This window comes from Gossypium arboreum, chromosome 4 (genome assembly GCF_025698485.1).
Source record: "Gossypium arboreum isolate Shixiya-1 chromosome 4, ASM2569848v2, whole genome shotgun sequence".
Taxonomy (NCBI): Eukaryota; Viridiplantae; Streptophyta; class Magnoliopsida; order Malvales; family Malvaceae; genus Gossypium; species Gossypium arboreum.
This window is the reverse complement of record NC_069073.1, coordinates 87,623,846-87,695,934: the sequence shown is the minus strand read 5'-3', so window position 1 is coordinate 87,695,934 and position 72,089 is coordinate 87,623,846. Positions and strand designations below refer to the sequence as shown.

General features: G+C 34.9%; 2 protein-coding genes and 2 non-coding genes across 4 annotated transcripts; 2 read left to right on the top strand and 2 right to left on the bottom strand.

Moving 5' to 3' along the window:
* Nucleotides 1–19,410: 19,410 nt before the first annotated feature.
* On the top strand, nucleotides 19,411–22,201 carry LOC108466185 (growth-regulating factor 4-like). Its single transcript, XM_053026775.1, is given in 6 exon segments — nucleotides 19,411–20,102; nucleotides 20,178–20,369; nucleotides 20,780–20,919; nucleotides 20,921–21,117; nucleotides 21,269–21,293; nucleotides 21,343–22,201. Coding segments are annotated over 6 exon segments (1,359 nt in total). The 5' UTR covers nucleotides 19,411–19,822; the 3' UTR covers nucleotides 21,868–22,201.
* On the bottom strand, nucleotides 21,916–41,452 carry LOC108467146 (1,4-alpha-glucan-branching enzyme 2-2, chloroplastic/amyloplastic-like). The gene is made up of 22 exons (XM_053027346.1): nucleotides 41,140–41,452; nucleotides 40,141–40,298; nucleotides 39,345–39,601; nucleotides 38,339–38,437; nucleotides 37,751–37,793; nucleotides 37,552–37,611; nucleotides 36,200–36,280; nucleotides 34,924–35,040; nucleotides 34,397–34,474; nucleotides 31,714–31,835; nucleotides 31,421–31,540; nucleotides 27,996–28,125; nucleotides 27,776–27,886; nucleotides 26,163–26,291; nucleotides 25,173–25,276; nucleotides 24,910–25,054; nucleotides 24,507–24,654; nucleotides 24,315–24,415; nucleotides 23,696–23,773; nucleotides 22,868–23,023; nucleotides 22,616–22,690; nucleotides 21,916–22,495 (listed from the first exon to the last, which is right to left on the bottom strand). The coding sequence occupies exons 1-22, from the start codon at nucleotides 41,267–41,269 to the stop codon at nucleotides 22,367–22,369; spliced, it is 2,571 nt and encodes an 856-aa protein (XP_052883306.1). The 5' UTR covers nucleotides 41,270–41,452; the 3' UTR covers nucleotides 21,916–22,366.
* Nucleotides 41,453–61,219: 19,767 nt separating this feature from the next.
* LOC128292546 (small nucleolar RNA R71) lies at nucleotides 61,220–61,326 on the top strand. The gene has a single exon (XR_008282531.1). It is a non-coding gene; the product is annotated as a small nucleolar RNA R71 (small nucleolar RNA).
* An 8,374-nt stretch (nucleotides 61,327–69,700) lies between these two features.
* LOC128292257 (small nucleolar RNA R71) lies at nucleotides 69,701–69,807 on the bottom strand. The gene has a single exon (XR_008282241.1). It is a non-coding gene; the product is annotated as a small nucleolar RNA R71 (small nucleolar RNA).
* Nucleotides 69,808–72,089: the final 2,282 nt, after the last annotated feature.

The window sequence follows — 72,089 nt, the reverse complement described above, 5'->3', positions numbered from 1 at the left end:
TTTAAGGAAAGCCTCTATAGCATATTCACTTCCACCCTCTGATTCGGACCATTTACTACTACTACTATCTATAGCTCATCATACAAAAGCTTGAGAAGCACTCTCAGCTTCCTCAGATTTTGCTCTTGCTTGGTTGGAAGACATGTACTATATGAAAAACACATTTAAAATGGTCAGGAGATATCACACTATCATCAATTATATAATGGCATGTATAGCTAAATTCACACTTGCTACATTAGTCTGAGAATCGGTTAAACCATAACTCTGATACCACTAAATGTAACACCCTTAACCCGTATCCGTTACTGAAATAAGGTTACGAGGCATTTTCAAACTTATACAGTAGCATTTGTACAAAACCGAGTCATAAATTTGCATTCCAAATCAAAACTTTTCAAATTTCATCAAAAATTCCATAATATGGGCCTACGTAGCCTAATACAAGCTTTGGAAGCGGTTCAGGACTAAACTGGCAACTTTGGAAATTTATCCTTAAAGATAGGGACATACGCCCGTGTGGCTTGGGACATGGCCGTGTGGCCAGCCCATGTGGAATCCTGACTTGCAATTTCTTAAGTATCAAAGGGCCACACGGCCAGGGCACACATCCAGGGCACACGCCCATATGGCTAGGCCGTGTGGTACACTGATTTTTCACCATTTTTAAGCCATTTCACATGATTTTGACACACGAACATGCTTGAAACTCGAGTCTTTCACACGACCAAGACACACGGCCGTGTCTTTTTCCCGTGTACTATCCTGACTTCAAATTTAAGGATAAAAGGGACACATGGTCATTTCACAGGCCCGTGGGCTTACTGTGTGTGACACACGGTCTAGACACATGCCCGTGTGTCTTACCCGTGTGGACAAAATAAGGCCATTTCCTAGCCTTATTTCTCACCCAAACTTAACAAATTCCCTGCATGAAAACTTACAAGTATATACCATCCATTTCAACCAATTTCCAATATTCAAACTGATATGTTCCTATTTTCAATCATACTTCTAAACTTACTCTTACATAAAATTTGACAATTTGTGTTCATGGATGGTTTTAATTAACTTGATTAACCAAAAACAACTCATGATATAATACCGTACCATACCATCATTAAAACATACATTACTAGCCATTCCAATGGCTAGATTACAAACCATCATTTCTAAGTATTACTTGTCTACATTGGTCTATACATGCCATTATATCAAAATAAGTCTAACATTTTTACCAAAATCAAGGGATAGATAGTGTGATGATAACTCCGACTCGAAATCCAACCTTCAAGAGCTTTGAGCACTATAAAACTGGAAAAATAAACCTAGTAAGCATTAATGCTTAGTAAGTTCATATAACCAAAATACACTTACCATTCATGTTCATCAAGTAATTTACACATTAAGTAATATGTCCATTAACTTAGTCAATTAGCAAATAAGGCCTATACACAATCATTCAACCAATTGATTAGTTTTCAAAAACACTAAAATGCATAGATGAGCTCATCATACCATTTCTCTTTATATATCTATGTATGTCATTACCGCTGAATTATTGAATTTTCGATGGACCTTTCCTTTTCCAGTTGTACACTTTAGGTGTACATTCCTTTTCAAGTGGTACACACAAAGTATACCTTTCCTTTTCATGTGGTATACACAAAGTATACCTAACCTTACCAAGTGTACACACAAAGTGTACATAACCTTTTCAAGTTGTACCACTTGGGTATATAAGTCCTTTTCGAGTATCACCCTTTCAGGATACGTTTCTTTTTCATAATGAGATCAAAAGATTATTCTTTCGGAATAACCTTTACTGCAACAAATGCAGGATCTCATATACACGGTAATCACTTGTCCAATAGGAATCAATATTCAAACTGATTCTTTTAATATTTCATCATTTACATGTAAATCACAAATCATTATTGGTTTATTACTTGTACATACTAATTACAAATCATGATGTACATAATTCAATAATAAATTCAATACATCTACATGCTTAATTTAGTTATACGAACTTACCTTGACAATTGATCGTATTTAATAGTCCGAGACTTTTTCTTTCCCTCGATCTTTTTCTTTGTTCGACACTTCTGGATCTATATAAATAAATTTAATCATCAATTCTATTATTTTTACATTCAATCAAACCCATTTCACGTTTTAGGCAAAAGTACCATTTTTCCCCTAAACTTTTAATTAATTCCAATTTCGTCCCTAGGCTCGGAAATTGAAATTCATGTAATTTACTCCTTATTCCAAGCTTATTCAAAATTCCAATATAACTTTTACATCACATGTATTTCATAAATTTTAGAATTTTTTCCAAGAATTTCACTACTTTGCAATTTAGTCCCTACACATGTCTTCACTAAAAATTACTTTGTAAAAGTGGTTTATCTATCAATAATCTTTCATTTTCTATCAAAAACTTTCAATTTACAGCATATTCATCCATGGGTACTTTTCTAAACTTTGGTTTTCTTTTAATTTAATCACTCAAATAAATAAATTAAGCTTTCCCGATCTAAAATTTTAAAAATTACTAAAAACAGAACATAGAACTTACCGATTCAAGCTTGAAAAGTTTCCTTTCTCACTCATAGGGTTTCCATGTATTTTATGAAGAAGAAGATGATATAAAATGAGTTTTAATTCTATTTAAGCATTTATCATACTTTATTTAATTCAATTTCCAATTTAATCCTTAACCTTTTTCAAATTTTCCATGGATGACTCATTAAAAATATCTACATATTTTTCATCAATGGTCTAATTGCCATATAAGAACTTCTCACTTTTAATTCTATAGCTATTTAATCCTTATAACTACTAGAATTCAACTTTGACATTTTATTCACTTTAGTCCTTTTGCAATTAGATATATAATTGATAAAATGTTTCGATAAAAATTTTAATGCAATATTCCTATCATAATACATATCATTTTATGAAATTTAAATAATTTCACTTTTCAGACTTGGATTTGTGGTCCTGAAACCACTATTTCGATTTCACTGAAATTGGGTTGTTACAGTTTTGACCGAAGCTATCATGTGTAAAAGATTTGAAGACGGGTTGAATAAAGATATTAAACTGCTAGTTGGCACACTTGAAATAAAAGAGTTCGTAGTATTGGTTGAGCGAGTGTGTAAAGCCGAAGAGCTTGGGAAAGAGAAAAGAAAAGTTGACTTTGAAGCTAGAGACTCACGGAAGAGATCATCGAGTAAGTCATTTCAATCGGCATCAAAGAAGTTCTGATATTATTTTAGCCATTCTAAGGCAACTTCGGGTTATTCTAGACGGGATCGGGATAGACCACTTGTGAGCTCGAAAGCTACCTCAGTAGCTAGTGTTTGGTAATATTAGATCGAATCAACCTGAGTGTAATTGTGGTAAACGATATTCTGGAAGTTGTAGATTTCATGATCAAGCCTGTTTTAAATATAGATCGACAGATTATTTTGTTCGTGAATGCCCTGTGTTAGCTGAACAAAATCCAGTACAAAATGAGAGACTGGGTAGTGTGTCAGTGTGAGGCAGACCACCCAGACATACGGGTTATGTGAGTGGCAGTTAAAGTGAGACTAAAGATACAGTAGTCAGATCTGAGGCTCGTGCACCAGCCAGAGCCTATGCTATACGCGCACGAGAGGAGGCTTCACTCCAGATGTTATTACCAGTACATTTACTCTCTATGATACTAGTGTTATTGCATTAATTGATCCTGGTTCGACTCATTCTTATGTGTGTGAGACCTTAGTATCTAGTAAGACTCTACCAATTGAGTCTACTAAATTTGTAATTAAAGTATCAAACCCTTTAGGCCGGTGTGTTCTGGTTGACAAAGTGTGTAAGAATTGACTGTTGATGATTTGAGATTCGTGTTTCCCAGTTGATTTAATGTTGCTACCATTCGACGAGTTTGATATAATTCTGGGTATGGACTGGTTGACTTTGCACGACGCTGTGGTTAACTGCAAAAGAAAGACTATTAATTTACAGTGCCAGAATGATGAAGTTATTCGGATTGAATCTAATGATCTGAATGATTTACCGACAGTGATATCCTCGATGTTAGTTCAGAAATATGTGAGAAAAGGTTGTGAAGCTTACTTAGCATATGTGCTTGATAGTAAAGTGATCGAAAAGAAGATTGAATCAGTACCAGTTGTGTGTGAGTACCCGGATGTGTTTCCTAAAGAATTGCTGGGTTTGCCACCTGTTCAAGAGGTAGAGTTTGGTATTGAATTAGCGCCTGGGACAACTCTAATTTCAATAGCTCCATACAGGATGGCACCTACTAATTAAAGGAATTGAAAGCACAGTTGCAAGAGTTAACAGATAGAGGCTTTGCATGACCAAGTTTCTCTCCCTGGGGTGCGCCAGTTCTATTTGTGAAAAAGAAAGACAAAACTATAAGAATGTGCATCGATACCGTCAGCTCAATAAGGTGACTATAAAGAAGAAATACCCGTTGTCACGTATTGATGACCTGTTTTATCAACTGAAATGGGCTACAATATTTTCAAAAATAGATTTGAGATCACGCTACTATCAGTTGCGAGTTAAAGACTCCGATGTGCTGAAAACTGCCTTCTGAATGAGGTACGGACATTATGAGTTTCTGGTTATGCCTTTCAGACTTACTAATGCACCTGCTGTTTTCATGGATTTGATGAATTGGATCTTCAGACAATATTTGGATCGATTTGTGGTTGTGTTCATTGATGATATATTGATCTACTCCCGTGATAAAACCAAAATGCCGAGCATTTGAGACTTGTGTATAGAATTTGCGAAAAAAACAGTTGTATGCGAAGTTTAGTAAATGTGAGTTCTGGTTACATGAAGTTAGCTTTCTGGGACATGTTGTTTTAGCATCAGGTATTCGGGTTGATCCGAGTAAGATTTCAACAATACTTGACTGGAAACCTCTGAGAAACATTTTTGAAGTCTGAAGTTTTTTGGGACTTGCTAATTATTATAGACGATTCGTGAAAGGGTTCTCGATGATTGCAACCCCAATGACCAAGCTATTGCAAAAAGATGTTAAGTTTGAGTGGTCAGAAAAGTGCCAGAAAAGTTTTGATCAGTTGAAAGACCTTTTGACCGAAGCTCCAGTCCTAGTTCAGCCAGAATCGGGTAAAGAATTTGTTATTTATAGTGATGCATCTTTAAATGGTTTGGGCTATGTTTTGATGCAAGAAGGCAAAGTTATAGCTTATACCTCGAGATAGTTAAAGCCGCATGAAAAGAGCTATCCGACGCACGATCTAGAGTTGGCAGCTATTGTGTTTGTATTGAAAATATGACGCCACTATCTATTCGATGAAAAATGTCATGTTTATTTCGATCACAAAAGTCTGAAGTATTTGATGACTCAGAAAGATCTAAATTTGAGACAACGTCGATGGTTACAGTTGCTAAAAGATTACGAGCTTGTGATTGACTATCATTCGGGAAAGGCTAATGTTGTTGCTGATGCTTTAAGTCGAAAATCCCTGTTTGCTTTACGTGTAATGAATGCACATATGGTTATGTCAGATGATGGTGTGATAATAGCCGAGTTAAAAGCAAGACCGTTATTTATTCAGTAGATTTGCAAAGCTAAGAAGGTCGATAATGATTTGATAGTAAAGCGGGCTCAATGTGATTCGAATGTTGATTTAGAATTTCAAGTGGATGCTGAGGGATGTATGCCGTTTAGAAACCGAATATGCATTCTGAGAAATATAGAGTTGATTTAGATGATTTTGAACGAAGCTCATAACAGTCGACTATCTGTTCACACGGGTAGTACGAAGATGTATAATGATCTTAAACAGTTTTACTGGTGGCAAGGTATGAAACGAGACATTTCTGACTATGTTTCGAAATGTTTAGTTTGTCAGCAAGTAAAAGCCGAGCATCAGGTACCTTCTGGATTGCTTCAGCTGATCATGATACCTGAATAGAAATGGGACAAAGTTACGATGGATTTTGTATCCGGTTTACCGTTGACACCGAGAAAGAAAGATACAATCTGGGTTATTGTGGATAGATTGACTAAATCGGCTCACTTTATTTCGGTTCGTACAAATTATTTGCTCAATAAACTTGTTGAGTTATATGTTTCTCATAGTGTGAGACTACACGGAGTACCTATTTCTATTGTGTCGGATAGAGATCCAAGGTTTACATCGCGGTTTTGAAAGAAACTGCAAGATGCTTTAGGTACTAAACTGCATTTTAGTACTGCTTTTCATCCCCAGACAGATGGTCAGTCTGTGCGAATCATTCAGATACTTAGGATATGTTGAGATGTTGCATTCTTGAGTTTGAAGGTATGTGGGAATGATACCTACCTCTAATTGAATTTGTGTACAATAATAGCTTTCAATCAAGTATCAAAATGGCACCTTACAAGGCTTTATACGGCCGTAAATGTTGTTCACCATTGTATTGGACTGAACTTAGTGAAAACAAGATGCACGGGGTTGATTTTATTAGAGAAACTGAATAGAAAGTTAAAGTGACCCACGAAAGTCTGAAAACAGTGTCAGATCGTCAGAAATCATATGCAGACTTGAAACGTAAAGATATAGAGTTTCAGATCAGGGATAGAGTGTTTTTGAAAGTCTCACCGTGGAAGAAAATACTCAAATTCGGTCGTAAAGGCAAATTGAGTCCGAGATTTATTGGGTCGTATGAGGTTATAGAGCGAATTGGGCCGGTTGCGTATAGACTGTTGTTGCCACCTGAGCTAGAAAAGATCCATAATTTATTCCATGTTTCGATGCTATGTCGATATAGATCTGATCCTTCACATGTGTTAAATCCGTCAGAGATTGAGATTAAGTCCGATATGACTTATGAAGAAGAACCGATTCGTATTCTGGCTCGTAAAGTGAAACAATTGTGAAATAAGAAAATTCCGTTAGTGAAAGTACTGTGGCATAAACACGGGGTTGAAGAGACAACTCGAGAATCAAAAGATACAATGAAAGAACGTTATCCAAACTTATTCACCGGTAAGATTTTCAAGGACGAAAATCACTAGGAGGGAAAGTTGTAACAGCTCGATTTTGACCCTATTCGGAACGGTGGTTTCAGGACCACAAATCTGAGTTAGAAAAATATTTTTTTAAAATTATTTTTGGTGTTTATAATGTCTGAATTTGTGTGTGCTAAATTTTTGTTTTAAAATTTTATCATTTGGGTGCCCGATTTTAAAAAAAAAAAAAGGGCTTAATCGCGTAAAATAAAAATTTAATAGTTTAATAGAAAATGGTCGAATTGAATATGTCTTTTAAATATGGAGTATTTAAGTGGCAATTTGACCATATTTAAATAGATGGACGGTAGTGGCCATGTTTTATAACGGTCAAATATTTGTTAATAGAGGTTAAATAGGTAAATTAATAAACATGTTATATTATAATAAAACATAAAATGAGAAAACATGCTTTCATCTTTTTAATGGCATGACTGAAACACAAAAAGGAAGAAAAGAAAGAAAGCTTTAGTTATTCGGCCATTGTTGTCCAAAATTAAGGTATGTAACTAGCTCGGTTTTTGATAATTTTTACATTTTTTAGATCGTTCCTTCAAATACTATCCGACCCTAGCTATGTTGTTGTGAGATTTTGCATATTTTGTGTTTTGCGCAATTCGGATTAAATTGTAAAAAGTGTAAAATGTCAGGGGTAAAATGGTAATTTCCCCATTTATGTGTTTTTGGACTAATTGAATGGAATTATATTTGTATTAGTTTATTTTGAATATATTTAGATCAAGAACCAAAGGAACCAGACTTCGATCAGGGGAAAACAAAAAAAGTTGAATAGTCATTTTATACCGTTCGCAGATATCCGAGGTAAGTCTATAAGCAAATAAACGTTGTTAATTTTGAATGTAAATTAACTTGATATGCTGATTTGAATATTATGGATTTATAATTGAGATTGCTGAATGTGATTATGCATAGAAATAATGTGTTCAAGTTCAATTCGATCGAGTTACGACGTCTGAAAAGCCCCGTACGAACCTTAGAAATATCTAGGATACATATGTCATGACATAGGATTTACGATATGTGATTGCGTGTAAGGCCATGTCTGGGACATCGACATCGTATACGTGATTCGTCTAAGACCCTATCTGGGACAGTGGCATCGATATGTGATTACATGTAAGACCACGTCTAGGACGCTAGCATTGTACGATATGTGTGATTATCCGAGTATCCTATTCGATTCCAAACGGTTCAACAAGCAATGATAAATTATGAGCGAATGTGTTTAACGAGCTAAACCAACCAAGTATGTGATGTTTGGTTACCTATTTAACAATATGGTAAGTTAGTTAATTTATATGTAATAAAAATAATTCAAAATGCTATTATAAATATATGTGTGAATATGAAATACATATTCGGCCCTATTGATAGGTATAAGTGTGTGATTTTAATGCTTGATCTATAAGTATGTTTAGATGAACACATGAGAATAATCGGATATATATGCCAACATGACTTTGAAATTGGAGAATGTATTTGTAATATATATACAAGTGTATATTCGGCTATGTTAAGTTGTTTTTGAAAGTATATGTTATATATAAAATTATAAGCTTGAAATTATAAGTGATTATAATTGCATAAATCGGTTTGGTTAATTGATTTGATTATGTTATTAAATGTTTTATTTGCTTATGACTTACTAAGCTTTTATAGCTTACTGTGTGTATGTTTATTTTCTATTTCATAGATTTTGGAAGCTAGTTACGGGCTCGGGGGTCGTCGGTGAAGTCTATCACTCTATCGTTTGTTTTCGGTACTTATATAAAGTTGAACTTTAAACTATGGCATGTATAGGCTGGTTTGTGTTATGTTTGATTTTGGAGTATATATATATGATAGCCATGCAAAAATGGCTTAATTATGAAATTAATGTTGCTTATATCTGGTTGTGTTTTAACTCATTTTAAAGGTATGTTTTATAATGATCATGCTTGTGATGTTTGATTATGAAGATAGCTTAATTGAATAGATGATTATAAAGTTATGCTTGGTGTTATGAATAGATTTATAATTTGACTTGGAAACGAGTTAAAATTTGGATGTATGTTAGGTATTTGTTATGTGTTAAATGGGTTAAGTGATGCTTGTATCATTGTTAAAATTTCACCAATAGGTACGGCTAGAGATAGATAATTTGAACTTAGTTATAAAAATGCATTTGATATGTTTATATGAAGTATGGTTTGAAATGACTAAGTTAATGGTTGTGTATGTGTTTATTAAATTATGGTTTATGTTATGTTTGGAAGTATTTATTTATAAAATATAATAAATTGGTATATTAAGTATGTTTTGAAGATGGATTTTAATTTCATAAACTCGGTTGATGAAGGCAACTTATGGTAGTGTATTGATTTATTATTATAGCCGAACATATATTGAATAGATTGATTTTTGGGTGTGACATTTTGGTACATTGTAAATAGGTGTAATAAACATGTATTGATTCAGTACTTGTAATTTATATTAAAATGGTTTAGCTGAATTTTATATTATTATAAAATGAGTTTGAGATTCGTAGTATGATTAAATGATAAGTCAAGTATAATGTATGTTTATATTTGACTAGTAATAGGTAGGATCAATGGGCATATGTTTATGTCGTTAATGACTTTGATTTAGTTATTTTATTAAGGTTAAGGTAATATTTTATTAAGGTTAAGGTAATATATATATATATGAATGATGCATTTATAAAATGCAAATTATAGTATGTTTATATATGCTTCCATGTGTGATTGCATATTTGTTTAGTAATGGAATAAAGTTGGAAGGGAAATGGTAATAGGCATGTGTATATTCGGCTAATGAGATGAGAATTGACCAAATGAATAGTAGCTTTTGCTAGTTATTATTAAAATGCTTATATATGAATTTGTTAAATAGATATGAGCTTTGTGCGTCTATGTTAAGGTAGATTGTGGGAGTACATTATTGCTCAAGATGTATTCAGCTTATTATATGTATTTATTTAAATGTGTTTATATTTAAAAGCATATTATACCTGACTTGAGATATGAATTGTATTTTGTATCACGATGTATAAGGTATGTTTAATGTTTAATTAGTCATATGATTTATGTAATGCAATATGACATGTATAAATTTGTGAATGATTGAAAACTATTTCTTGTTCGGTAATGCCTTGTAACCCTAATCAGCGACGGATACGGTTAGGGGTGTTACATGAATTACCAGTGCAGGCTATATTCAGACCCTAATCGGATTACCCGTCCGGGCTAAATCCATTTCAACACACTTATTCTTCGGGAGGCTCGATCACTAAAGGAACATCTGTCCGGGCTAGATCCTTTTTACCGTCAATTCATTTCGAGAAATCCATCAGATATCCTTTTATTTCAATCGGGACACTTCAATTCTCTTTTAAACTATACTACCACATTTCATGGATTATCATGCAATGAATGTCTAAATTGTCATACATTCAAATATATACATTTTGTGCATATTAAGAGTTTGCTTCGAGTTACACGAACTTACTTGGCAATCGATTCGGGTTTGTATTTCGATTATTCCGAAACCTTTCTTTTTCCATGGTCGACCTCCAGAATTGGTTCTTCGGGATCTGTATCAGTAAAAATCAATTATTAATACCTTACATTGTTTATTTTCGGTTTAAGACTCACCCCGAGCAAAATGACCAATTTGCCCTAACCTTTCACACTTTTTACGATTTAGTCCTAAGGCTCGTATAATGAAATGCATGGAATTTCTAAGTTATCCAAGCCTAGCCAAATATTTTTCTTGCTTATAGTAGCCCACATTTTCTTTCATTTCACATTTTTCTACCCATTTTCACAACTTTTACAAATTGGTCTTCCATGAAAAACTACTTAGTAAAAGTTGTTTACTATCCTTTAAACGCTCATATTCCTCCATAAATCATCAAAACACAAGCATCTCATGCCTTGGTAAATTTTTGAACATGAACCCTAGCTTGAAATATGGGTAGAAATAGAGAGAACATGTTACGAGGATCTCAAAAACATAAAGAACATAAAAAACTAGGCTAGGGAATACTTACTATCAAGCTTGAATTGTTGAACCAAAACCCTAGCTATGGCTATAGAGAATTTCGGCAGCCACAAGGAAGATGATTGTTGATTTTAGCTATCTTTTTCCCTTTTTATTTCATTTATTACCAAATGATCAAAATGCCCTTCCTTAATTACCTTTCAAAATTTTCCATGCGTGCCTATTTTTATCCAAAAACTTAAAAATTGGGAAAATTGCTATTTAAGGCCTCATAATTAATAATCCATAGCAATTTCATACTAATTGCTTCTAGAACCCAAGTTTTGCAATTTATTCAATTTGGTCCCTAATTTTCAATTGGACACCTTATACTTAAAATTTCTTCATGAAACTTTAAAACATGCTTATTTTCATATCCTAGACCTCATAATAATCATAAAAAAAATATTTTAATGTGGAATTTGTGGTCCCAAAACCACTATTTCGACTAGGCCCAATTTTTGGGATGTTACAATAACAACCTAATTTTCAATGATGTTGAAAATAGTGATTCGAGATTACTAAATTTAATGAGTAAGTTTGAAAATTTGATAAATTAATATTTATAAGTTAAGTGTGATTTAGATGAATTTTTGAATTAGTGAATTTTTTGATTTAAAAAGAAATTATTAGGTAAATTGGGAAAAAGAAATTTTCCCTATGTGAGTTCAATTCTTGCTTTTTCTTTGTAATTTTTATGTTTTTATGACTTTTACAATTAAATCCAACTATTGAATCCATTTGTTTTTTATTCTATGAGTGATTTTGAAAGTTAGCATGACTGAGTGTTGGAAGTTTATGATGAATTATCATGGATTTGAAGCTTTAATTTCATTATATGATGATTTTATTAAGTGATTTTAATAGAAAATGATTTTTAGGACTTAATTGTGAAAAAAAATTGTAAATTAGAGCTTGGTGTTGAAATTTTGTGTATCAAAGGTTGTATAATAGCTTAAAATATTCCGATAAAGTGTGAAGAATTAGTTCAATTGATGGATAAATTAAGCAGGGACTAAAATGTAAAAATTGTAAAATTTAGGGTAAAAGTGTAATTTTGAAAATTGAAGGGCATAAATTGTGAAGTGAATTAGGATTGAATTAGATGCTAATGAATGGAAAATTTTACATTATAGATCGAGAATCAGAAGATAAACGTGAAAAGGAGAAAATTTCTAATTAGTCCCTAAATTCCTACAACTTCTACAAATTAGTCCAGGTAAGTTCATATGGTTAAAATTTCAGGTTTAATTGTTAATTTTGGAGTGGTATTATGTGTTATTTCATGTTTCTTTATTGAATTATGATTATTGTAAAAATATGAGAATACGAGTTAGGGGTGTTACACAAACTTTGTAATATGATTTTTTTATATAAATTAAATACATTACAGCATTAAAAATTGGAACAAACTTTGTAATATAAATTTCTTTATATAAATTACATAAGCTCAATTCCTACCTGATCGTGATGATTGTCCAACATCGTAATTTCGCTCCAGGCATTTACTTCGATTATGGCCAGCTAATTTGCATATTCCACAATGCTTACCATTGGATTTCTCCTCAATGTCCATATCATTACGGATTCTCGATGATTGTGGATGACGTTTCGAATTCCTACGCAACCCTCTGTTTGGGACAAGCTCGAAAGTCATCAGAGGTACCTCCCGCGTAGACAGGTCTGGCAGGACGGGGAACTCATTCTCTCAGACACGCAACGTGCATTCGAGTGTGTACATGTCTGTAACACCCCGAAACCGTGGCCGTTACCGGGGTCGAACACGAGGTGTTATCGGGCTTAATTCATCACTTATACAGCTCAAACAATTTATTTTAAAACTCCCAGACAAGCTGTCAATCTGCGTTATAGTCACTTAAAAATTCGTATCTTGAGTTCCGAAACTCGAAATAAAATTTCGTAAATTTTTCCTGAAACTAGACTCATATATATATCTAATAAAATTTTTGTAGAATTTTTGGTTGGGCCAATTAGTACAGTTTATTTGTTAAAGTCTCCCCTGTTTCAGGGTTTGACTACTCTGACCTCTGAGCATTACGACTTAGATATCTCCCTACACAGGGCTTCAATGCCTATGCCTCTTGTCTCTAATGAAACTAGACTCAATAATGAATCTGCACATGCAAAGGATGACTTCTAATTATCTCTACAAAATTTATGGTGAATTTCCAAATTCAGAATAGGGGATCCAGAAATTGCTCTGGCCCTGTTTCACAAAAATTTAAACATATCATAAAATATAGCTCATATGGTCGTTTCGTTTCTTCCATATGAAAATAGACTCATCCAGCTTCGATTACATATTTTATTAATTATTTAATTCCATTTCTACTATTTGTAGTGATTTTTCAATTTCACATCACTACTGCTGTCTGCATCCATTATTAGAGTAAATTTTACCTATTAGAGTAATTTAACATACATATCACCAAGTATGATCATGACTAGCCATACCAACGGCTAATCATTACCAAGCATTTCCTTACTACTCAATAACCATATCATGAATGTAACACCGGAAATGATTAGCCATGACAAACGGCATAATAATCAAATAGACTTTAACTATTACTTATAACTAAGTATCATAAGACCAAATCCAACTTAACATTTATGCCATTTTTGCATGGCTAAAAGTATACATACCAAGGTTCAAACAAAACATAATAGCCTATACATGCCGAAATGTTCTCTTAGACCAACTAAAAAGAAGATACCAAAAGGTTGCAAGCTGGTGTGATGACTTCGACGATGGTCCCGAGCACACAAAAATGGATCAAAGGAACCTAAATAAGTGACAAATAAACACACCAAATGAGTATATAACTCAGTAAGTCATAAGCATTACACTACCGTCCATTTATAAAGTATCATAAAAGAAAACAATTAATGCAAGAATAGGTACTCCATCCATACCGACTATGCTATAATTTCACGCACATTTATCATTACATGCTCTCAACTAGCCAAGCCTCCATTGACATCTCGTATGATATTCGATATGATATTTGACGCATTTCCACACATCATTTTATTTTCGTTTAGATTATACTAATAATAGCATTTCATCTATTCCACAATAATCTTATGTTCCTAACTTCAAATATAATCACCACATGGGTTCAAGACTTACCAAGCTCAGTTCCAAATATAAACATAACGTCTATTCCTCATGAACTCAAAGTATCTACTCATTCCGCTGTCCATGATCTACTCGATAAAGTCGCACACTTAACGTTAATAATTATTCGAAAATATATAGTAAGTCCGCACACTTAGTGCTTAATAATCAAACTCGCACACTTAGTGCTATACAATTAAACTCGCACACTTAGTGCCAATCTCATTATCGTAAATGTTTATACCCGCACACTTAGTGCCTAAATCAACAACTCAGTACATCTCACTTCTTTTTAGACTCGATAATTTTGTCACTACATGCATTTATATATCATTTCATTCGGCATAATTACATAGGTATTATGATTATTTAAATCAATACAAAATATATGCTTAATAACTTACTTTGTGTTGGGTAAAACGGTTCCAACCCGGCTACTCGATGTTCTTTCCTTTGCCTTTGCTTGATTCTCCTCCTTTAACTTCTTGAGCTTAATCAATAAATTAACTAGTTTAACCGTCTTGCTAAATATTTATATCAAAATATTAATGATTTCATATCATAGGAGATACATGACTAATTCTTATCTTCCTACCATATGTTTTTGAGCTATTCGGCTAATAACCATATGCTATCACCCTACTATCAATAATCCAATCACGCATGTATATATATATATATATATAATTGGACATTCGGCAACCACCCTTGCTAATTACTCATTTTTAGTCGATTATATATATAATCCAAAAGTAATATCACGAATGGGCATACATTTATATATATATATATATATATATATATATATAGCCGAATGTGCAAACTTAGACTCAACATCACCTATGCTCTTAATTTGATGGCCGAATATGCATATATATATGATATCAACTATACTATCATCTTTAGTTCATCTAAACACAAAATTTCATCTCATGAACACTTGACCGAATTTTTTTTTCCTAATCTAGCATGGCTTCACATCTATTTGTAACATCCTATAAATCCACATATACCACATTTCTACATAAATTTTCTTTCACTTTTCCACTACTTCCATTCACAACATCAAAAGCACCATACTCTTAGCATTTACCACTTCCTAACCATATGCCATCTAAGTACCCCTTTAGGTAGAAAATTAACATATGGGTTGTAATAAGACATTGGCTACTAACTAGATTTTCACAAGAATTTAGTAAAAGTAACATAAATCCTACCTTAATCAACCCCTTTTGAGTTAGCCGAATGTCTAGAGCATTTCTTCCTTCCTTCTCCTAACTCACGGTAATTGCAAAAAGAAAGAAGATGAATACTCCCTCTTCGTTCCTTATTTTATTCATCTTTTCTTTTTAATTCCTTTCTTTAATTTATTTTAATTGTTAACTAATAAAAGAATTGCATTGAAATTCAACCTAGTGGATGGGGCATCATGGCTTGGCGGCCACTACTTGGGTTTTGGGCAATTTGACATGCAAACCCAAGTTTCCTCACTTTGTTATTATTTGATCCTTACATATTCCCCTATCATATTTTCTTAAGTTCTCAACTAAGTCAATCACATGAAATTCACATTCATAAGTCTAAATTAAAACATCAAATTTTCACACATGCACTAATACACATAAAGGATATGCAACCAAATTTTAAATAAATTTTGGGACTCGGTCTTGTGGCCCCGAAACCACATTCCGACTAGGGTCGAATTAGGACTGTCACAATGTCATTGACAAATTGTTCAACATTGAGCGAGACTTTAGCACACACTGCCACAATATGTGCACATGGATAATGAAGTGTTTGGAACCTCCTACAATCGCAATGTCTATTTCAGATATCAACTCTATAGGACCTAGGTTGTATATCGGGTCGACGACCAATGGTCTCCATAACTTGAAACATTTCAAGATATCGTGAATATTTTTCTACATTCATCAACCTCGCCATCCGATAGTTTGCAACCATTGCATCTTCGACAAACACGTGTCCTACCTCTATCTGGTTGACTTGTTGCTGACCCATTCTTGGCATCAAGGTAGCCAACTTGTAAAATGTAGCCGAGAAGACAGATGAAATCGGAAGATGTTGTGTTTTCAACAACACAGTGTTGGTCCCCTCCACCAAGTTTGTGGTCATTTGACCATAACAAAAGCCCTCGTCAAAAATTTGAGCCCATTGCCACGGCTCCATGGTACCCAACCACTGTTGGCAAGATGTGTTTGTTTGGCCCTCCATGTCACTCTCAAGTCGTGTCATTCTTTGGCGGAAAATGTGTGGTTGTAGCTCGTGCGCTGTATATGTATTAAGAAAAGATAAGTTTTAGTATTGCACTAAAACATTAAAACTTATATTGAAAAGATAAGGTAATCCTTTACCCATTTTCACAACTTGTCTCTTCCAGTCTACATTTTTATAATCTCGATGAAAGTTAGCCGCGATGTGCCGGATGCAATAAACGAATCTCTATGGCACATCAAAATGCCTAATGACGGTAATTAATCCTTTCCCTCTGTTGGAGATGATGTAAATATTATCGTTGCTAATAACATACCTCCGCAGGTTAGTAAAAAAGAATTCTCACGATTCCACGTTCTTCTTATCTACGATGGAAAATGCTATCAGGAGCAAGTTTCTGTTGTCATCTTGAACAACCGTAAGAAGTAGGATCTGTGTATATTTTCCATATAGACAGGTCCCATTTACTTGCACAGACGGCTTGTAGTGGGGAAATGCATGCACACATGGATCAAACATCCAAAACATCCAATGGAAACTTTTTTTCCTAGTTGTAGTTGGTTATCCGGGCCGTAATAAGGTAGTGTCTAACTCAATGATAGTCTCCTGTACATACTCCCGCATAGAGGCTATCCATCCCTATAGCTCATTATCGACGTATCAAAATCCCCGTACAATTGCTCCATTGCCATCTGTTTAGCTATCTATGCCTTTCGGTATGATACTCGATACTGGGATCGTGCCTGCATTTCGGCAATCAATACCAAAACTTTAATGGTCGGCATGTCCTTCACCATTGGCATGATACACATACAAATAGTTTTGGAATCAAGTTTTCGATGATCTTTTGTCATACGTATTGATGTGCATGTGTGAGGCTTCACAAATTTTCGTATCTCCCACATCTATGAATTTTGAATAAGTGCAGTTCGTACCCACCAATTGCAGCCTTCCACCAACTTCCAACACTCCCTAATATATAATGTCGATTTAGACACTACGACTTTGTAATCTATTGATATATTCATACTATACCACTTAATAAAAAATACGCACTCTTCCTTACTTTCGAATCTCTGGCCTACGAATAACTCCTTAGGATCAGAATTTATGGCCAGCCGATGAGCAGATACTATTTTAGGGTACTCCGGGAACTCAGCTACGTGCATCGCATCGGGGTCTATAAGCGACATGTGTGGCTCAGGATTATTGTGTATCAGAATACGTCGTATCTGGTTCTTGACTGAAGACGCATTAATGTTTCCATTGTTATTCATGCCTTCGTCGTCAATATCATCAGGGACCCCGTCCACATCGGGATCACTATCACTATCGACCTCTTGATCACAAGGATCACTACTATCGTATCCATCATCACCAACCACATCAACATTGGGTGTAACATTAAGATCGATATCGATTTCGCGTATAGTCGATTTACTATCAACGTACGATATTGGAGCCACCATGCACGGTTCTTGAGCTCCATGTTCTTCACCATATGCAGTGAGATCTTCATTTTGCTCCATACCGGCTAACTCAGCAAATAAGTGAATCAGTGCATTTTTGTCACTCCAATTCTCATAGTTAAGAGCGATCATTGTCTCCATGTCTTCGGTGTCTACAAGTTCTATTTCAGTGAATTTGATGGGATCTGCCGAAACTGGAAACTTTTAGAAAAGTTTTGAGACCTTCTCCTACAACGTCTAACAATTTTTGCGTTAATCCTTCCCTTCATATCATCCAACGAGATATTTCTATTAAATCTCATTGATATTTGTTGCAGATATTCAAATATACATCCAACGGTTGTTGTCAAGATGATTCCATCGAAATAAACGCATACGAAAAACTAATTATCCATCTTCAATACTCAATCATTAAAAATTAATAAAAAATCTCAAAACAATTTCAAACAACATTAAAAACTTGCTTAAAAAATTTAATGGATGATAATAGTCCATTTCTAACAATATCAAATTTATTGTCATTTCTAACAATATCAAATATATTAAAAATTTTACAAGATAACATTCTCAATAATCTAAACATAAAAACATTCTCAATAATCTAAACATAAAACTTACTAACAAATCACAATAAACAAAATATAAAAATAACACTAAACAAACTATATAATACTAACAAAATTTTTTCTTATCATAATCTATTATATTTGAAAATAACAATAAGAAAATTACATTTTCTTTTCTTTCTTTGAAAATAACAATAAGAAAATTACATTTTCTTTTCTTTCTTCTCTTTTCTTTCTTTCTTCTCTTCTCTTCTCTCTCTCTTGTTCTATAATTTTTTTTTTCAAACTGATACGAGCCGGATGGGGGACTTGGGGGAGGGGGGAATATACTAGAGGGTGCCGCCTATTAGATAGGTACAATTGGTGCCGCCTTTGACAACCCCTCCACTGGTGCCGCCTCTGATATCCCCTCTACTAGTGTCACCTCTAACATCCCCTCCACCTAGGCCATGTCACCATTTATTATTATTATTTACTGTTTTGATCAGAAAATGAGGGTGGTGTCGCCTATGCACCACCTTCTATTACTTGAAATGTACCATTTTGATACTTAATTTTATCAATATACCATTTTAGAGTTTTTTTTTAATATTTTTTTGATAAAAAGCCCTCAAAATAACAAAAATAGGAGAAAATAGGTTTAGGGCAGACCACTGTAGCGCTTGGCCGAATGCCGTGGCATACAGACAGCTTGTCAATCAAGGGCGTCATGGCACTTAGCTAAATGTCGCGCCCTTACATCCTTTCCCAGTGCTATTGCTTTTTAAGCTCTAGCCACTCATTTCAGCTTCGAAATATCCTTGAGTGCTTGTTTTACTCGATATTCTTAAGCTTACATGACACAAATACTAAAAAGGAAATTAGAAAGTAAAAGGACTCTGAAATAAATCAGTCATGCAAAATTCAATGCAAAAATAGAAAAGAGAGCGTTTAAGAGAGAGTAGTTCTTAACTTAGAACGATTTCCCCGTCTTTGATTAGGACCATCTGAAGATAATATTTTTACACATGTAAAATAAAAACAATTATCTATAAAATTAACTTTGTCGTTTACTTTACATTTAAAAAAGTCTGCCTCCTGGTGTCAGAATAGTTCCTCTTCCTCTCTTTGAAGTCTTAAGGTATTGCTATCTGCCGAAGCCATAAGAGGAAAGAAGTTCCTGCAAAAGCTTTTTCCAAACTTTCTCTTGTTAACACATCAACAAAACAGACCCCAAAACCCAAATAAAAATATTTCTGTCAAAATAGCCCCCGCCGCCCCAACCAACTAAAACCCCCAAAGCACCTCTCTTTCTCTTTCCATGAACTTGCATCTGAAGCAATGTAGAAACCAGCATGAGTCAGACCATCAACAACAACCACCTTCTGCAAATATACCAAAACTTCACCTTCATCATCATCATCACCAACACCCATCTCCTCTTCCTTTGCTCGTACCTCATCACCACTGCAAATCCAGCAGCAACAATCTGCCACCACTTCCTCATTCATCCTTCACGTTTCCCAGCAGTGAGATTTTTTTCCTTTTTCTTTGCTCCTTTTTTTTTCTTGGCAGGATTCTCAGAAAAGTTTTCAACTCCTAAGTTTGGGAAGTTTCTGGCTAGCTTGCTTACTTGATTTTTTCCTTCTAAGTTACCTTTTTACTTCTCCCTTTAGTGATGGGAAGTTTCTTCAGCTTGTCTCAATGGCAGGAACTGTAGTTACAAGCTTTGATCTTTAGATACATGTTAGCAGGCGCAGCTGTTCCTCCCCAACTCCTTCAATCAATCGAGAATACTACTATTCTTCACTCTCCTTCATATTTCCTCCACCACCCTCTTCGACACTTCTCCCATTACCAGCCACCTTGTGAGTGATTATATTTATGAGATGTGTGACCTGTCCTTGCTTTTATATTTTTATGAAATGCGTACTTTAGCATTTTCTCATCAAATTTATAAAGAAAATAAGTACATAATAAAAGAGATTGATGCATAAATGATTTTATAGTATTATATATATATATATATAAACCCGGGTGAAAACACAAACAAAAAGAGAGAAGAAACGTAGAAAGGGGGGAAGAAGTCTAGTGCTAGTTCTTACTGAAACTTTTTTATTTAACTTTCATTTTTGAGTGGTTTCTTTGTTCTCTTATTTTGATTGAAAGAAAGACAAAACTTCCATATATATCTACACGGTCTACCTAAGGAACTTAATGAATCTGTCCAAATAGTATGTACTTAAAAGATATGAAGAGTATGAGGATGTCGGATCAGTGTTGCAATCAGGGTATTGGGGAAGAGCAGCAATGGATCCAGAGCCAGGCCGATGCCGGAGGACTGACGGGAAGAAGTGGAGATGCTCGAGAGGCGTGGTGGCTGGCCAGAAATATTGCGAGCGCCACGTGCACCGTGGCTGCAAACCGTTCAAGAAAGCCTGTGGAAATGCTAAAATCTAGTGGCGCCTGCACCAACATCATCAACAACAATACTCTTGTTGGTGCTGCTGCTGGTGTTGTTGATGTTGGATGTGGTGACCTTAAACCCACTTCTCTGATCCCCAATTCACCCTTAGAATTGGCTGGTGATAGAGCCAACAGTTTTCTCCTTTCAGGGCATTCCTGATCATCTTCGCCTTAATTATAGGTAACTTCTTTTAATTGGATTTGAATTTTTTTAAGAAAAAAAAATGAGAAAATTTGATTTGTGAAAAAGATATAAATTACATAAAATCATACTTCATACAATCTCTTCACATTTTTAAAGTTTGCTAATATTTGCTATCTATTTTGTAGAAAGTAAATTGTTTTACAGTAGCGATGATGATTACCCCTTGGTAGGACCCTAATCAATATCTGACCAATGGATGTATCTCAAAATCTGGGCAGGGGGTTTCGATTCTGTACAAGCTGACCCCAACCACTTCTTTAGTCTTTATAACGTGCTTTCTTTATGGTCCATCACAATATATTTTCTTTATTTTGCTTATTTTTGTTTGCCCTACAATGTTTGTGTTTCTTTTGTCTGGCAGTTCCTCATATTCTAAAAATGTTCATAAGGGCCATTTCGATGCCCAAAATGAAGTCAATAACAGATCTGATGGTCAAATGTTGAGACAATTTTTTGATGATAGGCCTAGATCCTTACAACAACCAGACAACCATGCTGAAAGCCCGATGAGTTCTGCAACATGCCTCTCCATTTCAATGCCTGGAAATTCCTCATCAGACGTGTCGTTGAAGCTGTCAACTGGCAATGGAGACCAATTGAATTGGGCTGCTGGGTGGGCCTCATACCAGGCGGCTTCGATGGGAGGGCCCCTTGCCGAGGCTTTAAGATCATCCATATCCAATTCACAACCTTAAAGGCTCTGCATCTCAAACTAGCATTGTCTTTTTTAGACACTCCAAGACTTAAAGTAAATTGCTTGCACTCTGTTCTTTACTTTTATTGAACCAAACTGACTACAATAATGGTTCCTTTAAAATTAAGTTTGCGAGAAAAATTAGCACATAAGTTGTTTCAGAACATGCTAAACAGGACTCTGAGCATAATTCAGATAACAAACCGATAAACATTTGCAAGTGACCAACTGAAATTTGACTAATTATCAGATGGATAATAAACTGTACTGCACGTGAAAGAAAAAGCCTTTTTGAATGGCGATTATTTCATCTCCTGGATACCGAAACTCCAAGGTCATGGACTTCTACATTCTGTGTAAGTTGTAGGCCTTAAAACAGCAGGCTGAGTTAGGGTAGCTCCTCAATAAGAGATTCTGTGATAGAGATAGTTTAGCAGTCCAAAGGTTCTGATTCTTCCACAGGTTTCGATGCCTTCACTGCTTTGGCTTCTTCAACAGTTTTAAACGTTTTGAGTAAGTTGTAAATTGCCAGTTGCTTTTGGTTCATCTTCAACAAGCGCATAAACCACCGCTGTTCTATTTGGTGCATACACCAATAGGGAACGAGGGCGGTTATCATACCATCCTTCCTGGAAAAGCCACCATTAGGTTTTTCTAAGTTAGAGAACCCTTGGGTGAATTGAAGACAATGGTATGTAGGAAGAGTATGCAGAATTCAGCAATCAATGTTCTTCAGAGAATTTACTTACAGTGCTGAAAAACTCAACGTCATGGTTAAGTCTGTTGAACCCTCCAAATAATAGATCATCTGAATCCAGTACAATCTGGAAGAGCAACAAAAAAGAAGTTAAATTATGATTAATGAAGAACAGGGTAAACATTTTTCTGTCACTATATTCCAAGAGTCAATAACAAGATGTAAAATAAATGATTAATAGAAATGAATAATCGGGATGTATTAGATGAGAAAACAAAAGGCTATAAACCACAAAATCCTATACCTTGTACTTTCCTGGCTTTGAGCAACCGACCCGGTAACCGCAATAGCTTTCATGCCAGTGAAAGTTGAACACAAAAACCAGGTTGCCTCTTTCAAATACAATTACTCTTTCACCTTTATCCTTCCGTGATATATATTGGTGCTCAGAAGTCATGAACTGAATAAACAACAGAACATCAATTTTACATTCTAAACAAGTAAAGCTTTTTGGCTACCCAGACAGCACCGTTCGGGCAAATCACTTTGCATGAAACAGGTGTAAATTGTAGAAGACCATGAAAAGAAACGTAATAGTAAATCAGAGGTCTAACGTTGTATTCCAAGAAGTATGAAATAACGGTAATAGAATAATCCAAAAAAAATTCTGAAATCTGAATTATTTCCTTTTGTCTTTATGTAGAAGAGAGTATCTAATAGAATCAGAGCCATGCTCACACAGGCATATATAATGGCGAACTTTGGAAGGTTTATATATCAATGACCATGAAACAGTTTTAAATGAAATCATTTAACGATATTTTTTTTTCAAAAAGCTTTAAGGAATGACTTGACTTTAAGAAGAATATTAACTTAACAAAAAAAAAAAAAGTATATCTATTTGTAAGTAAAAAATATAATCAACATTTCTGAATATCGTTTCCTCTCTTCTATAATCTCCACTGATTTTCAATTTTATCATCCCTTTATTTTAAAATTTCACATGTAATTTTTGTGTGATTAATCACTAGTACAGAACAATTATTAAATAAGAAAAAAATGTATGGTTCTACTATCTCATAATTCATCAGAAAGTATAAAACAACAAACCAGTAAGCATCATCATACTTACGCCATACTTAGCTTCAACATGCTGCATTGCCTGATCAAATTGTTGCATCCCCTTATACCTCAGATAATTTGCATCCCCCTATGTGCATATAACCAAATATTTAATTGTTGATTGTAAAACACAAATACATATAATGTTTGCCAGTAGACCTGTTCATGGGTCGGTTTACCCGCTCAGGCCCGGCCTGTTTTAAAGTTTATGATACTTTATATTATGTTATTTTTATATAGTATGTAATTTAGAACACATTAAAAATAAAACTATACTAATATATAATACTACTCTAATGTAAACATTAAAATAAAGTTATGACTATATAAAATTTTCAATAAATAAAAATGTATAAATTTATTAAATATTAAAATAATATGGGCAGGCCTAAAAAGGGCTTGGGTTAGTCTTTTGCAAATATGGGCAAGTTTAAACAAAATTTTAAGCCCATAATTTGGGCCGGGCCGGGCTGGGCTTGGGCAAGCATAAAGTATATTAATATCATGCTTAAGCCCGGCCCATTAACAACTCTAGCTGCCAGTTGCCAGATAAAAGTAAAATCATGTTTACCTTCAAACTTTTAATGAATTGTAGCACAAGCAAAAAGTGAATTCAAGAGAAACCTTACAAGATCGAATCTACGCCGACATTTATCATAACTGAAATTATTCCCAGGAATTACTTTGCCACTAGGAAGATGTTGCTCTCCCCTTGGAAAATCAATCCACTCTGAGGAAAAGAATAGCTAAGAAATTATATTACAGCGTTGAAATTAAAGAATGATGAGATGTCAGGAAGAGTTGCAACCAGTTGATCTTACCAGGATGTCCAAATTCATTTCCCATGAAATTCAAATATCCTTCTCCACCTAGTCCCATAGTAATAAGCCTAATCATTTTATGTAATGCTATACCACGATCTATAAGTGGAGTACTTGGTCTGTCCAGAGACATAAAATCATACATATCCTGCAAAAAGGAAATGAAACTAAAAAAATTATAATGCTGAATCAGACTGATAATATACATTTTCTCCATTTAATGAAAAGCATAACTTTTTACAGTTGTATTTAACTTTGCAAGGAAGCAATATAATTGCAAAATTTTAATAGCTAAAGAAGTCAAAGAAAGAAAAGATGATCAAGTAAAAGCATTTCTTTTAGCCTGTTAGCCTTCTAAGTGCATAATACTCATCAGCATGAATATAAGTAGAACATATTTAACCTTATCCATCAACCAGAATGCTATTGTTTTATCACCAACTAGAGCTTGGTCATGACTTTCAGCATAAACAACACACTTTTCCAACCACCTCCTGTTGACGAGTGTGTAAACAATGTCACCCATTTTCCAGTCTTCATCCCTCTTCCTATATGAAAAAACAAGGCAAAAAAAGTACACATTAGTTTAAAACAAAATACATTTAACAAGATTTTATATCTGAAGTCATAACATGGTAAAAAGTTTTGAGTTGGAAAGTTAAGCACTTGAGAAGCTCAATCCATTTATCAGCAACAGCCATGTGCAATCTGTAATCAAATCCCACACCACCATCTTGCACAGGAAGGCAAAATGTAGGCATTCCACTCACCTGTATAATATATAATTGAATGATTGCCAAAAAGAAAACAAAGACTACTGACATTTTCCAGAGAATTTCCGATCTTTGTAACATTCCTCTTAGTGTTATTATTTTACTGGTTTTTGTCATTATGTAATTGTTTTATTTATGACAGATGACAATTTAAGAAGGTGGAAATCTACTTTCAACTTTTGTTTCTTATCCAACCATCTTGCCTGAATGTTCACAGAACTTTCAGAATGTTATTCTGCAAATAATATATGAAAGTATGCAGCAAAATCACTCCACTAATCTATTTATTTATATAAAAGGGTCACTCCAAAATAGCATTTTGTTAACTAAATGTTCTGTACAAAACAATGCTAATGTCTCTTACATTTTCATGTGCTAGTAGCCCTTTAGGTATTCTTCACACAAAGGATGAAATTTTTGAAACAGCAAGAATATTTTAAGGTTTCTAGAGATTCTTGTTACTTCCCTCCTATTGTTTTTGGCATCTTTAGTTGCTATGTTTCCATAACTCTTGGTCTAAAATAAAATTTAGTTCAGTTTGCAACAGGTGTTTTAAGAATTCTTCATTTCATTCTACAATGGTCAAATTCACTTAATTACTAGCAGGGTAAACCTACTTATTCATATAGTGGCATACGAGCACAATGGAACAATGAAGAGAGGTGATAAAGCAGAAGAGAATTAGTAAAACATGCACGATACGCAAAAGTTTGGTAGGCTATTTGTACCCTTAACATCCACATGCATGCAAAATGTTTTGGACAGAAAATGTTGCTTTAGAAGAGACAAGAGGACTTAAAATTGAATGTCTAGTTCAGGAATAGACAAATGATTACAAGTCGAAGGATACTCAACATGACTCAAAAGGAGTTACAGAACATACATCTTCACCAATGGTGACAGCCTCAGGATAGAGTCCATGAATCATATCATTAACCAGCATCAGATAAACAACAGCATCTACATCAGTTGCATATCCAAAGTACTCATTGTAATTTCCAGTAAATGCTACCTACAGAAAGTTCAGGAAAGCAAATGTTAAGATGGGATAATACATTGTAAAGATGCAGTACCACTGATATCCTTCAGTTCTCCAGAATATCAAACCATGAATGAAGAAAGCCGTGTGAGAAAAGGAAAAGCAAGATTTAGTTAACAAACATAGAGAAATGTTGCTTCATCATTAGAAAGCATGGTGAATGAGCAAATATCCTCCCATGTTTTAAAATGTCACTTTATCCTCCTTGACTATTAAGGATGTTAAAAAATTGGTGAGAATTCATACCTTAATTCTGGGTCGACATAGCTCATTTTTTAGCGAAGTTTTATTTCATTTCATTTATAGGTTATACTCTTCTTTTCACTTTAATTTTTAATTTATCTTATCAATTAAGAATTAAAACTCAATCTAAATACCTAAAATTTTCTCATAATAAAAGAAATAAAAAAACGTTTTGGAGTGAAAAACAAAAAAAAAAAAAATTAACTATGAACATTTTCTATTCTATGAAAACCCAAAACCCATGCCCTTCACAGATTTGAAAAAGAAATTGAAAATATAATTTCTTCTAGGATTGAAGCAGAAAAATAAGGATATCAGAAAAGAGCTTAGATCCATTCATATGGCATAATTGGGTTGCATCTAGAGGTGCTCATGGGCCGGATCGGGCTGGGTTCAAGCCGAGCCTAAGTATGATATTAACATATTTTATACTTGTCCATGCCCGCCCGGCCTGAATATGGACCTAGAATTTTACCTAAACCCGTACATATTTGTAAAAACTAACCCAAGTTCATTTTAGGCCCGTCCATATTATTTTTTATTTTATTTTAAAAAATATTATATTATATTATTTTAATATTTAATAATTTTATACATTTTTATATATCTTAATATTATTTTAATGTTTACATTAAGAGTAGTATAGGTTTATTTTTTAACGAGTTCTAAATTACATAATATATAAAAATATAAAGTATTATTAACTTAAAATGAGTCAGGCCGTGCTCGAGCCTTGGATGTTAAAGCCCAAGCCTGGCCCATATTTTAAACAGGCTTAATTTTTGCCCAAACCCTCCCAAATTTCAAGCGAGTCTTCAAGCTTGGGCAGGTAGCCCGGCCTATGAGCAGGTCTAGTTGCATCCATGGTTCAAAACCCACTCATACTCCAAAGTCTTACTCTCCTTGAGGCAATGCAAGGCCATGCTTATATTTGGTTAACATAGCGCTAGGGTATGATTAAACTGACATATTAACTAATAATGTAAACAGTCAAAGGGGAAAGTAACATTCTAAAACAAGATGGCAGCTTTGTGACCATCATATTATGTATTGGGTTTTGCATATTTCACCCATGCAGGAACCAAAAATTACATCAGTTCCACTTCTCTATATGATATAACTCAAAACTTTGACAATTAATATCTGGACATGCAAGTGATTTATTTTATGACACCAAGCAAAAATAGAATTATCCAAACTCACTAGGGTAATACCTGCAACCCATGATGGGTGTACATCATTGAAGTCACGCCATCAAATCTGAACCCATCAAACTTGTATTCTTCCAGCCACCATCTTGCATTTGAAAGTAGAAACCTTAGTACCTAAAGCAACATGTAAAAAATTAGATACAATAGGAAGGAAGGAACCCAGATTCCTTCAACAATGTATGACAAACTATTATACAAGAGAAGTTTCAACAGAAGTACATACTTCCCAGCTTCCATAATTAAAAAGGCGAGAATCCCACATCCAGTGGTGACCCTTTGACCCCGAATGGAAGTAATGAGCATCAGTTCCATCAAACATGTTCAACCCATCCAAAACGTTATTAGATGCATGGCTGTATTCATAAAAGATCAGTCAGATAAAAAGATGAATGAAAAATTTTAAAATTTTATTAGTAACTTAATTAATGACTCTAAAGATAAAACTTTCTTTTTAAAACAATATGCTAAGGTACCAATTGTCATTCGGTTACTGTTTTTGCTACCAGTTTTTTGCTTCCACAAGCAAAAAGTATATTTGGATAGGAAAGAAAATAAAATAATTAAAAGTATTTATATATATCATTTCTTTTAGCACAAAATAATTTGATTTTTCTTTTAATAGAATAGTTATACTAGAAATTTTGTTACATTTTAGTCATATATTTTCAATCAATTATGACTTTGCTTTCTCCCTTTCCACTTTTCAGCAGCCTTTTAAAAAATCAAAAGCTCCGAAAGAAGACACAAGTTTAAACCTTGGAGACAAAATTTTCAGGAGGGACAATCACGAATCCCAAACACGGATCATAAAATGGACATGGAGAATACCAAAATACAAGAAACAAAAAGCATATTTGCGGAAATCGGGGATTCTTTTCCAAGAATCTCGGGATTTGATAGGCTAAATTGAAGACAGACTAAATTATAGGAGATTGTGTATGGGTAATTGATACTTTAGGAGAGATTTTCTTTCTTATTGTAGCTTATTTTTTGTGTATAAGGTTGGCTTTTCAGGCAGTAAAATTTAAAATATAGAGAAAACTTCTATTTCTTCATCCTAATTCCTCTTTAGAATTCTACATGAATTCTTCATAATCTTCTGAAAATTTCTACATGGTACCAGCGCCATTTGGCTTTCTTTGGTTCAAACTTCATCCATGTTTTGCCTCTATTATTCAATCTAAAGCAGTAACCTGATCCAAACCCTCATGGCCTCAGAATCAGGCAATATCAGGAAGCAGGTCTGGTCAGGAAAGTTTGAGCAGTGGCAGATCAGAGGACTCTGTTATGTTCATCACTTGCCGCATATCAGAGTGATTACCTCACTAGTGCTGCCATTTCCCCAAGACAGGATGATCCATGTTTCAGAATTTGGAAATCAGAAAATAATATGGTTTCTCATGCTAGGGACAATAACATCAACAATGCCTAAAAAAGTTCAGCGGGGAACCAATTCAGTCTATGCTGCAAAGCAAAAGAAAAACAGGTCTAGGTGTGATCATTGCCGCAAACCAAGACATACTTGAGACACATGCTGGAAAATTCATGGTAAGCTGACAGAATGGAAGCTAAATAAGGACAAAGAACCCCATGGTTTTGCAGCTGCTTCAAAGAATAAGGATAAATCTGACAGTTAAACTACCTTGGTCAACATGTAGTAGGTTGAATGGCTACAAAAAATGTTTGGCTTAAATTCAAACTCTACCGCAACTGTCTCTACTAGATCCACTGCCCAAAATGATAATTTTTTCGCTGATCACCATGTTAATGCAGATGATACAGCAGGCTGGATTATCAATTCTGGATCTCAGACCACAAGACAAATGACGCATCTTTATTACAAGATTGCAGTCCATGTCACAATAATTATGAAGTCAGCATTGCCGATAGGTCACTTTCCTAGTATATCTGACACATTAATACTTCAATCTATCCTTTTGCTTCCAAAGTTAACATGCAACTTGCTGTGTTAAATAGTAAACTTACTAGAGATTCAAAGTGAATTCCAAAGTTTTTGTCTTCTCATTGCATGATTCATATTTGGATTCTTGGGAAGACGATTGGCAATGCTAAAAAAAGTTGGTATTTACCAAATTAAGGCCAAGGATCCTCAGAGGGCTCAAACTCATCATGTTGACTCCTGTATGATCAATGTTTCAGGTTCATCATTTTCTTGTTCCAATAAAGATGGTACAATAATGCTATGGCACTTTTGTCCAGGACACCCAAATTTCATGTACTTGCTCAAGTTGGTTCCATCATTATTCATCAATAAAAATCCAAAATCCTTCCAATATGAGGTTTTCATTTGTAAAAACATTGTTGTAACACCTATCTGCTTCAAGAATACAAACCATCTCAACCTTTATCAATCATCCATAGTGATATTTGGGGACCTTTAAATTTGATCAATAAAACGTCATCACGGACCTTTAAATTTGGTGCCCCGTGTCGAGTCCTATGTAAGTCTGTTCAACAAAATAGTCATGACAGATATTTCACCAAGAGTCTTTGGATGTTTAGCCTATCTCCATGTCCCCCTCTCATCAATTAAGTAAATTTGATTTGAAGTCCATCAAATGTATCTTTCTAGGGTACTCACCTCATGAGAAGCGTTATAACTATTACACTTGACTAATTGACAGCTGACAGTATATAATTGAAAATTTGTATAACTTATTTCTAAGGATTAATTAGATTCAATCAGCTTCTGTTTAGGAATTTTAGTCATTACTAATTTCCTTTTCTCTTCCTACTTTGCGTATATAAATAGCTATGTAACCTACTCATTGAAACACATAAATACAAAGAAATCTTCTCCTATTCTTCATTTTTGCTGCCCCCTCTAGTTTTAACATGGCATCAAAGCTAAATTTCCAGATTTAGGAAGAAATTTTTCAATTTTTTTGAAATCTCTCAAAACCCTAGAACTAAAAGTTTGTTACTTACCCCTTTAGGTCCATTTTCCTTTTTCACTGCCCACACTAGAGATGTCAGAACCCCATTGCCAACAAAACCCTTGATTCTGGTGGCCAACAGACCTGCGCATAAGTCCCTTGCACCTCCATCAGATTCTAGTTGATTCCTCATGACCAACGCATGTAGCTCACCCTGCCAGAGTTTCTTCTCTGCCACCGCCATCGATCTTGAGGCAGTATATCCAGCCTAGCCCTCTGTTTTGACTCCATTTGGTGCTGGTCAGATTTTTTTATTTTTTGGCCTATTGTTGGGTAACTATATTGGCTACTATTAGCCTTTAGGGGATAAATTACTTGTTGCTAAATTGAAGGGATTTGATAGACAAAATTATAGATTGTGTATAGCTGATTGATTCTTTAGGAGAGATTTTCTTTCTTATTATACAGCTTAATTTTATTCAGGCTGTAAATTTTAGAATATAGAGAACTTTTACTCCTTCATACTAATTCGTCTTAGAATTCTACATGAATTCTTCATATCTTAAAGCTTCTATTTGCATAAAGCCTACGGGAGAGGAGCATAGAATATAGGCAGAAAAAGAAGAATTTATATTCACTTTTTGTCGAAAAAATATGGGACAAAAACCATTTGGATAAAAAATGTAATAGAATTTACAACTAAGGAGCATATTTCTATAAAATATATCTCCCGAAAACCTAATTTGTTTACCTGTGCACAATATCCATAAGAACAAGTAGACCCAACTCATGAGCCCTGTCTATCAAAGACTTAAGATCATCCGGGGTTCCAAAGCGGCTGCTTGGTGCAAAGAAATTTGTCACATGATACCTGCAACATATTAAATGCAAATTGGTAAAGTAGAAGAGTTTAGTTTCCATAACGGAAACTAAATTGTAAAGACATTTTATTTTTACGTCACAACATAGCAGAGTTTAGTATAAGTTAACAAAACATAAACAGCAAGAAATAGATTTGAGCTAATATTATGATTGAGATAATACCCAAAGCTTGCGTAATATGAGTGCTCTTGAATAGCCATGATCTGAACTGCATTATATCCAAGTCTTTTAATGCGGGGAAGCACATTATCTCTAAAGTTGGCATACGTGTTAATTACTGGCTCCTACATCTCAAAGTTGATAATATTAAGAAAACTAGGAAATGGAATAACTATACCATAAGGTAGCATGGAAAATAAAGGCTGGAGATGTTTATGATAAAAATGTTCTTTGAACAACATTATGCAGGAAAATTCAGCTACTTAAAAAATGAGTAAAATTTACACAATGATCGGTAAGGGGCCAAAAACCACAAAGCATGTTAGACTTATATTATATGCACATACCACCACCACCGATTTTGAGGTAACATATAAGACTAAGTTTGATTAATGCAGAATCAATGTCAACTACCAAGAAAAGAAAGAGCAGACCAAAGAAAGGCTAAAGATTAGTTGACAGAATCTTCCTTTTTAAAAGCAAACATCTTAAAACGCACTACACTGTTATTTATGGCTTTCTTCGTAACAACAAAGGTTTTGCCTAGTGGTTGTTACGCCTCATTAAATAGGGTTGAGATCTAAGGTTTGGATCCCCTCTCCCTTCTTAGACTTCTTCACATGCATGTATGCCACAGAGGCATACTGGTTTTCAGCATCTACAGGTAATTCATTAACAGAAAGTCTATAAGTAATTTGGAATGAATAAAATTTTCTATAGGTTTTTTATTTTAGATGAGTTAAACATAGTTTATGCATGTCTAGAAATTTTATTTCATTAAATTAAATTCTTTAAAGCTAATACATATCAGTAACATGTATCTTTTTATAGCGTAGGAATGACTTATTAAAATACAAGGTGAGATATAACTTAATAAAGTTATTAAAAAAGCAAAAATCAAGTTCTTTTTACCTACAAAAAACTTCCAATTAGTGCCTACTTTTATGTAATTTAAAGGAAATCCATAAGCTCAATATACAACCAATAAAATCTCTTCAAAATTAAATTAACATTTTACCGTATTTGCAATACGACAATTTTCTTTGTAAATGTTCTTTACCTCAGGATTCTTTACCTTGGAACAGTTATGCAACTTAGCTTTCTAAAGTTATGCCTACAAAGAATATGACCCATGACAACAAATTCAATGTTATTAGTCATAAATAATTAAACTGAATTTACTTACCCCAAAAAATAAAGAAGAACAACATGTGAAAACCAGGGATGCCATAAAAATCTTGAATAAAGAGAGTGAGATATTGAGAAGGATAAAAAATTTGTGTATATTAAGGTTTTGAAAAAGGGTTTTGTAGTAAAAATGATGCTAATTTTTATTTTTATTTTTAAATTCTCTTGGACATTGTTCTCTATGCAATGCAATTTTGAAGTGGTATTTGCAAAATATTGCATTTAGTATCTTTTTTTCCCCTACAGTACAACAAAATCATAAAACTGTCCAAGCATTTGGCTCAATGATAAATGTGTTCCTTTACTCAAATAGTTGGGTTATTTTCCTTCTTCATAGTCAAATTATATAAAAGGTTAAACTCATATTTAGTGCACTGAACTACACTAATTCGATTTTTAAAGAGAAAAGAAAAACACAAAACACATTTGGTCTTAGCTTCATATTAAAAACATGTCGTGGAGAAATCTGAAGATACTTCTAGAACCAAAATAATTGAAAAATCTACCTAAACACAAATTAGGCCTGAAACTAAAATTCCCAGAGAAAAAACCAATGAAAACCAAGAAAAAGACAAAAGGAATGGTCACACTGATACAATAACAGTTTGTGAGTGCTAAAACAGTAACTTGGATTGGGTTTTAGCATATTTAGTAACATGTAGCAAAAATGAAAAGAATGGAATGGTTTTCTTCTACATTTAAGAATATTAATTGTCTGTAAGCTGCATACAACTTAGCTTATTAAGACCCAAGAACCGCTAAAGGCCCTTAAAACTATATATTTGTAATACCATGTCACAGGACCTTGTGGACCCAGACAGACACCTTAGTTAATAACCATCATGAGGACAAGAAGATGAAAAATAGTTCCAGATTTTGGTTTAATGCAAATCCAGGCTTCTTAATAGGTTTCAGAAATGGGTGAAGAATCCTAATGAAATGCAATTAATCCAACTTCCATTTTGTTGATTTCTAACTGCTAAGTGAGATATTTCAATACACAAAGCAGTTAACAGAGATCCAAGTGACTAGTTATTTGGCATTTGCAATATCATTTACAGAAGTAATACTCAATATTTAATGCAATCCAAATGGAAGACAGTCTAATTTCCTTTAATCCAAGAACAAGGGAAGTCGGCCACATACACCTACAAGGGTTTTGGAAAGCTTAATCCATCCTTTTCTCTTTAGGAGAGGTCACTCTGTCATCAGGATTCAGACTCATTTTAAAATTAAAAGGTTTCTTGAGACAGCTATACAGTTTGATGCACTTCCCAGTGCATGTTTTTAAATATAATACTAAGATGATTTTTCAGTATAAAAAACTCCTGCTTTTCTTTTCATTCTCAAAGTCTTGGAGGAACATGTCATATAAAATATTGGAAGAAACAGTACAAAAAATATGGCATGATAGCAATTAACAACAAATTAGAACTGTTAAGCAATGTGACAGAAGAGTGGAATAACAATTCATGCAAGGGAAAAGAGAGATGCATACCGTGCTACTCATTCCAACATGTGATTCATAAATTCTAAGTGATTTTGGTCTTTTCGGATGGGGGTGTTTGAATACGTACTTTTCTTGTCACAATATAAATTCTGTTAGTCACAAAAGAGAGTAACAAAAATTTGAGATTAGATACATATAACTGCCTGAATCTGGCAGTGATTAAACATGCACATGCAATAACATAACTTAAAAACTGATTTCACATACGAAAGTGAACCAACCAAAATCGGTTAGTTATAAACTTTTTTAAGGGAGTTGATTCCTAACACCAACACTACGTTCATAAAAAACAACCTCCTTGCATAATTATTCAAAGCAGTATAAGAAATTATTTCTCGTTAAGCTCCTTTTTTCATGCATGCTGATGCATCTTCACACTCATGCATTCATTTTAAAAGTATTACAAACATTAGTTGGTACTTCTGATTTTACCCAGGCTCCAATTATTTCAGCAGCTCATAGTTTGAAAAGAATTAAGTCATTTAATATTTCCAAGCAAACGACACTAAATATACCTCTTCTGGTGGGTCATAGTATATTCCACTGTATGGGATTTCACCAGGTGCTTGAACAGAGAACTTGATCCAAGCAGGAATAGAATCCTTAACCCCAGATCGAGTTTCCATGCGAATCTACAATCATATGGTCAAAATTTTAAAATGCACAAATGGAAAAGGAACTTTAATAAATGGTAATTGACATTATCATAGCAGCTAACCAGAACAGGGTCAAAAAATCTCTTCTGTTTCTTTTTTTTTCTTTCTGTTTTTTAAAGCTGGAGTTGGTTGGATCTCAGCTAACTTAAATAATTTTGTTTGACTTCAAGCATCCATTAAATACATTAATGCCAACAGATACAAAGCTTTACACAGACAGATTATAAAGGTATTTTGCTCCATTCCATTTTTTTCTGAGAAGTTTCAAAAGATTTTAAATTTGCATAAATGATCTTAGAAGCAAGTTCTACAACAGGAAGAGCTTAAACAATAGAACTTATAATCTCAATTAGTGAAAAGAGTAACATATATATTTTAAGATTATTTAATATCTTAATATGATATCAAAGCCCAGGTTTTTCCTGATCCTCCTACCCCCCATGTGAAGTTTTACTAGCCCTTGAGAGGTTGTACATATCTATGATCCTGTGGGGCTACATGTAAGGGGGAGTGTTAAGTGGTATTATCTCTCATCTGTTAAGTCTTGGTTTTACTGTTTGTCTTGTTTTCAAATCAGGCCCTTCCACTTATGGCCAATTGGTTTTAGGTTGGATGCTTAACACAAGTCATGTAAACTTGGTGTTACTTTTAAAATGTTCAACTCATGTCCACCAAACTCAGCAACTAGCCTTCTCAGTTCTCACACCTCTTATTTTTCTCATTACATTACAAATTATTCCCACAATTACTATTCTTTATTTCAATAATAACAGAAGAAAATTATCTCACTTTTTCAATCTTTTAGTAGCACACTTTTGTGTACTGAACTCTAGTTAAATTAATTATTGTAAACGTTGTAATACAACCCAAGGTTCAAAATTTTATACTGAGAGCTTTTATTCAATAGATATTTCTGCCAATTAGATGAGCAACAGGATCAGTTCCTCGTTCACAGGTCATGACCAAAAGGTTAAATACATTATTTATTCACAAGGAAGAGTTGCAAAATTTTATAGTTCCATTTTTCTCTGAATTCACAAAAAGGGGGAAAACGATTTTTTTTTTTAAATAGCATTTGAATGTACACACAATAACATTCAAGAGCCAAATTTATATTCATTTACTGATAACTTACCTTCACTCGAGAACCATGGGGAATTGCTGGTGAGCCATCAGCAGTATTAGGCAAAAAGATCTCCCAGACACCAAACTCATTCTGTTAAAATATAATGGATGATTATAGAATTAAGCAATAGATGGAAAATAAAAGACGGTAAAAGCAACACATCACTACCAATGTAATTTACATGGCTTTCTAAGAACTTAGCACATAGTCATGTTCCCTTTTATGCTTGGAGGACTTGGGGCTGCATGGCATTAAATTTTAAATACATGAATCTGCATGGCAAGGTGACATCTCATTATAAAAGCTTTGATAGTGTTTATCTTCTTAACTTTTCCATTGGGAGCTTGGAGGCATACCAACTGTACCAGACTATGCACCTAATCTTTGGTCCATTGAGAAGCTTATTTGTGCTCACATACATACAAAAAGATCAATGTTTACATTAGCGTTAAGCCAAGTTTTTGAAAACCAAGCTTAAATCTCTTTAAACTTCTTTCAGCACATGCACTGAGAGAAGATATAAGCATCAACTTATGAACAGCCAACAATGCAAATATTCAGTTCCCAAAAGCATTGATCTTAAAAGCAGACTAATCAGAGACAGTAAGAAGAGCAGCAGAGCAGTAGCTCAATAAAAGCAACACAAATGATGTGGAGTTCAGCAACAGATATAACATAGCAAGAAGACCGCCTCAAAAACATAGTGCTGAGTTGCTGATATTTTGAGATGTCAGCAGAACCAGCTAAATCTTATGGCTGCATAATTTAAGACATGCATAGAGGAGAAAGTTCACATAGCAATAGAAGAAAATGCTTTTAGTAAATATAGGACTTCAATCAAGCTGAACCCTAACAACAAGAAGCTTGAGCTTGACATCAAACTTGATCAAGTTTCATCTTTAAAGCTTGAGCTCAATTAGAGATAAAATTCGAATCATTGGAGCTCGCACAGTCAGGTTCATTTACCAAGTCAAAAATTAATTTGATTCTTATGCTCAACTCCAAACTCAATATTATGCTAGAGCTTGACTTGTGCATTAAGATGCTCGAGTAGGGCATTAAGATGCTCGAACTTGACTTGCTCGATTACTTGAGCTACTCAAGATCAACTCCACAATGACCGAGCTGAATTTTAATTTTTTCTGAGCCGAATTTAAATAGCTTGCAAGCACAGGTATCCCATTTACACCAGCTAGGTGCACCTAATAAAACATTATTCTGCTAGTTTGTACTGCACTACACTTCATTCAAGTAATCCTCCATCTACAACAGGACATTTCTTACAGACATAGGTAATATAAATTCAATTAATAAGTAATGCACAGGTAGCAATTGTTCTTGCAGAAGAAAGCATAACATACCTGGCTCATCGTATCTGCACTAGGGCTCCAATTGTTAAAATCTCCAATCAGTGCTGCTGACTGAAGCATAAAATGCAGTAGAACAATCACAACATTGAAGTAAAACAGAATTCTAAAAGTTAATAAGATTTTTTATTGGATAGAAGATAAGACGACTAATTGTTAAAGTCTCAAAGTGTTGTAATGGTGCATAACAAACCTTAGCTCCTGGGGCCCACTCCCTGTAAGTTATTCCTGTCTCACTGAAAGCCGGATGAGATTACATTAGAAGAGCAACATGAAGTTATCATAAAACAACTTCTAAGACATAAAACATGGAGTCAGCCTTTTTCTAAAAATTGAAGCTAACAAGATAGCTATTACCCATGTAATATAAAAAATTGTAAAGGAAACATGGAGAAGACATTCAGAACTACATAAACAAATAAAACATATAAAAGTGACACATTGAGGAAAGGACTAAACCTAAGGGCTGTAATAAAATTCGTCACTTTTTACTTGCACCAAAGAAACAAATACTTGCTCCATACTTTGAGTATCAAGGAACTTGATTTCTTTCTTAGATTAATTGTCCTGAATTTTAAACATAAAAAAGTAAAAGATGAGGAAGATCATGGACACTTTTCCAACACAAAAAAGTTACAAGAATATTCCAACACTAACTCATTTAATGAAAATTGTTTGTTTGAATAAAACAAAATAAATTTCACTTATCATAAAAAGCAATGACATGAAACCATGAGGGCTACAACCAATATGCCACACTAGGTATTGGAAGGAAAGTAACCTGCGCGTGAAACCAAGCTTCTCATAGCCACGAGAAAACACTTCCAAGCCACCTTCATACTTGTCAATTTCCTTGCGTATTTTTTTATATTGTGCATACCTATAATGGATAAAATATACAAAGTAATCAAATCTGGACAATGTTATTAATTGTATTCCGGATATGAAACAGTGCAGAAAAATGAGGTATAGCACAGATTAAATAAGAAAAGAGGAAAAAACAGATAGTACAAGCTAATATAACACCGGAGAGCTATGCAGTGAAAACAGAACATATTACTGACAGTAAAAACTAAAGCTGGCAAGTCAAATCACACCTAAAACAAGCAACCTAATCAGATACATCTTTTTTACATTTTCAGAATATTTTCCAATAAGGAACTGTAACTCCTTCCCCTGCAGTTCAAGGGGACATATAATCATAAGACCGTAAGCAGCAATATCCACTTGTGTTTGAACACAAGTACAATGATAAGATCAATAAGTAGCTTATTGCTTTAACAATTTAAGCCAGTCAAGAATAGCAACATAATTCCGTTACAGATTCTAGCAAACGAGAAAGAAAGCAGAGTGACTTGCTTGCTTGTTCAATCAGATCAAATCTAGTTAAAAAACAAAATAATAGAAATAGACAACCCACAAAAGGCCCTAAAATAATAAAGCAAACGCAAAGTGTAATGAATTCTGAGTGCTTTTCCAAGTATTGCTTCTCAAAAGTCAAAGCATAGAATAAATATTAACAGCTAATAGGAGACAAAAATACAGATTTATTCACTGAGTTCCTATCCAAATACCAGCATGGACCTCCAAGTACCACGTGCAAGTCTGCTGTAGTGAAGATAGGCAATCACAGTACACAGGCAACTATAACCAATATGGCAAAAAATTCCAAGAAACTAAAGAACTAAAACCTACAGCTTCCTTCTAAAGCCCGGAGAAGAGTAAACACTTGAATTCCAATTATCAGATGAGACGCATACAAGTAAATAAAAGAAGATTTATATTACCGGTAATCGATATGATCGCGGAAACCCAACAATAGTGAATCTATTTCATATATTTTCTGCCCTGCACCAGGAGGGGGAATGGACCTTGGTTTTGCTTCAGTTTTCTCAGTACTTGCGTTCCTGTGTAAAGGGACAGATGGCTCCTCAGCATGAGCTTCTTCATCATTATTTGAAAACACAGACGGAAAAGATTCTTGTTCTTCAACTTCAATCTTTTTTTCATCTTCCATTCCTTCACTATCTACATTATGAATTACCTATAGCAGAACCATAAAGAGATAAGGACTTTTACTCTTTGCATTTGATTTAGTTACCTAAAATGTAGAACTTCAAAGATAAAAGTAAAACTAAGAAAATGCCATTCTTCAACCTTAGTCCTCAGCTGCTCAACTTTTATGTCCGTTTACTATAATTTTTCTTCCAAAACAGTAATTGTTCAGAATCAGAGTCACAAGTTTTCAAAAAAAAAAAAAAAAAGAGGTTAAAAACTGTTTTAGAGAACCAACAAGCTTGAATGACTTCATCAAAGATAAAAAAAACCAAGAACATACCGTTCCCAAATATATCCTTATATGTTGTTTATTATAATTTTACTTTCAAAAGATCCGGAGTTCAGACATAGAACCACACGAATCAACAGGCTTGAATGGCACAAACACCATCCCAGAATTTCATTTTCCAAATTTACTCCCAAGTATAAAATCATGAAAATTCAACTGCACTCAATCTAAAAGAAAAGAGTAATATTTCTGTAAATTCAAAACACAGTACGCATTATTCTCAGAAAATTGCAAACCTGAGGATCATCTGAAATAGTGCTAGGACTTTCCAATTGATCTGTCATGGGTGAAGAAGCATCACCCTGACCACCGGGATCAAGCACTTTCTTGGATGCAGCAACGGTTAAGGATGAGAAGGCTGAATAAGAAGAAGACTTTTCTATAAAGATCCTCCCTACAAGCAAGCATCAAATCAATTCTCCACATATTGTGAAGCCAATGTCTATAAAAGCAGTCACCATTCATAGAGAACTCTTTTTCCAGTACTAAAATTATACTAACAAATTCAGATCCGTCTTCATTACAGAAGAAGAGAAATCAGAATCAACAGCCATAACGGGAAACTCAGAAAATAAAGGAAATGATCCAACCATGACTTTTGACAATAGGCTGATGATGCAACAAATTATACGCCTATAACTCTTTTAATAGTTATGATTTTATTTTCTGCTTAAGGTTCCCTAACTGCGAAATTAAATTATCGTCCTTTTTTACAGTTCCTTCCATATGCAATTATTAGTTTTTCATTTCATAAACCAGAAACTTCGTTGCAATTTTTTTTATTGCAACAAGTTCAGCGGTAACATTTTGAACATGCTGATCAGTTGTTCAACAATCCATGTTTCTTCCAATATTAACAAATCACCCGTTGGCGATCGCGATAGCCATAGCGTGCATCAAAGAATATTTAAATATTCATATTTTAACTATAAATTTCATTAAAGGACAGAATATTTGAATTCTTTTCGTTTCTTCGTATGGATCATCTACAACTCGGAACTCCTTTTCGCCATTGTTTCCAACTTTTTTTTCTTAAATAAATCAAGCATTATAGTTTTGAGTGATAAAACTTGCTAAAGCTAACCGATTACTGTTTCATAATAATTTTTTTTTGTTAATAGGAAAATGAAAACAAGATTAGATCAGTTATAGAAAAATAGAAGAAGTTACGAAAGTTGGAGCTGAACAAAACAAAATATATAAAGAAAATAGAGAAGAGAAGGGAGGCTGAATACGAGAAAAGTGATGCTTCTTCAACAAAAGCGACAAACTGCAACTCGTAGAAGCGCCATTGAAGCTTGACGCACAGTACCTGTAGACTGGAGACACACGAGGAAACCGTAAACCAGATACACTAAAAAGCATTATTTTTTCACAGTTTCTTTTTTTACTTTTTCTGATTCGGAAGGTAGTAAAGGAGAGGAAAAGTGTTTTTTTCTTTAAAAATAAAATACAGATCCGTGGGAGAGAGAGAATGAAGAGCAAATATCGGCAATGAGTTACACTGAGAAAAGCGTGAAATATGAATGAAAAATCTAAAATCAAAATTGAGGGAACTAAATTAAATGAATGGGGAATGCTACATGTGCCGTGGAGAATTGCATGGGAATGGGTGATTTGGACTGTGGGACCTACCTAGTATTCATTATCATTTATCGGCCGTTCATCTAACTCATTCGATCTTTTCATGAAATTGGAACCGTTAACCGATGCCTTAGTCAAGTGGGTTCTGCTTAATAAGCAATAGACAGGAACAACGGCTGGTGAAACCACTGTCATCATTTCCATTACTTTATTACTAGTTTTCAAAGTTGCATGATGAGGGAGCTAAACAAAATCAAGATGGTCGTAATTCCCAAAGCCAAAAAAGATGTGTATAAATTTGGGCCCATAAATTACTGCAGCTTTTCATATAAAATTATTTAACATACTTGTTAGTTGGATTAAAACATTTTATTGGAAAGTTAATTACATCAAGAATCTTTGTATGGCCCTAATGGATGAGACTTCTTTAGTTTCTGACATGATTAATGACTATAATATTTAGGAATGGGGTAAATTTGCCGGTAATAGTAGTTAGAAGGCTCTCTTACATATACACGGCACTTCTATTTTTTTTCTAGTTGGGGTTGATATTTGTAAGTGGACATGGTTAGCATTGAGTAGTGCACTGTCTTGGTTGCTTATCAGCAACTTGTCTAGGATGAATGGGACTCTAAGGATCATGCTTGGAAGGTGATGTGGTCATATAAAGGACCCTAGTAGATTCATCAATTTCATTGGTTGGTATGATAAGGGAGGCTTTATAATAATGTTGCTCGTCTAAGAAAGGTATGGTTGTAACACTTCTTATCCGTCTCGGCGTATATTATGAATGGGAGGTACTATTAAAGCACTTTTCAAATCATAGTAAAAAAATTCTTTTAATAAAATACCATTTGACAACTTTATAAAAGTCATAAAACAATTCCCAACATTTAAAAAAGTATCAATTATGATTTGAAATCATTTTGGGTAATTAGATACATATTAGGACTTATTTAAATTCTAAGCCAAGTGTTTGAAGCTTATCGGCGTAAAATGAAATCATTTGAATTGAAAGAAATAAAAATTTTACTAAACTTGAAACTTTAAAACATTTTTATAAAATCATTAATTCAATTTTAGGACAATTAAAAGTCTTTAAATACAATTAAAATCATTTTGAAGATGCTAGGAGGTCGTTGAGACCCAAAACAGAACTCAGAAAGTCAAAACGACTCAAAACAATGCAGTTGCTTGAGTCTAAGGCACTTGTTGTGGTACAAGTCCATAGATGTACCAATACAAGTCCCTGGACTGTAGCAATTTGGATTGTGTTTGCCTTGTTGTGATACTACTAAGCCCAAGTATTGATACTAAGGCCTTCAACTAAAAGTTTGTTCTAAAACACTCCAAAACATATCCAAACATCACCATAACATTTCCATATGTTCCAAAACATTATTGTTAAATATGACTCCTATTTTTAGTCAAATTTGAGAAATAATATTTCAGTTAAACTCTGTTTATTTGTTTCAATCAAACACTGATTCGTTTAAATTATTTTATTATTATTTGACCTATGAATTTAGCCTATAAATAGGCTCTTTTAGAAAAAATAGCGGAATAAATTGAGAAATTGAACACACAAATTTAACATTGAAAAATCCCTCCAAAGAGGATAAAAAACCACAGGCAAAGATAATTTTACTATAATGGCAAAAGAACAAAGAGTACAAAAGATGGAGATAAAAACTAAACCTCGAAAACCCAAAAACAAAGAACCTCAAAACATAAACACAAAATTCTCTAAATGTGTTATGAGTTCTAATATCTAATGGGTGTATTTTCTAATGTTGTAAAAAAGCCTATTTATAGGCTAAATTCATAGGTCAAATAATAATAAAATAATCTAAACTAATTAGTGTTTGATTGAAACAAATAAACAGAGTTTAACTGAAAGATTATTTCTCAAATTTGATTGAAAATAGGAGTCACATTTAACAAATCTCCACCTTGACTCATATTTCCACAACACCATCTTTGCCAAAGCCCTCCACGAGCTTATCTTGAACTATCTAGGGAATTAACTTAGTCGAATTTGTGCTTAGAAACTGGAAGACTTCTAACCTTTGACTTGTACACTACCAAATCAAAACTAACCCGAGTCTGATTTTCACGAACACAGTGCCCTAACTTTTCAAAACCTGCATCCAAAAGAGAACCACTCTTCAATGAAACAGTCATACATTTTTCCCTCCTATGACCAAGTTGCCTCTACTCCAAATGAGTTGACTTCGACTCCATAACGGACGAGGGACGTCCGATTTCACCGGTCACTGTAGAACCTTCCAGAATATAAAGACTATTGGTTCTTTTACCTTTTAATAAAATGAGAGCTCCACAAGATACTTTAATGCCGCTCGACTTGATGTCAATTCTACATCTTTTCAAGTCTAAAATACTCAATGAGATGAGATTCTTTCGTAAATCAAGTACATACCTAACATCTGAGAGTGTCATAATCATCCCACTGTGTATCCTAATTTTAACAGTACCAATACCAATTACCTTACTAGATGAATCGTTCCCATGCACATAAGTCCACCTTCAGCTGAACTGTATGTGGAGAACCATTCTCTATCGGAACACATGTGGAAATAACATCCCGAATCTAGGATCCACTCGGACATGAGGTTGAAGTTATCGCTCCTTAACACTAATAAGAAATCATCACGTTTTCATCGGCCAAATTAGCACCAGCTACATCTTCCTCGTTACTCTCAGTAGCTCTTTTATTTCGCAATTTATAACAATCTGCTTTGACGTGACCTAACTTTTTATAATAGCGATACCTTTTGTCTCGTTTCTTTGATGCTACCAAAATGGAAGCTTGCCTATTTGTCTTGCTATCCAAATAAAACTCATTGTCGAGTTTGTCTCTACTCAACAAATGCCCCTTTACATCTTCGAACAAGAGTTTGTCTCTGCCATAAATCAAGGTCTTCTTGAAAGACTTGTGTGAAGAGGGTAAAGAGCACAATAATAACATAGTCTGATCTCCATCGTCAATATAAACCTTAACATTCTTTAAATCATTTAAAAGAGTAATGAATTGACTGATGTGATCTCTAAGAAGCTCACATTCGTTCAAGCAAAACGTAAATAGATGTTGTTTCAACACTAAACGATTAGCCAAAGACTTAGTCGCATAAAGAGTTTCTAACCTTTTCCACAAGGCGGATGAGGTTTTCTCCATCAATATCTCCTGCAACACTGTATTTGCGAGGCATAACTAGATTGCAGACGAAGCCTTTTCATCAAGCTCTTCCCATTCTATTTTATTTAGATTCTCAGGCTCTTTCTCGGTAATAACCTTTTTCAAGTTGGATTGAACTAGAATTGCCATCATTCGAACTTGCCACAGATTGAAATTTGTCTCACCATCAAACTTCTTAATTTCAAACCTTGTTGTTGCCATCTTTGAATGAGCTGATCTATGAAAATTAAACTAACTTTGATACCATTTGTTAGGACAGACTCGATTAAACAACAAGTAAAAAAATAGCGGAATAAGTTAAGAAATTGAACACACAAATTTAATGTGAAAAAATCCCTCCAAAGAGGATAAAAAACCACGGGCAAAGATAATTTTACTATAATGGTAAAAGAACGAAGAGTAGAAAAGATGGAGATAAAAACTAAACCCCGAAAACCCGAAAATAAAGAACCCTCAAAACATAAACACAAAATTCTTTAAATGTGTCATGAGTTCTAATATCTAATGGATGTATTTTCTAAGGTTGTAAAAGAGCCTATTTATAGGCTAAATTCATAGGCTAAATAATAATAAAATAATCTAAACTAATCAGTGTTTGATTGAAACAAATAAACAAAGTTTAACTGAAAGATTATTTCTCAAATTTGACTGAAAATATGAGTCATATTTAACAAATCTCCACCTTGACTCATATTTCCACAACGCGATCTTTGCCAAAGACCTCCACGAGCCTATCTTGAACTATGTAGAGAATTAACTTAGTTGAATTTGTGCTTAGATACTTTAATGCTACTCGACTTGATGTTGATTCTACATCCTTTCAAGTCTAAAATACTCAATGAGATGAGATTCTTTCGTAAATCAAGTACATACCTAACATTTGAAAGTGTCATAATCGTCCCATCGTGTATCCTAATTTTAACAGTACCAATACCAATTACCTTACTAGATGAATCGTTTCCCATGCGCACAACTCACCTTCAACCGAACTGTAAGTGGAGAACCATTCTCTATTGGGACACATGTAGAAATAATATCCTGAATTCAGGATCCACTCGGACATGAGCTTGGAGTTATCTCTCGTTAACACTAACAAGAAATCATCACATTTTCATCGGCCAAATTAGCAGCAACTACATCTTCCTCGTTACTGTTAGCAACTCTTTTATTTCGCAATTTATAACAATCTACTTTGACGTGACCTAACTTTTTATAATAACAACACCTTTTGTCTCGTTTATTTGATGCTACCAAAATGGAAGCTTGCCTATTTTTCTTGCTATCCAAATAAAACTCATTGTCGAGTTTGCCTCTACTCAACAAATGCCCCTTCACATCTTCGAACAAGAGTTTGTCTCTGCCATAAATCAAGGTCTTCTTGAAAGACTTATGTGAAGAGGGTAAAGAGCACAATAATAGCATAGCCTGATCTTCATCGTCAATATGAACCTCAACATTCTTTAAATCATTTAAAAGAGTAATGAATTGACTGATGTAATCTCTAAGAAACTCACCTTCGTTCATGTGAAACGTAAATAGACGTTGTTTCAACACTAAACGGTTAGCCAAAGACTTAGTTGCATAAAGAGTTTCTAACCTTTTTCACAAGGTGGATGAGGTTTTCTCCATCAATACCTCCTGCAATATCGTATTCGCGAGGCATAACTAGATTGCAGACAAAGTCTTTTCATCAAGCTCTTCCCATTCTGTTTTATTTAGATTCTCAAGCTTTTTCTCGGTAACAACCTTTTTTAAGCCGGATTGAACTAGAATTGCCATCATCCAAACTTGCCACAGATTGAAATTTGTCTCACCATCGAACTTCCCAATTTCAAACCTTGTTGCCATCTCTGAATGAGCTGATCTATGAAAATTGAACTAGCTCTGATACTACTTGTTAAGATTGACCCAATTAAACAACAAGTAAAAAAAATAGCGGAATAAATTGAGAAATTGAACACACAAATTTTTGGTGGAAAAATCCTTCCAAAGAGGATAAAAAACCACGGGCAAAGATAATTTTACTATAATGGAAAAAGAACGAAGAGTATAAAAGATGGAGATAAAAACTAAACCCCGAAAACCTAAAAATAAAGAACCCTCAAAACATAAACACAAAATTCTCTAAATGTGTTTTGAGTTCTAATATCTAATAAGTGTATTTTTTAAGGTTGTAAAAAAGCCTATTTATAGGCTAAATTCGGGTCGATCGTAACAATTATAAAGAAAAATGTAAACTCATTTAAACTCCAATGCAGAGCATAAACATATTCACAGATACAATAGCATTCAAAATTGTAACAGTCTGATTTTAATGGTACTGAAAACGATGGTTCTAGAGCCCCATTTACCTGTGATTAAGTTTGTAAGTTTTAATATTTAATATCTACTAGTCTATTATAGTGTTATACGAAATCCTAGTTTGTTAACTTGATTGACTAAATAATTGATTTTAGTATAGAGATTAAATTGTAAAGGTGGTAAAAGTTAGTCGACCTTAACCTCTATGAGTTAAAAAGGTTTTATGTAGCAATTATCCATTTTTTATTTTAGTGGACAATTAATGCATAGTATTGGATGAAACATATGTTAAAATATTAATGTTTTGGGCTATGAATTCCATTGTTGTGAATGACGATATATACTATAAAAGTCGTACACCCAACGCGCCAGCTTTTGATTCTTTATCTATTTGAAATCAGGCTTTTACTTACATCAAAGTGTACAAGTCATGGATACTAGTCTATCATCCACTCGGGATTTAAGTATGCTACATTATAAATATCACAAGTGAATAAATCCATAAACAGATCTGAGATCTATTCTACTTGGGTCATGTCTGATGTACTATCAGTTTAGTCAGTCACATCTATGACCTTTTTTTGGGAGTCATCCACTTCGATGCCCAATACAAGGCATCTCCCCAATTGGACTTGATAGAAGACATATTAGTCTTTTAATTGGTTTGCTCATTTTTTATTAGACTAAGGACATGTTTAAGTTTGTCTACTAATATAGGTTGTCTTTCCATATTATGAACTGACCATATAAGATCGTTTAGTGCTAGTTAAACATTTAAACAACCAATGAGTAACATTTGCTTCCAATTTTCTTTGTGTGCAAAAACCATGTGAGGACAATTATACAAAATATATTGATGTAATCGATAAATTTGTTTAACCAATCTATTCAAAAAAAGTATAAGTGTATATTGATGAAAATACTACACTCAGGCATTGGATCCAACACATACATACTTCCCCTTAACTCCTCATATCATTTTCATTTAGATTAGCATGTTTTATAGTGATTTGCCAATCCGGTTTGCAAAATAGATGCCCTACTAGAGGCTACCCAAACATATCTCCTCTTCTCCAACACCACATATCAGATCATATTTCTCATATCAAAAGTAGATGGTAGTGGCTTAAGCATGAAGGATGGCGCTCATTTCATATCACTGACTGACTGAACTTAGACTAATGACACTGAATAACCATTAAGCACACATATACCATTCATACATTACAGAGGAGAGTTGCTCACCTTACACAAATTGTATAACAAATAAGTTTACAACACATAGGAGTAAGAAGGAACTCACTAGAAATTCTAGCACAAGTCTACAAAACAAGTCATTTGCCTTTATCGCTTAGACCCTCGTTAGCTTTTGGAGCTAAAAAAATATAATTGAACACATCAGATCATCAATCTATCAAATCTTAACATGTATAAAAGAATTGATAGCACAAAATCAAGAAACAAGAAGTATCCTTCCTTTCACACCATTCTGTTACCTATTCATGCAGTATTGAGAACACATAAATGACTTCAATGATAACCTAAGGGTTCATTAGTAATTACCAGTGAGCTGGTACTAACGTAGAAGTTAACTAGATACTGTGAACCTTTACTTTGATGAAGTTTTCTAAAATTAGGCTTTCAAAAACTTTTAGAGGAAATCAAGAAAGAAGAAGAAGACGTAAAGGTGTTCAAAAAGACCACAACTATCCTTATATGCTTAAGTAATGGAGACAAGGATTAGTGGAAAAATCAAATAATTCTACTAACACTATTGATTCTTGTGATTAAGTGCACTTAACAAAATTTTGATCTTATCATCTACAGTAGACTAGTTCTTTTCTAACTAAATTTCAGCTTGACTAGCCAAATCATCATACACTAAAATAATAAAAAAATCTAAACAGTTGTGAACTTAATGAGTTCGCCCAAAGCATCTGGTGTAGGCGGATACTTACCAGAGGAGTCCATCAAACCCTAAAGCTCGCCAAAACTAAGAGTTCATCGAATGGCGAATTACATAGAATTTTATACTTAGCTAGTACAGATACTTTACTTACTCAAATCTATCCTTAATTTACCATCTATATGCCAAACAATAGTCAATCACGGAGACTCTGCCAGGTAGGATATTACAAAACCCCAAATCCTCCATTAATCAAATCATCATCCATTTGTTAATTTCCCTTAGGAGATTTAGCCAGTCATGTTATTCATAATTTCAACTCCAATTGAAAAAATAATGTAAAGAAATGATCGATTCAAAGAAGAAAAGAGATTTGAATAATCGTGGATTGAATATCAAATAGGGAGCAGAGTAGTAAATATTTTGATTGGAATAAAAAAATAAAATGAATGAAAAGGAAAATATAAACCGAATACTTTAATTAAATAAACAAACTTCTTGAATCAATTTTGATTCAAGAAGAAAAAGAAAAAATGTTATGAAAAGCTTAAAAGAAAATAAACTAAAACTACGTCTAAACTACGAGAGTTTTTAAAGGCGTCTAAGACGACTTAATTACATTAAACCCCTAATTTCTTATTTATAAAGGTATTGGGAGCCCAAATTAGGTCTTCGACACGTTCTAGGTCTTTGAATAAAGTTGATTGCGCAGACAAAAATAACCCCAAAATACTTGGGCAGCACGTTGACCTTGTGTTGCACCATACCCCTTGTGTGAGGTGACACTACACCCTCATATAGCCTTGTATTGTTCTTTTAGTACTTTGATGTCCCGAGAAGCTTATGCATCACTCGACCTTTGCTTCCACATCAATTGGGCCTTTATATATTCATCTTATACTCTCAATTAAACCAACTAACACAACCTAAGGCCCGTGTTGGCCTATTGGGTCACAACAGCTACAAAACATGTTAAAAACACTTATTTTTATTAACTTTCTATCCTAAAGAATAATTACTGAAAATGTAAATTAAAATCCTAAATTGTTTAGAAAAAAAACTCTTTAAGTGCAGAATTGACCCGAATTGACTACTACATTTGATGAGAGGTCAAATATCCCCACACTTAAGTCTTTGCTTGTCCTTAAGCAAACTACCGAAAATAAAAACTGAAAGTAAACTAAAATGAAAAACAAGAAAAAAAAACATACAAAGAATATAAGTTGTACTTGAGTCGGTTTGATAAATGAGATAGATCGGAGCATTGACATTAGAGAGAGTTGCCTAAATATATAACTCTAGCTAGAAATTTAAACAATTTACAGTTATTAAATTTAAACAGATTAGTTCAATAAGTTACAAAGTAAACAAGTTATAGAGAATTATATATATTTATCCATCAAAATGTATATATGAATATAGTATTTATTTTATGCAGTATAGCCAATTCAAATAGTTTTTTCCTACTCGATTTATTTTTATCTATGCTTTGAACTCTAATGTAGTAATATTTCTCCAATAATCCTTATGATGTTTTATTATTATTTAATATTTATTTGTGTCAATACTATCGAGATTTTTCTTAGGCACTTATTATAAGGGTTATACTAGTCATACTACACCATTCCAATAATCATTGATTTTACCGAGTCTTTTCTCTTTAATTCGAACATCCTATACTTCTACAACTATAATTACCTATTTGTATCTACCTTTATTACTTGGTATATAAAATCTCTTTTACCTATTTATAGTTTAATGAACTGAACTAATTAATCTAAATACAAACAACCTAAATTATTTAATTTGAACTAAATTTACAATTTACGCAAACAACTTAGGTATACACTTATAACCAATCACTTATATTTCTACAAGCTGAAGCTCAAACATGCAATTAAAAAGAAAGATTAAAAATTTAAAACTAAAAATAAAGAAAAGAAAATAACTGGAAAGAATTCTCTTTTTAAATTTTCCTAAGTCACACTCACACTTTATTCGACACATTATCCCTAATGTGCAATTAAAAATATAAAGAAAAGAGGTTACCCGATTGATGTGATATGTGCAATCTCAATTAGTTGGACTATTCTTTTCGATTTTAGCTTGTGAATGTAGTGTCGTAAAAATTGTGGGGTTCCTACAAAGAAAAAATTAAAAACACACATATATATATATAGAAATAGTAAGTCCTAGCTACTTAAAACTAAAGAAAAAAAATTAAAAATCATCCCAATTAAAAATATAGTATAAAAATCCAAATATAAAAATATTCAAAATAAGTTGGACTCAGATTTCGACTCCTCCATCATTTGGGCCTTACCCCTATTGCGCCCCGCCAACACTTTTGTAGCCCACCTTTGTAACAGCCCATTTTCAGTGAAATCGAAACAATGGCTTCGGGGCCACAAATCTGAGTCAGAAAGAAAATTTATTTTAAATTATTTCATGGTCTGCATCATGATAGGAAAGATGTATGAAAATTTCAATAAAAAATTTTACCGATTTCATGTTTAATTATGAAAAAGACCAAATTGCATAAAATGCAAAAGTTGAGTTTTAGTAGCTATAAAGTATCAAATAGCTATGGAATTCAAAACTTGAGGTCCTTATGTGGTAATTAGACCATTAATAAAAGTTAGTAGATATTTTTTATGATTCATCCATGGGAATTTAGAAAAAGAAAAGGACCAAATTGGAATTTGGAATAAATAAAGATGATAATAGCCTAATATCATCTTATTTCATCATCTTCCCCAAATTTTCCATAGAAACCCTAGGAAAGGTAAAGAAAATCAAGCAAGCTTAATTAGTTAAGTAATCATGTCTTGTTTTTAGTAATTTTTATATTTTTGAGATCGGAATAACCTAATCTATCTATTTTGGGGATCAATTTGAAAAGATATTAAAGTATTGGAATTTTTCCATGGATGAATATGCTAAAAATTTGAAATTTATGGTAGAAAATGAAAGGTTGTTGATAGATAAACAACTTTTGTAAAGTAAATTTTCATGAAATTGTAATTTAGGGACTAAATTGAAAAGATGTAAAATTCATGAAAAATTTCTAATTTTTATGAAATATATGTGCTGTAAATGCTATATGTAAAAATTGGTTAGACTTGGAATAAGGATTAAATCGCATGAATTTCATTTTCTGAGCCTAAGGATGAAATCATCATTTATGAAAAATATAGGGAAAAAATGGTAAATTTGCCTAGGATGTGAATTGGATTAAATTGAATATGAAATGGATTAAATTGATGTTAAATTCATTTATATAGATCCAAATAACTCAAATATGAAGTTAGATCAAGGAAAAGAAAAAGTGTCGGATTAGTAAATTTCTGTATATAAACAAGTGACGAGGTAAGTTCGTGTAACTAAACTTGTACATTTGTATCCTTGAATTGAATATTCTGTATGAGAATTGTGTAGTACTAGTTGTCATGCGAATGAAAATTGAATAAATACTTGAAAATGCCTGATAAATGATAAGTCTTGTTTGAATAAATGAAGTTTGATGGATACAATTTTCCTGATTGGTTATGATCTAGGATATGTTGCAGACACACCACATCTCCTATGAGCATCCTATTATAAGCCCTCCGAGCTTCCTGTCCTACTTGCATCCTAATTGATAGTGATCCTGCATGTGTTGCGGACTATCGCAGCTCTTTGTAAACGTCCTGTTATATGATCGGTTGTGATCCTGCATATTGCAGACACAGATGCAGCTCTTTATGAGCGTCCTGATATAGGTCCTTTGTGAGCTTTCTGACATGACTCGCTTGAACATCCTGTTATATAGCTCTCCGGAGCTCCTTGATAATAGCTCTTCAGAGTTACCAGTTAAGCTCAATGAGTGTAACACCCTTTACCCGTATTCGACACTGGAACAGGGTATAGGGCATTACCAGACTTATCACACAAACAATCATACAATTCCAAGTCATAAATTTGCGTTCAAATTAAAACCATTCACATTTAATCATAAAGTCCCTAGCACGAGTCTATGAGGCCAAAAACATGCTTTGGAAGTGGTCTGGGACTAAACCGAGCATTTAGGAAATTTTTACAAAACTTAGAAATTTTTTTCCTTAAACAGGGGTCATACGCCCGTGTCCTGACCCAATGTAACTCACTGACTTGTAACCCATTAACAAATTGTGGTCACACGGCCAAGTCACACGCCCGTGTGCTAGGCCATGTGGAAAATTAATTTTCATAAAATAGGTGCAGACTTCATACGGCTAGGGCACATACCAGTGTTCAAGGCCGTGCCGTCCACACGGCTGAGACACACACCCTTGTGCTCAATTCTAAGCACTCTGTTTCTCAAAATTAAGGTGCAAGGGACACACGACCGGATCACACGCCCATGGGGCAGACCATTTGTCACACACGGCCTAGACGTACACCCGTGTGTCTACCCGTGTGGACAAAATAAAGGCTATTTACCAAGCCATTTGTCACCCCTATTCACACATTCACTTACACCAATTCAAAGGCACAAAACATGGCATACTTAGGCAACCAAACATCCACAATCATGGCTAAATCATATCAATACAATACCATCCACTATTATACTCACAACATTTATCATGTCCCAAATTAACCATGCTAATTTCACATATATAAGGTATCATTAAACTTCTTTCATAACACCTATTTGTGCATAAGATTATCATCTCACCAATAAAGCACATTTCCAAACATTTCACATTCATGCTAAAAATCACACTCCATCAGACACTAAGCATGTCATGACCATAACACCAAAAACATCGGCACACATACATAAATAAATAGGCTTACAACCATTTTAGCCAAAATAAGCCAATTACATGGCTAAATACCAAATAAACTTAAACAAATATGAGCCAATAGATTTGGCCAAATCAAATGACACATATAACAAACTGACCACGTCCCTATATATGCCATAAATTCAAAATGCTAAGACCATTAATACCCAAAACGAGAGTTTGATAATGTGATCTAAATCTCAAATGATCTTCGATTCTGAGTTAGCTTGGCGACACTATAAAAATATGAGTAATAAATGGAGTAAGCTTTATAGCTTAGTAAGCTCGTATGCAAGAAATAAGCAACCTTACTGATAAACTGTAATTTATGCATATTTTTACCCCATGCTTAACGTATTTTATGGATGATTTTTCCTTAAAATTGGTGAATTTGATGCTTCTAATGCCTTAATTTCATGTTTTATACTTAGGTGAGCATAGGAGAGCGAAAGGAATGAGAAAAGAGCCAAAAATTGAGAAAATGGGCCAAAGTACGAAATCAACACGGCCTGGACTTCCTCACACGGGCAGACCACACGGCAGTGTCAATTTGGCAAAATCGAAGCACGACTCACATAGGTAGACCACACGCCTGTGCCTATTTAATAGGCTTGACCACGGCCTGAAGTAATCGCACACGGGTGTGTCCCTATCGAGCCCAAGTTGAGTCCAATTCGGAAAAGGCTAATTTTGAGGGATTTTAGGCATTCTAAAGCCTATAAATACGCCCTAAAGCAATAGGAAAAGAGACACAGAGAGAAGGAGGCAGGGAACTGCTCAAGGGAAGCCGATTGATCCATCTCAGAAGCCAGAGTCACCATCAAGACTAAAGATCTCCCCTCAATTTCCCTTTAGGAGTTTTGGGTTTTCTTTATGTTTTGTATTCATTATTCTTCTGAGATGTTTTCCTTTTTAGTTATGAACTAAATCCCCTAAATACCTAAGGGGAATGAAGACTAAGACAAATCTTGTTATTATTCTTTGAATTGTATGATAAATATTTAACTTAATCTTAATTATGTGTTCCGAATTGGACTGAACTTGGGCTCGGCAGGGACGCGCTCGTGTGCGATTACTTCAGCTGTGGTCAAGCCTATTAAATAGGCATGGGTTTGTGGTCTACCCATGTGAGTCGTGCTTCGATTCTGCCAAATTGACACGACCGTGTGGTTTGCCCGTGTGAGGAAGTCCAGGCCATGTTGATTTTGTACTTTGGCTCATTTTCTTAGTTTTTGGCTCGTTTCTCATTCCTTTCGCTCTCCTATGCTCACCTATGTATAAAACATGAAATTAAGGCATTAGGAGCATCAAATTCACCAATTCTAAGGAAAAATCATCCATAAAATGCGTTAAGTATGGGGTAAAAATATGTATAAATTACGGTTTATCAAATACCCCCACACTTAAGCATTTGCTTGTCCTCAAGCAAAATTCTCAACTCATAATCAAAATAAATTCTTCTCAACCTATAATTTCTATCGATAATATCTTAAAATAATCCATAGGTAATCATACATTGAAAATTCAACTGAAAGAACATCAAAGTTTCAAACATTCCAAGTTGAGTATTTAATTATGCAAAACTTTAGGCATCTCTCCTTATCTAAATGGTTACCTCGATTCGAAATCTCACGAAGTTTAACATCCTCACTAAAGATTCACTCAAATCACTCAAAGTGTTTAAGGACAATGTGAGTAGCACTCATCAGTCAATATGAAAAGTTATTACCATAGGCTTGCATGAAAATCACATCTCCACCACTATAATTTGAGATGATCCATCAATCAAAAGGTCTTTAGAGGGTTGTAATGTGGCTTTGGTTAGGTGGTGTGGTCACAAGCTGAAAGAAACGGTTAGAATCGAGATTGAATTGAAAAATCACTTAACTAGAAAAAGATTTAATCATACCTAGCGTACAATAGAGCTTCTTCTCAGAATATGGAATTTAAATACTTAAGCTCAAAACAAAAGATTACTAATAATGTGTATACACAATTTTTTTTAAGAACAAGTTAAATAACATAGAATAACTATTAAGAACAAGACATAGCTGAGTAACTATTCCAATTCAAATCTCGAAAAAAATAGGGATCAAACTTAATTTAGGGGATTTCAACAATAATGGGTTAAGGGTTAATATTACGGGTAATAGAAAAAAAATGGGTTGTTAGGCTCAAAGGGGTTCACTAGGGGTTAATTTTGGAGGTAGGCTTTTCATGGCATGAGTGGGTTAATCCTAAGTGCCTTAATCATTTTGACATATCAAATCAAATGGTGTGATCTTGACATGCATAATCAAGCAAATTCTAGAATAACAGTTCAATACTGACACACTCAAAGTAATAATAAAAGTGAGCATGAAAGAATTAATAGATACTCAAAAGGCTCAAAAATCTCACAAAAATTATGGCTTTTTTATGTTTAAAACTTGTGAATTCAAACTCAAAGTAATACCTAAACTTTGGGGAAACAACCTAAAATTTTAAATTCTTAAAAATCAACTTATCATGCTTGATTCTCTAATGTCTTAAAGTTTAAACAATCAATGCATAAATGCCTATGTTTTAATTCAAGATATATCAATAAAAATTATAAATCAATCAAAATTTATCCTAAATATGATATGAGAGCTTTTCAAAAGAACAAGATAGTCATTCAGGGATTTTTCTGATAATGAAATGAATACCCCCACACTTAATATGTACATTGTCCTCAATGTACAAAGATAGATATAAGAATATAGAAATATGATAGGGAGAGGAGTGAAACTTCTTGAGTGATGAGTGAATTTCCTTGAACTGGAGTTTTGGAGAATAATAGGCGTGAGGGTGGAGGAGGATACTCCGGCGGTGGTTGAGGTTCATTAGTCTATAAGTCCTGTGCCAAAAGAATATTATATCTGAAGTTGGTTATGATTGTCATCGAGCAGGACAGGGCAGTTGTGGAGAACGTTTCCCAGTGGAGTTTCGAGTTCCTGAGTAATAGTGAGCTGTGAAGCTCTTTATAACTGTGATAGAATCAGGAACTCTTTTAGGAAATATATAAAGAAGGGTAAGCACTCAATAGTAATTAGTCATAATTAAAAATTGTAAAATAATAATTATAAGTCCTAATAAAAATAAGGTGAAAGAAAAATAAAAAGTAGTCTTAAAATAAAATAAAATAAAATTAAAAACATAAAATAATAAATAAATATTTTTAAACATCTTTATCGCTAAATGGTTCGCGAGGTAGGGGTGGGGATGAGATGTGGAGTGCTGACAAATCTGCTTTAGAGTAGCATCAATGTTGTCAAATCGTTGAAAACACTGCTGCTCGAATCGAGTGAGGCACTCAAAGATGTCAGCATATGAAGCTGCCGCATGAACTGGGCGAGAGGGTGGTGGTGGCTGAGACAGTGGGTCCTCATGCTGTGGGGGACATCATTAGTAATGTCCTTGAGGGCCTCCTCCTTGGTAGATTGGGTGAGACAATATTGAGGAGGGTAGGTTCCTCGGCGCTTTTCGATCATCCTCATGCTAAGCATGCTCGAGATGCCTTGTGGAGACATCTGGCCAATGAGTGTCAATGATGATTCTTGGGCTACGGTACTGAGGAGCCCGAAGTGTCGAGCCAATCGCGTCACATAGGGGCCAATGGAAATGACCCCCTTCCTATGCCGCTCCGTCTGTTGTTGAATGGCAAGGGTAATAAAATAGGCAAGGTCGATGACGTGCCTTTGCGACATACACCATAGAAAGTAGGCGTTGTGAGTATTGACGACGCCAATGCTCTCTCGCCTTTCTATTATTGTGTGAGCCAAAATGGTGTGTAGGTACCTTAGAGATGGAGGGAGAGTCGATGCCCTGGAGCGGCTAGGATTGTAGGTGGTTGCGCCTGGTACTAGGGCATCCCAGTACAGTGAAGGAGAATGATGGATGTGGCGATTAAGAGCATGTAAGTCATTCTCCTCCTTGAATTCCTCCGTATATAAACCCAGTGCAGTACTGAATTCTGGGATGCTGAGCTGGCGGACTAATTCGCCTAGGCGAAATTATACTGTGTCGGGATCATTGTAGTTCGTCATCACGGTCTGAAGATGAAATGTGGAGCATAATTCTATCATGAGCTTGAGATACATTGGCTCGATGATCCCAAAGAAAAGCTCCCAAGGGTCGGTGGTTAGGAGGGCCCAAATCGCATCAGCCAACTAAACTTGTTCTACTGCAACCCAGTCGATGCAGTGGCTCGCAATTAAAGGTCGGGCCCAGAGTATTTGGAAAAGTTCTTCTTGGGGCCCGATGGGGAACCTCAGGAAAGGGTAACGAACTTCCACGGTAGGACCCGAAGAAGATGACGCTCCCTTCCTTTTCTTTGAAGCAGGGACAACAGCCTTTTTACAACGTGAAGATGATATTATATGCCTGCAATTGGAAACATTAATTTGTCTTGATGAGTAGACAAGGGAAAATGCGACTAAATTCAAAGAGGAAAATCCATAAATATGTTCAGCCACAATTACTAAGTTTAGCAAAAACAATAAGTTCAATGACCTACTTTTGTGGCATTAGCATTGTGATATAAGTAAAAATGGCAAAGAATGGAATGTATCATACTATACGAATGAACATAAATGTCAACATAAGAGGCATAAATATTTCAACTATCCTAACCATGAATATGCACTTCTAACTAACCAAGTGGAGTAGAGAAATCATGTAATGAATAAGAATTTGAACAAGAAAAAGATGATAACTTGTTCTATAAATGACATTTGAGTGATAAAAAGATGAAAATAATATGAAAAATATAGATTATTACGATAAATAACATTATAAATTAGTGAAATAAAAGAGAAAGGAGTAAACAAACGCTAAATGAGAGAGGTTGAGTGTAGAAAATGCAGTTGGAAGCGGCGCACGGGTGTGGTGGGGAAGGCGTGTGGACTTGCAGTGGCTAGGTTTAGGGTTTTTTTGGGTGGAGAAGACAATGAATAGTGTAGCCTATTTATAGATTTTGGGGCACACGGCTAGGGAACACGTCCGTGTTCCCCAATTTTTGCCCGTGTGACTCGCGAATTTTGAATTTGGGTGTGTCTGGCTTTTAGTCCACCCCTGTGTTCCTTGGGAGTGTGGGTGCACACGGCCTTGTCGCATGACCGTGCCTGGCTTTGTTTGCTTCTCCCATGCCCGTGTATGCAGGCCCATGCCCGTGTTAGTTTAACAGGTTCGATCACAGGTTCTAGACACGGGCGTGTCGCACGTCCGTGTTGTTTTGGCAGGTTCGCCCACGGCCATGTCGCACGACCATAGAAATTTATCGTAGCCCGTGTTGGGGAAATCTTTCCCCTGTTTTCACATGGCCCTAAGCACGCCCGTGTACTTGGCCGCGTCTATGTGGAAAAACCTGTATTCAAGATCTCTGTCAGTAAGTTAGGTGTACTAAAATTTCATTATGAAATTAAAATTGTTAGTGCTCGGGTTGCCTCTCAAGAAGCGCTTATTTATAGTCTAAAATCGACTTACCTCTCTATTGAATGGTCATGGTGGTTTGAGGAGTTTATACTCCTCATTCCTACTATCATTCTCATCAAAATAAGGGTTTAGACAGGTGTTGTTTACCTTAAAAGTGCCGAACATGGGATGACTTACCTCGACTGTACCGAATGAGAAAATGCTAAGTACCGTAAGAGGGATTTATTTGTTCGGTGTGGTATTGACAATGTGAGGATCTACGGCATCTAATAAGACTTTATCTCCAACCTTAAGTTGACGTAGGAAGGTGTGGAGCTCGTTCTGGCGTAGTTTTGGTTTATCATGTGTTCTCGGTTTATGCGTCCGCCATTCATCTAGCTCTTTGATTTTTAGCCTTCGATCTTCATGAATAAGTCCTCTACTACTACTTGATAATGACTCATGTGCTTCCTTTAGACTCATTTCCTGCAAAGTAGGTTGTACCATATTGTCAGTTTTATTAGACTGGTTTAGACGATCACCTTCAATTTCCGATGTGGCGCCAGAATTGCGAGCTTGAAGGATGATTGTTTTGTCTCCCACATGGAGTGTGAGCTCACCTGTGCCAACATCAATAATCATTTTAGCAGTTGCTAAAAAGGGCCATCCCAAAATCAAAGGACTGTTGCTATCCTCCTCTATGTCTAGAACAATGAAGTCAATTGGAAATATAAATTTATTGACTTCAACTAGCACATCTTCAATAATACCCTTAAGGAATATTATAGTTTTATCTGCTAATTGAATGCTCATCCTAGTCTGTTTGGGTTTCCCAAGACCTAATTGTTTGAACATTTTGTAGGGCATGACGTTAATACTAGCCCCTAAATCAGCTAATGCATTATTAACATCTAAACTCCCAATTAAGCAAGGAATCGTAAAACTCCCTAGATCTTGTAGTTTGTTGGGTAGTTTATTCTGTAGAATAGCTGAGCAAATTGAGTTTAGCTCCACATGTGACGCCTCGTCCAACTTCTGTTTATCTGCTAAAAGCTCCTTTAAAAATTTCATTGCGTTTGGCATTTGCAATAGAGCTTCAATAAACGGTAAGTTATTATGTAATTTTTTTAAGAGTTTAAGGAATTTACCAAATTGTTCATCTGAGCGGTCTTTCCTTGTCGCGTTGGCTATGGTACACGAGGTTTATATTCAATATTCACTGATTTGTTTTTATTATGACCTACCTCACCTTGACCTCTGCTTACCACAGTTTCTTCTCTCGGTTTGGCTCAGGCTCAACGAATCCTTCTTCATCTTGAACATTAATCGCATTGAGCTGTTCCCTTGGGTTGGGTTCAGTATTACTTAGGAAGCTACCCTGTGGTCGTTTGGAGATTAGTTTGGAAAGCTGACCGATCTCAGTTTCGAGCCCTTGGATCGACGCTTATTGATTTTTAAGTGCTGTCTCGGTGTTCTAGAAACAAGTTTCTGACATTGAGATAAATTTAGACAGCATCTCTTCAAGGTTCGGTTTCTTTTCCTATTGATAGAGTCATTGTTGAAAATGTGGAGGATGTTGTGGTATTTGATTTCCTTGATCGCCCCATGAGAAATTGGGATGGTTCCTCCAACTTGCATTATAAGTGTTACTATATGGGTTATTTTGGAATCTAGAGTTATTGTTACCCATTTATTGAACTTGTTCCTCCTCGATGCTAGGTTTGAAGGGTTGATACTCTGTGCATACTCCTCCTCTATTCGTCTCGCACCTCATTACTGGATATACCTGAGTAGAACCAAGTAAACCATCAATCTTTTTATTTAGAAGTTCTACCTAGTTTGACAGCATAGTAACCAAATCAACGCTATAAATGCCTGTTGTTTTAGTTGGCTTAGTCCTCATGACTTGCCACTGATAGTTATTCAGTGACATCTTTTTAATAAACTCATAAGCATTTTTAGGTGTTTTATTATTTAAGGTTCTGCCAGCAGCTGTGTCAACCATTTGTCGAGTCGAAGGATTCAGGCCATTATGGAATGTTTGAACCTATAGCCAAAGCGGTAACCCATGACGAGGGCACCTTCTCAGTAAGTCCTTGTATCTCTCCCATGCATCGTAAAGAGTTTCTAAGTCCATATGCACAAACGAAGATATATCATTACGTAATTTGGCCGTTTTAGTCAGCGAAAAATATTTTAATAGAAATTTTTCGGTCATTTGTTCCCAAGTAGTGATTGACCCTCGTGGTAACGAGTTCAACCACTGTTTAGCTTTGTTTCTCAATGAAAAAAGGAATAACCGAAGACGAATGGCATCGTCAGAAATGCCATTAATTTTAAATGTATCCCAAAATTCCAGGAAATTTGCCAAGTGAGTGTTCGGATCCTCATCCTACAAACCATCAAACTGAACAAATTGCTATATCATTTGAATAGTGTTAGGTTTTAGTTCAAAATTATTTGCAGCAATAGCAGGCCTAACTATACTTGACTCAGTTCCTATTAAAGTAGGTTTAGCATAATCATACATAGTACGAGAAGCTGGATTCTGATTTGCTAGTTCAACGTGTATCACAGGAGGTAGCTGATTGTCTTGGTTTTCAGCCATCTCTTCAGTCGGGGTTTGAGTATCGTCTTCTTGCTCATTCTCTGTGTATCTTAAGCTTCGCCTTACTTCTCTTTAGTTTCTGCGAACTGTGCGATCGAATTCTTCGTCAAAAAGTAGTGGTCCTGACGGGTTTCTTCTAGTCATAAACTATAAAAACCTGCCAAGAGAAAGAAAAAGTAAATTAATAAATAATAATAAAATTAAAATTAAAATTAAATTGCAAGAAAAATAAATGGCTAAAGTAATAAAAATTGAGCATTCCTAATATCTTAGTTCCCCGGCAACGACGCCAAAAACTTGATTGCGATTTTCGTGTGACAGGTTTTAAATATTTATAAAGAATCGTTCTTGAAACTAACTATTATCACGATGTAGGCAAGATCATTCTTGAAACTAACTATTATCACGATGTAGGCAAGTGTACCTATCGAACAGTAGTATAGTTTTAGTAAGACAGATTGTCGAACCCAAAGGAACTAAAAGTACTAGTAATGACTGTCTTTTTATTATCTAGCCTAAGAATAAAGGGGTTTTGTTTTAACTAACTAATTATCTAAACTAAGAATTTGCAGAAAGTAGAATTGGGGGATTACTTTTGGAAAACGATTGAATTAAGACAATACCTAAGGAAAAATCCACCTAGACTTTACTTGTTATTCTGGCTCTGAATTGGATTATTTATTCATTTAACTTGTCCCATAGAGATCCCTAAGTTATGTTATTATCCCTATTCAGGACTAATAACGTCTAATCCCTAGATTGAATAATCGAGACTTTTCTCTAATTTACACCTTAGAGTTGCATTAACTCGACCTATGGATCCCCTTATTAGGTTTCACCCTAATCCGGCAAAATCTTGTCACCCTATGTCTAGGTGCGCAATCAACTTTGCTTAATTATGAAAAATGTACTCTTAGACAGGGTCTATTCCTCCTCTGAATAAGAGCTTATCTTGAATTAGTATCCTGGGATATCAAAATAAGAATTAAGAACACATAATTAAGAGTAAGTTAAATATTTATCATGCAATTCAGAAAATAATAACAAGATTCATCTTAGGTTTCATACCCCTTAGGTATTTAGGGGTTTAGTTCATAACTAAAAAGGAAATATCAAAAGAATAATGAATACAAAACATAAAGAAAACCCAAAACTCCTGAAGGGAAATTGAGGGGAGATCTTCAGTCTTGATGGTGACTCCAGCTTCTGAGATGGATCAATCGGCTTCCTTTGAGCAGTTCCCTGCCTCTTTCTCTTTGTATCCCTTTTCCTTTTCCTTTAGGGCGTATTTATAAGCTTTAGAAAGCCTAAAAGCACTCAAAATTAGCCTTTTCTGAATTAGACTCAACTTGGGCTCGGCAGGACACGTCCGTGTGACACGCCCGTGTGCAATTACTTCAGGCCGTGGTCAAGCCTGTTAAATAGGCACGGGCGTGTGGTCTACTCTTGTGAGTCGTGCTTCGATTCTGCCAAATTGACACGGCCGTGTGGTCTACCTGTGTGAGGAAGTCCAGGCCGTGTTGATTTCGTACTTTGGCCCATTTTCTCAATTTTTGGCTCGTTTCTCGTTCCTTTCGCTCTCTTATGCTCACCTAAGTATAAAATATGAAATTAAGGCATTAGGAGCATCGAATTCACCAATTCTAAGGAAAAATCATCAACAAAATGCGTTAAGCATGGGGTAAAAATATGTATAAATTACGGTTTATCATAAACAAAACTTGATCGCTATTTTCGTGTGACAGGTTTTAAATATTTATAAAGAATCGTTCTTGAAACTAACTATTATCACGATGTAGGCAAGTGTACCTATCGAACAGTAGTATAGTTTTAGCAAGACCGGATTGTCGAACCCAAAGGAACTAAAAGTACTAGTAATGACTGTCTTTTTATTATCTAGCCTAAGAATAAAGGGGTTTTGTTTTAACTAACTAATTATCTAAACTAAGAATTTGTAGAAAGTAGAATTGGGGGATTACTTTTGGAAAACGATTGAATTAAGACAATACCTAAGGAAAAATCCACCTAGACTTTACTTGTTATTCGGCTCAATCGCATTTATTTATTCATTTAACTTGTCCCGTAGAGATCCCTAAGTTATGTTATTATCCCTATTCAGGACTAATAACGTCTAATCCCTAGATTGAATAATTGAGACTTTTCTCTAATTAACACCCTAGGGTTGCATTAAGTCGAGCTATGGATCCCCTTATTAGGTTTCACCCTAATCCGGTAAAATCTTGTCACCCTATGTCTAGGCGCGCAATCAACTCTGCTTAATTATGACAAATGTACTCTTAGACAGGGTCTATTCCTCCTCTGAATAAGAGCTTATCTTAAATTAGTATCCTGGGATATCAAAACAAGAATTAAGAACACATAACTAAGAACAAGTTAAATATTTATCATACAATTCAGAAAATAATAACAAGATTCATCTTAGGTTTCATTCCCCTTAGGTATTTAAGGGATTTAGTTCATAACTAAAAAGGAAAACATCTCAGAAGAATGATGAATACAAAACATAAAGAAAACCCAAAACTCCTGAAGGGAAATTGAGGGGAGATCTTCAGTCTTGACGGTGACTCCGGCTTCTGAGATAGATCAATCGGCTTCCTTTGAGCAGTTCCCTGCCTCCTTCTCTCTGTGTCCCTTTTTCTCTTCCTTTAGGGCGTATTTATAGGCTTTAGAATGCCTAAAAGCGCTCAAAATTAGCCTTTTTTGAATTGGACTCAACTTGGGCTCGACAGGGACACATCCATTTGTGATTACTTCAGGCCGCGGTCAAGCCTGTTAAATAGGCACGGGCGTGTGGTCTACCCGTGTGAGTCGTGCTTTGATTCTACCAAAATGACACAACCATGTGGTCTGCCCGTGTGAGGAAGTCTAGGCCGTGTTGATTTTGTACTTTGGCCCATTTTCTCAGTTTTTGGCTTGTTTCTCGTTCCTTTCGCTCTCTTTTGCTCACCTAAGTATAAAACATGAAATTAAGGCATTAGGAGCATCGAATTCAAAAATTCTAAGGAAAAATCATCCATAAAATGCGTTAAGCACGGCGTAAAAATATGTATAAATTACGGTTTATCAAATACCCCCACATTTAAGCATTTGCTTATCTTCAAGCAAAATTCTCAACTCATAATCAAAATAAATTCTTCTCAACCTATAATTTCTATCAATAATATCTCAAAATAATCCATAGGTAATCATACATTGAAAATTCAACTAAAAGAACATCAAAGTTTCAAACATTCCAAGTTGAGTATTTAATCATGCAAAACTTTAGCCATCTCTCGTTATCTAAGTGGTTACTTCGATTCGAAAGCTCACGGAGTTTAACATCCTCACTAAAGATTCACTCAAATCACTCAAAGTGTTTAAGGACAATCTAAGTAGAACTCATCAGTCAATATGAAAAGTTATTACCATAGGTTTGCATGAAAATCTCATCTCCACCACTATAATTTGAGATGATCCATCAATCAAAAGGTCTTTAGAGGGTTGTAACGTGGCTTTGGTTAGGGGGTGTGGTCACATGCTAAAAGAAATAGTTAGAATCGAGATTGAATTGAAAAATCACTTAACTAGAAAAAGATTTAATCATCACTTGCGTACAACAGAGCTTCTTCTCAGAATATGGAATTTAAATACTTAAGCTCAAAAACAAAAGATTACTACTAATGTGTATACACAAATTTTTTTTTAAGAACAAGTTAAATAACATAGACTAACTATTAAGAACAAGACATAGCTGAGTAACTGTTTCAATTCAAATCTCGACAAAAATAGGGATCAAATTTAATTTAGGGATTTCAACAATAATGGGTTAAGGGTTAATATTACGGGGTAATACAAAAAAATGGGTTGTTAGGCTCAAAGGGGTTCATTAGGGTTTAATTTTGGAGGTAGGCTTTTCATGGCATGAGTGGGTTAATCCTCAGTGCCTTAATCATTTTGACCTATCAAATCAAATGTTGTGGTCTTAACATGCATAATCAAGCAAGTTCTAGAATAACAGTTCAATACTGACGCACTCAAAGCAATAATAAAAGTGAGTATGAAAGAATTAATAGATGTTCAAAAGGCTCAAATATCTCACAAAAATTATGGCTTTTTTATGTTTAAAACTTGTGAATTCCAACTCAAAGTAATACCTAAACTTTGGGGAAACAACCTAAAATTTTAAATTCTTAAAAATCAACTTATCATGCTTGATTCTCTAATGTCTTAAAGTTTAAACAATCAATGTATAAATGCCAATGTATTATTTCAAGATATATCAATAAAAATCATAAATCAATCAAAATTTATCCTAAATATGATATGAGAGCTTTTCAAGAGCACCAGGTAGTCATTCAGGGATTTTTCTGATAATAAAATGAATACCCCCACACTTAAGATGTACATTATCGTCAATGTACAAAGACAGATATAAAAATATAGAAATATGATAGGGAGAGGAGTAAAACTTCCTGAGTGATGAGTGAATTTCCTTGAACTGGAGTTTTGGAGAATAATTGGCGTGAGGGTGGAGGAGGATACTCTGGCGGTGGTAGAGGTTTATTAGTCCATAAGTCCTACGCCAAAAGAATATTAGATCTGAAGTTGGTTATGATCGTGGTCGAGCAGGACATGTCAGTTGTGGAGAACCTTTCCTAGTGGAGTTTTGAGTTCCTGAGTAATAGTGAGCTGTGGAGCTCTTTGTAACTGTGATAGAATCAGGAACTCTTTTAGGAAATATATAAGGAAGGGTAAGTACTCAATAGGAATTAGCCAAAATTAAAAATTGTAAAATAATAATTATAAGTCTTAATAAAAATAAGGTGAAAGAAAAATAAAAAGTAGTCTTAAAATAAAATAAAAGTAAAAAATAAAATAATAAATAAATGTTTTTAAACATCTTCATCGCTAAATGGTTCGCAAGGTGGGGGTGGTGATGAGATGTGGAGGTGCTGACAAATCTGCTGTAGAGTAGCATCAATGTTGTCAAATCGTTGAAAACACTACTGCTCGAATCGAGTGAGGCGCTCAGAGATGTCAGCATATGAAGCCGCCGCATGAATTGGACGAAAGGGTGGTGGTGGCTGAGACGGTGGGTCTTCGTGTTGTGGGGGTACATTATCAGTAATGTCCTCGAGGGCCTCCTCCTCAGTAGATTGGGCGAGACGATATTGAGGTGGGTAGGTACCTCGGCGTTCTTCGATCATCCTCATGCTAAGCATGCTCGAGATGCCTTATGGAGACATCTGGCCAATGAGGGTCAAGGATGATTCTTGGGTCGTAGTGCTGAGGAGCCTGAAGTGTCAAGCCAATCGCGTCACATAGGGACCAAAGGAGATGATCCACTTCCTATTCCGCTCCATCTAGAGTTAAATGGCGAGGGAAATAAAATAGGCAAGGTAGATGACGTGCCCGTGCAACATACACCATAGAAAGTAGGCGTCGTGTGTATTGACGACGCCAGTGCTCTCTCGCCTTCCTATTATCGTGTGAGCCAAAATGGCGTGCAGGTACCTTAAAGATAGAGGGAGAGCCGATGCCTTGGATCGGCTAGGGTTGTAGGTGTCCGCGCCTGGTACTAGTGTATCCTAGCACCGTGAAGGAGAACGATGGATGTGGTGGTTGAGAGCATGTAATTCATTCTCCTCATTGAATTCCTCCATATATAAACATACTGTAGTACCAAATTCTGGGACGCTGAGCTGGTGGACTAATCCGTCTAGGCAAAGTGCCGAGATCATCGTAGTTCGTCATTACGGTCTGAAGATGAAATGTAGAGCATAATTCCATCATGAGCTCGAAATACGCCGGCTTGATGATCCCAAAAAAAAGCTCCCAAGGGTCGGTGGTTAGGAAGGCCCAAATCGTATCAGCCAACTGAACTTGTTCTACTGTAGCCCAGTCGATGCAACGGCCCGCAATTAAAGGTCGGGCCAGAGTATTTGGAAAAGTTCTTCTTGTGGCCCGATGGAGAGCCTCAGTAAAGGGTGACGAGCTTCCGCGGTTGGACCCAAAGAAGATGACGCTCCCTTTTTTTTCTTTGAAGCAGGGACAGCAGCCTTTTTACCACGTGAAGACGACATTCTATGCCTACAATTGGAAACATTAATTCGTCTTGGTGAGTAGACAGAGAAAATGCGATTAAATTCGAAGAGGAAAATCCATAAATATGTTCAACCACAATTACTATGTTTAGCAAAAACAATAAGTTCAATGACCTAATTTTGTGGCATTAGCATGGTGATATAAGTAAAAATGGCAAAGAATGGAATGTATCATACTATACGAATGAACTTAAATGTCAACACAAGAGGCATGAATATTTCAACTATCCTAACTATGAATATGCACTTCTAACTAATTAAGTGGAGTAGAGAAATCATGTAATGAATAAGAATTTGAACAAGAAAAAGATGATAACTTGTTCTATAAATGACATTTGAGTGATAGAAAGATGAAAATAATATGAAAAATATAGATTACTATGATAAATAACATTATAAATTAGTGAACTAAAAGAGAAGGAGTAAACAAACGCTAAATGAGAGAGATTGGGTGTCAAAAATGCAATTGGAAGTGGCGTGCGGGCGTGGTAGGGAGGGCGTGTGGACTTGTAGCGGCTAGGGTTAGGGTTTTTTTGGGTGAAGAAGATAATGAATAGTGCAGCCTATTTATAGATTTTGGGGCACACGGCCAGGGAACACGCCCTTTTTCCTCAATTTTTGCCCATGTGACTCGCGAATTTTGAATGTGGTACGTCTAACTTTTAGTCTGCGCCCGTGTTCCTTGGGCTTGTGGGTAAACACGGCTGTGTCACATGACCATGCCTGGCTTTGTTCACTTTTCCCACGCCCGTGTATGTAGGCCCACGCCCGTGTTCGTTTAACATGTTCGATCACGGGTTCTAGACACGGGCATGTCACTCGCCGGTGTTGTTTTGGCAGGTTCGGCCATGGCCATGTCGCACGACCATGGTGATTTATCGTAGCCCATGTTGGGGAAATCTTTCCCCTGTTTTCAAACAACCCCAAGCACGCCCGTGTGTTTGGCCGTGTCTATGTGGAAAAACCTGTATTGAAGATCTCTGTTAGTAAGTTAGGTGTTAAATACTAAAATTTAAAGAGATTAATATTGTTAGTGCTCGGGTTGCCTCTCGAGAAGTGCTTATTTATAGTCTAAGCTCGACTTACCTCTCCATTGAATGGTCATGGTGGTCCGAGGAGTTTATACTCCTCATTCTTGTTATCATTCTCATCAAAATAAGGGTTTAGACAGATGTTGTTTACCTTAAAAGTGCTGAACTTGGGATTACTTACCTCGACTGTACCGAATGGGAAAATGCTAAGTACCGTAAGAGAGATTTCTTCGTTTGGTGTGGTAGTGACAATGTGAGGATTTGTGGCATCTAATAAGACTTTATCTCGAGCCTTAAGTTGACGTGGGAAGGTGTTAAGCTCTTTCTGGCATAGTTTTGGTTTATCATGTGTTCTCGGTTTATGTGTCCGCCATTCATCTAGCTCTTCGATTTGTAGCCTTCGATCTTCATGAATAGGTCCTCTGCTATTGCTTGAGAATGACTCATACGCTTCCTGTGCCAACATCAATAATCGTTTTAGCAGTTGCTAAAAAGGGCTGTCCCAAAATCAAAGGAGTGACAGGTAACGCGATGTAGGTAATATGATACAACAATTTGTTCATTTTGATGGTTTGCAGGATGAGGATTCGAACACTCACTTGGTAAATTTCCTGGAATTCTGCGATACATTTAAAATTAGTGGCATTTTTGATGATGCCATTCGTCTTTGGTTATTCTCTTTTTTCATTGAGAAACAAAGCTAAACAGTGGTTGAACTCGTTACCACGAGGGTCAATCACTACTTGGGAACAAATGACCAAAAAATTTCTATTAAAATATTTTTCGCTGGCTAAAACGGCTAAATTACGTAATGATATCTCTTCATTTGTGCAGATGGACTTAGAAACTCTTTACGATGCATGGGAGAGATACAAGGACTTACTGAGAAGGTGCCCTCATCATGGGTTACCGCTTTGGCAACAGGTTCAAACATTCCATAATGGCCTGAATCCTTCGACTCGACAAATGGTTGACGCAGCTACTGGCGGAACCATAAACAATAAAACACTTGAAAATGCTTATGAGTTTATTGAAGAGATGTCACTTAATAACTATCAGTGGCAAGTCATGAGGACTAATCCAACTAAAACAATAGGTGTTTATAATGTCGATTCGGTTACTATGCTGTCAAACTAGGTAGAACTTCTAAATAAAAAGATTGATGGTTTACTTGGTTCTACTCAGGTACATCCAGTAATGAGGTGCGAGACGAATAGAGGAGGAGCATGCACAGAGTATCAACCCTTCAACTCTAGCATCAAGGAGGAACAAGTTCAATATATGGGTAACAATAACTCTAGATCCCAAAATAACCCATATAGTAACACTTATAATGCAGGTTGGAGGAACCATCCCAATTTCTTGTGGGGCGATCAAGGAAATCAAAGACCACAACATCCTCCGGGTTTTGAAAAACCACCCTATCAACAGGAAAAGAAACCGAACCTCGAAGAGATCCTGTCTAAATTTATCTCGGTGTCAGAAACTTGTTTCCAGAACATCGAGACAACACTTAAAAATCAACAAGCGTCGATCCAAGGGCTCGAAACTCAGATAAGCTAGCTGTCCAAACTAATTTCAGAAAAAACACTAGGAAGTTTACCTAGTAACACCAAATCCAAAGAGCATGTAATAGCAGTTACACTAAGGAGTGGGAAAGTGTTAGCGGAATCTAAAAAGCAGCTAACACAAGAGGCCGTGATAAGCGAAAGGGGGAAGAAAAACCCAAAAATAGTGACAAACCAGTGTCGAAGGAATATAAACCACCAGTTCCATACCCAGCAAAATTGAAAAACGACCGCATTGATGTACAATTTGGTAAGTTTCTTGAACTTTTTAAGCAATTACATAACAACTTACCTTTTGTTGAGGCCATCTCGCAGATGCTTACATACGCAAAATTTTTGAAGGAGCTTTTAACAAATAAAAGGAAATTCGAGGACTTATCTATAGTTGAACTCAACGAGGAGCGCTCAGCCATACTCCAAAACAAACTGCAGACCAAACTGAAAGATCTAGGAAGTTTTACTATCCCTTGCTTAATTGGTAGTCTGAATATTGAGAAAGCACTAGCTGATATAGGCGCTAGCATTAATTTGATGCCATATACAATGTTCAAACAACTTGGTCTTGAGGACAGTCACAGGATGGAGAGTTTGCATTGACTACAGGAAATTGAATGATGCCATAAGAAAAGATCACTTCCCCTTGCCATTCATTGACCAAATGTTGGAAAGATTATCCGGGCACATGTACTGCTGCTTTTTAAACAGACTCTCGGGCTACTTCCAAATCCCAATAGCTCTTGAAGATCAAGAAAAGACGACATTCACATGCCCATATGGTACGTTCACTTATCGTAGAATGTCTTTTGGATTATGTAATGCTCCCGCCACTTTTCAACGCTGTATGATGGCCATCTTTGACGAACTCGTGGAAGATATCGTGGAAGTATTTATGGATAATTTCTCGGTATTCGGTAACTCTTTCCATCTCTGCCTTAAAAATTTAAAACGAGTTTTAATAAGATGTGAGGAAACGAACTTTGTGCTTAACTAGGAGAAATGTCACTTCATGGTTCAAGAAGGTATTGTATTAGGGCATATAATATCTAATAAAGGGATTGAAGTGGATAAATCTAAAATAGAAACAATCGAAAAATTACCCCCTCTTAGTTCGGTTAAGGCTATTAGAAGCTTTTTAGGACATGCTGGTTTTTATAGAAGATTTATTAAGGATTTTTCTAAAATAGCTAAGCCTTTGACTAGATTGCTAGAAAAAGATATACCTTTTAATTTCAATCAGGAGTGTTTAGAAGCAGTTAATACTTTAAAGGATAAATTAATTAATGCTCCAATCATAATTGCACCTGATTGGAACTTACCATTTGAATTAATGTGTGATGCGAGTGATTTTGCAGTAGGTGCAGTATTGGGACAGTGAAGAGACAAGCATTTTCAACCTATCTATTATGCTAGCAAAACTTTGACAGCTGCATAAGAGAATTATATTACTATGAAAAAAGAATTGCTAGCTGTGGTTTTTACATTTGATAAATTTTGATCATATCTCATATTGTCTAAAGTTGTTATTTACACTGACCATTCCGCCCTTCACTACCTTTTAACTAAAACTGATGCAAAAAATTGACTCATTCGATGGATTCTCCTATTGCAGAAATTTGACTTGG

Excerpts from the sequence above, each read along its gene's own strand:
- LOC108467146 (XM_053027346.1), bottom strand. The coding sequence starts at position 41,269 with ATGCTTTTTAGTGTATCTGGTTTACGGTTTCCTCGTGTGTCTCCAGTC. Across the intron at positions 40,299-41,139 it reads GAAGAAGCATCACTTTTCTC|GGAGGATCTTTATAGAAAAG; the intron begins GTATTCAGCCTC and ends GCTTGCTTGTAG. Across the intron at positions 27,887-27,995 it reads TTAATTATGGAAGCTGGGAA|GTACTAAGGTTTCTACTTTC; the intron begins GTATGTACTTCT and ends ATGTTGCTTTAG.